This window comes from Chenopodium quinoa, unplaced genomic scaffold, assembly GCF_001683475.1.
Source record: "Chenopodium quinoa cultivar QQ74 unplaced genomic scaffold, ASM168347v1, whole genome shotgun sequence".
NCBI lineage: Eukaryota > Viridiplantae > Streptophyta > Magnoliopsida > Caryophyllales > Amaranthaceae > Chenopodium > Chenopodium quinoa.
The window spans coordinates 4,678,687-4,750,775 of record NW_018742738.1 but is presented as its reverse complement, the minus strand read 5'-3'; the positions used below and the strand labels follow the sequence as shown (position 1 = coordinate 4,750,775).

At 35.6% G+C, this 72,089-nt stretch overlaps 2 protein-coding genes across 2 annotated transcripts; one reads left to right on the top strand and one right to left on the bottom strand.

Moving 5' to 3' along the window:
- The first annotated feature begins 23,442 nt into the window (after positions 1-23,442).
- LOC110724156 (probable WRKY transcription factor 49) lies at positions 23,443-42,025 on the top strand. The gene is made up of 3 exons (XM_021903546.1): positions 23,443-24,096; positions 37,111-37,251; positions 41,284-42,025. Exons 1-3 carry the CDS (start codon positions 23,750-23,752, stop codon positions 41,735-41,737), a joined length of 942 nt encoding a protein of 313 aa, XP_021759238.1. The 5' UTR covers positions 23,443-23,749; the 3' UTR covers positions 41,738-42,025.
- Positions 42,026-47,802: 5,777 nt separating this feature from the next.
- LOC110724155 (ATP-dependent DNA helicase SRS2-like protein At4g25120) lies at positions 47,803-69,395 on the bottom strand. Its single transcript, XM_021903545.1, has 13 exons — positions 67,832-69,395; positions 67,501-67,710; positions 67,263-67,301; positions 64,495-64,566; positions 64,302-64,388; positions 64,168-64,224; positions 61,538-61,734; positions 61,223-61,316; positions 59,870-59,920; positions 57,569-57,631; positions 57,372-57,431; positions 50,412-50,474; positions 47,803-49,748 (listed from the first exon to the last, which is right to left on the bottom strand). The coding sequence occupies exons 1-11, from the start codon at positions 67,970-67,972 to the stop codon at positions 57,399-57,401; spliced, it is 1,044 nt and encodes a 347-aa protein (XP_021759237.1). The 5' UTR covers positions 67,973-69,395; the 3' UTR covers positions 47,803-49,748; positions 50,412-50,474; positions 57,372-57,398.
- Positions 69,396-72,089: the final 2,694 nt, after the last annotated feature.

The window sequence follows — 72,089 nt, the reverse complement described above, 5'->3', positions numbered from 1 at the left end:
AACCCGAGAAAACTCAAATGCGCATCGGGGGAAGGATGCAGGAGGTAGACGGCGATTTTGGCCTTGACCTCGTCAACCCCTTATCCGTTGGAGGAGGGGTTACAGCGCCTACGGGTGGCTCTCGCCACGCCGTCTCTGAAGGTAAGGCTAACCCATTTAAGTCCCCGCCTGAGTTAGGGTGGCCTTTGCGAGTGAAATCCCACTCCCAACTGACTTCTTCCAAAGACGGCCGGCAACAGATTGGTGTCGCCTGTATTTCTCACTCATCAAATGTTGATTGTGGTGCAGATGTCTCTCCCCGCTGGCTAGACTTCCAGAAACATGCCAAGGCCATGCTTGACGCCGTCCGAAAGAGGGATAAAGACAACATCCCTGGGATAGTGACGTTTAATCTGGAACTCATCTATCCTTTCTGGTTGAGGTAAGGTGTAAATAAAGTAACAGAAGTAAACTTCAAGTATTGTCTTGCCTGCAGATCTCACCTGATTCGTTCTATGCAGGCTCTTCTGCGGGTAGACGGTCTCAAACGTCCATACTCCCGCAAGCGGGAAGAGGTAAAGAGAGCCAACAAATCAGCCAGAGACGCTGAAAACGTTGCTCATACTCTTGCACAATAAATGAACTTGAGACTAAAGCCATAGTAATGATGCAGGCGTCCAAGATTAAACAACTCGAGAACGACCTGGAGGCGTTTAAGCAGAAAACCAAGGATGCTGAGACGGCGCTCAAAAAGGCTAAAGAGGAGCTTGACAAGGCTAAGAAGGAGCTGGACTCTCTCAAGGGGGTCTCCCAATAGAATAGCGACCTCAAGGCCAAGGTCAAGGAGCTGGAGGAGGCAGCGACCCAGGCGCAGCTGAACTTTAAAGCAACCTTGGAGCCGGAACAAGAGCGCCTGGTTGCCGAGAGTGAGGTTGACAACGACACCCGGATGAGGATTGCCTGGAACGTCTTATATCAAAATAAGGAGTATGGCGTCTAGGCACTGGCTCACAAATATGCAGAGGAAGTTGTATATTTGAGGGAGAAGGGCGAGCTAGAGCCGGAGTCGCTCGAAGCCTAGGCGCATGCTGAGCTTCCAGAACCTGGTCACCCCGTCCCGACTCAAGCGCACGAGGTTCCTTCTGACAAAGAAGATGAAGAAGATGAGGGGGGCGATGACCGGGTGGACCCGTCTGCAGCTCAATAATGAATTTCTGTGGCAGTATGCCATTTTTTTTATTTTTCTGTTTCAGCGGCTGTATGCCAGAATACTTTCTTTCCGGCCTGCGTGCCGTGTATATGTTGTTTTTACCGGCTGAGGAGCCGGGTTAATGAACAGTTTGCTTCACTTCCCGGACGGGGTCCGGTTAATAATTTCCTACCACAGCCGATTGGCTGGGTAGTTTTTTTAATGAATGCGCCGACTAAGTCGGTTTTGATCACTTTGTTTTTGAATTTTGCATTTTTACTTTTTGCAAGTATGCTTGAAATATTTTGCTTTTGCCTAACTTATGAAAAGCATGCGGCAACTGATAATCCGGCTGCTCTTGCCCCTGGGCGGCTGTGTGGTTGGTTTCACCTTTAAATCAATTGATTGACTTGGAAACGTCTGATTCTTTAAAGAGCATGATACGATTGCAAGTCAATTAATCACAATAGTGATTGCCCCAAACCAAGTGCACAGCCGCTCATATGACAAGCGCCCCTTGTAGATACCCAAATGTGTCTCCCCAAAACCAAACCCAGTGATGAATACCTTTCATGCCATTTGATTATCGAACAAAGCGAAAGTGTGAAAATTCTAGTGATGAGGATGTTTTTATTAAAATATCTCTTCTTTCTGATTTTGAAAATATTTCTTTTCTTACCTTATTTTTGAAAAAACATGCATTCAAGTTTAGTTTGGTCCATTATAAGGGTCCAATAATATTGTATTTGGATAGGGTTTGAAAAGACATTTCCAACGATATATTATAAGTCCGATTCCGATGAATAATGAGGAAGTTATGGCCAAAATACTAAACTGGGCCCGATTTGGTTTTTATATGCGGCCCAATGATCTAGAGGAGGGCCTATTATTAATTATCATTCCTAAAGCTATTAGGATTGATTATAGTCTTCTATAATACTCTATAAGGTTCTTTTAAACCCTAATGGATTTAGGATTGATAATTATGTTTTAAATAGTTTGAAATTGAATAAAACTACTCCTTTTCAGAATCCTTGTTTTGTACGAAGTGGAATATATTCAGAATTTATTTTTATGCCTCATAATCTTTATCCAAATTTTATATGGTTGGATAGATATTTAAATTATCTTCACAATGATATATTATAATAATAAATCCAAGCTATAACGAAAAAGATATAAATGAGATATGAAACTCTATCCAAAACTGACACCCTTCCATTATTTCGACCATATCTTTTTATCCACAAACGATTTTAATCTGATTCTAATTGGGATAAAAATTAGACTTCAAGAGATTTCCAACGACATATTATATGACTTATTTGGACTTCCGGATCAAAAGATATGATAAAAACAAAACGCGTGAAACTGATTATTAGCGCTTGACGCTAAGTTTGGCGTTTGGCGCTAATGTCCAGCGTCTGGCGCTAATCGAGTAACATTCTCGTCGAAACTTTAATTCGTTTTTTTATCCATCCAACTTATTTTCTCTATAAATAGCCTCTTAAAATTCTATTTTCAATCATCAATTCTCTAATTCTCTCTCTTGCCAACTCTCATCAAGAATCTCTTGATTACTCTCTTTCTCTCTCTCTTTCTAAGCCTAGCTTTTTACAAACATAATTCCTCATACATTAGCACTAGACATACCTAACATTGTTCAAAGTTGCCTTCACCCTAGACGTGAAAGGTTTAATTTCTGAGGGTTTGGTCCCAAATCTTTATCTCAATTATTTAATTTAATTGTTTTGTTTTATATTTTCCTTGAAGTTACTAACGTGTGTATTTTGTTATTAGAAAGAGATACGATGCATCCAAGTAAGTGTTTTTTATTGATTAAATTTATATAGAAATCATGTCTAGGTTATTATTTTGATTCCTAGTGTCATGTTAGGGTGTTTTGATCTTCTTAGTATTATATTTAGGGAAAAGGTTATAATATAAAATATGACAATTGTGTTTCCTGCGATGCTTCCTATTTTATTTCCTAATATTCATGATAGTATCATGTTAGGGTTAAAGCTTTGATCTTTGATGTTTAGTGACATGCTTGGGTTTGTTATTAATCTTTTTAGTATCATGCCTAGGATCTTGCTATTATTATGCTTTAACATTATTATGATTATTTTTATGATTTATGATTATAATTGTTATAATTATTGTTATGATGATTATTTTTAATTATGATTGTTATGATTATAATTATTATTATGATGATTTATTATGTTGCTTGATATTTATTTTTATTGCTTGATCACACCTTTTATGCATGTTTAAAGGGAATTTGTACTTGTAATCACGCTTAATAAGATAATTAATAATCTTGTTAGGGTTAATATGATTAAAATTAAAGTGATCGCCAATAATAGTTTTATTTGTGCATTAATGTTCAACCAACATAGATAAACAGGTTTAGGGTTAAACCTATTGATTGCATGTTTGTCAGAAAGCGCACATGAATACGATCAGAATAAAGTAGAGGCCTATTATTAGAGCAGGTTCAATCTCTTTTAGGTTGGATTTGTACCTTCATCCCTGAACTACCAGTCATGGTTCCAGACTTATTGGAGTTAATGATCTCTTGGATCGTTAAGGGGTGTAACCTTCACCCTGTGAACGGTTTACAAGTTCCTAAAACTTGTTGGCGACTCTTTTGCTCTATCTTCTTTCCCTTTGGACGCCACCATACTTTAGTGTATGATCACAGTGGGGTTCGAGCTAGAGATAATGCTTGAAATATTCCCTACAGGTTTTGGCGACTCCATTGGGGAGGATTTCTATTTTAATTTCTGAAATTTATTTCGGCAATGATTTAGAATGAGTGGATGAGACTCGAAAAGTTCTAAGTATTTCATGTGCGTAATTTTGATTAACATTATTGTCATATGCATTAAAAAGATCTCATTGGAAAGACCATCCGTAATGAGTTAAAACATAGGATTTTTACACGTAGGAAATTTGAGGAATATCTTTCACAACTAGGATCGAAATAATGCTACGCGAAACTGAAAAATTTTATCGAGCACGCAAAGCTGCTGAGGCATGTAGGAACTAGCGTCAGCGAACAAAGACTAGCGCCAACTTTTTGACGTTAGTGCCAGGCGACAGCTTCTGTCGCCAGGCGCTAAAGCCAAAAGGTGGCGCCGGCCTCTGTTTGCTAGCGCCAAGTTCTTCCAATACCGAACCAGAAATATGCGTTCTAATTTTGACTAGTTTTTAGCACTGTTTGCTCGATCCTACTTCCTGATTGTGTTTTTCTCACTTTTCTGAAACCCATATGTGTTCTACATATGGACATAACCCTCCGAGAATTCATGCTCTGTAACACCCCAATAATTCTCCCCTTTTTCAAACCACTTACTTTAAATAAAATAATGGAGAACTATTGACATGTTACCGCCACGTGTTAAAACGTTAAGGTTTTATCAAAGTATTGCAGCGGAAATCCAACATAAATCTTAAAATAATATAATTTAGAAAACCAATAAGTCAAAGCTTACAAATTGGAACCATAAAGGCCCTTATTTAAAACCAAACCAATAATCAAAGTCCCAAAACATAATTAAAGTAGTAAAACATAAATAAGTTCAACACAAAGAACGAATACTCTCAATCACACCAATCCCTTGACAATGCATATGTCAAATCCCTGAACTTCACATCATCAAGCTAACCTGTGCAATACTGCTCCCCAATAATACAAGTGTAATAATTGGATCATCACAGGGTCATTGAAAGGTAAAGGCCATGACCAAAAGAAAACACACAAAAGCACGCAATCATCAAAGCTGAGTATAAGCTACAACGCACAAAATCTAGCATGCTCAACTAGTTAAAGTAAATAAATATACAACTCGAATTCATTAATCAAGACTCCACACTTAAACAATTCAATTGACTCAACATACTTCTAACCATTTCCAAACACTCGACTCTTTATATTTAATATAATTAATTTAGCTTGGAGTAAGCAATAGACGAGGTTGTCCAATCCACCAAATCATTTTGGTCCCAAATGACCATTTAAAATAAAATTTTAGCGCGATGCAAGAATGGGCGCGACTCCATTCTCACAAAGTTAGTATAGGATCCCATCTAACTTTATTATAAAATAAAAATGTAAATACCAAAAGAAAAGAAGACATGTTGATCAAACAAGCCTCGAAATGCCACGGGCTACCACCGTGTACCCCAACCCATAATTGTCAATACTCTAGAAGTGCACGCTTTCTAGAGTTTTATTGCTCATCCATGTTTTACTTTACGTGATTACAATTTTAATTAATAGTCGACTCAATCAGATAGACCATACATAAAAATCATACATCAATTTACTTTTAATCTTATTTAGAACAATGGTGATCACATCACAAATTGACCTTTAATTTCATTAAACTTCCAAATTATCCAAATTGTTGAACATAGTCAACCCACCTAGCCATTTCGGCTTAATCCTCTTTTACTCAACATACCAACAAGTCATGCTTGATTAATAAATAAAATAAATAACAACCTTGTGGAATAATTAATAAATTCATTCCACTTAAACCATTCAATTCCAATCCTTTAATAATCCAAATATGGTTAACAAACCAATCCAATAAATATGTTTGTATCAACATTCCATACAAACAATTAATCCAATATAATTCAACATACTTGTATCCATAATTCCATACAAGCATAATTATTCACCAAAACATGCCTCATAAACATAAATACATGAATTAATTAAATATATAACCAAACAATTTCCATCCAAGTGTTCTCTAATCATGAAACTAAGTTCTTTTCTTTGGTACCTAAACATGATACTACTTACAACGAAGTAGACACGTACGTACCTCGTATAAATAGTCCTTTGTGCCACTTTTAATCAATTAAAAGTCTCCTAGGGAATAATCACTTCCTAAAAAATAACCAATAATCACAAATTAATACTTAACCAAATTTCCAGCAATATAAATTAGATTAAAAGTTCTTAAAACTTCCTTAAAAAACATGTTTTTATGCTTAATTAATCAATAGAAATACAATAGGAACAAAAGCCCCAATTTAATTAGTCATAAGAACCCTAAAATCCCAATTTAAACCAATTAAAACCCTAGGTTTTATAATCACAAAATCTGGAATTTTATAACATAATTAAAATCAGAAATTATTAGTTTAAAACATTAAAAACATGATTTTGATACTAAAAATATAATTTGTATACCACAAAATCAAAACCCAAAACTAATACATTAAAATTCATAAAAGGTAAATAAAACAAAGGGGGAAGGAGATGAGATAGCCACGGTGGCTGGTTGGTGGTCCGCCGGCAAGCAGGGGGCGGCAGCGCTGAAATCCGGCCAAGGCAAGGGGCGGCAGCAAGCACTTGGTGGGCGGCAGTGAGGTCTTTCTCACGTGAAGGAGAAAAGAAAGAAAGAAAAAGAAAGAAAAAGAAAATAAAGAAAAAGGAAAAAGAAAAGAAAAATAAAGGAAAATAAAGAAATAAAATAAAGAGAAAAGAATTTACTAACCTTTTTGTGTGGGGAAAAATTTGGGGATGTATGGGGTATTTATAGGAGAGAGAGCTGTGTAGGGCAAGTTGTAAGATTGGGCCTCATAAAATTAATGGGACAATCAAGTATGTAAAGTGAGATTGGCTTTGATTGTTTGGACATGAATTATAGAATGATGGTTCAAAAAAATCATATTGTAATAAAAATAATTTTCCACCTAAAATAATTTGAAACTTTTGAAATTAAATTCCGGAAAAATACAAATAAATATTATAAATAAAATATAATTTCATTTATAATATATTTAAAAATACGGGGGATTACATGCTCCATCTACCTAATTGAACGCACTGTGCAACAAAGGGTACATCCGAGAATGTTGAATTCACCAAACCATGGAAGCGAGTTTTTTTTTTAACTCACGGTGTCCCATCCACTCGCGCCAACCCTTCACGGTTAGGCTTCCGCGCGGTGCATTCGGACAGTAAACCATGGACCCTCTTTGACTAACCCATATCCCAAACTTTAGAGAACTAGAGTCATGGTTAGGTTGCAAACTCATTGCACCATGTTGTGACTACTTGTGCATCTCTTACTTGTGCATACTTATTATGTGACTAAGCTAACCGTTTGGTTTGACTTGTGCTCGTAAATAAGTCTTAATAAACTAATTAATGACTAAAGGATTTTGTTTAATTAATTAATTAATTTGAGCTAATAATAAACATAAAATCAAGTCATAGTTCCTTTAAGTCAACCCGGATTTTTATTCCCGTATACTGCACAAACATCAACTTGTTTTGGTCATATCCGGAGTTCTGGAGAGAACTACGAGTCGTACAACCTATGGATCTGTAGCCCCGAGTTTTATATTTAATTTGGCGTTGATTTCAACCCAATCAGAGTCACAGATAAAAAGTTATGACTAAAATACCACAGCCTGTCCAGTTTAATGCATATACGTGAGGTCTTAACTTAGTCTTTGTTTGAGTCTAGTCACATAGTCTAGCCACATGGTCATGACACAAGTCTTAACATGTCAACTAAACTCACTAGCCTTAGCACACACTTTTTACATAATCTTTTCACGCTATGACCATGTCTTAGGTTCATGCATGGGTCGGTTTTTTCCCTCATTTGAGTTGGGGGTACATTCTATTCCTAATTTTTTCATATCTCTCCACCTACATCATCTTTCCATTCTCCACATGATTTCTCCATATCACAACCTTCATTTCTTCCTACCTTCTTCCATCCATGCAGGTTGAATCGAGTTTGAGTCATGTGATTAAAAAAAATTAAAAAAAATGAGGGTATGATGAAACAAATGCACAAGGCAAGATTCTCACCAAGATTTCATGTTTTCTTTTTCTTTTTTTCAAACCCTTTCCCCAATAAGTCTAGCATAGGCACCCTTCATCCTCCTTGAATTTATTTCTTACAGTTTGATTTTTACCCTTCACTTTTTAAATAAAATGAGCATTTATTTCCTTACATATGATTATTGCATTTCAAAAAAAAAAAAATATCCATGTCGAACTGAGCACAAGGTATACCAATAATTTGAGGCACCCCTTGTAGCCACATCATATTACCTTTCACCCTTCAAATATACAATCATCTTTTGATAAACCACTTTAAGCCTCGTCTAATGATAGACCTTCCTTTTTTAAACCTATATCTACCTAACCTTGGGATGGGATAGTGTGCAACTTATACAGTTTTCAATATCATAAAAAGCTTGAGTGACTTCGAAAGATTAAAATAGCAAAAATAGAAAAATAAATAAATAAAAGTGTACAAAAGGGCAAGTGTTCCAATGTCTTTGATATGAACACATCTCAAATTGCGTCTCTTATCGAGTGCTTGGTACCGTGCCTGAGAAACATGAATGCCAAGTGAGTGATAGACCGCATGATCGAGATTGCCCACACTTATAAAAATAAAATAAATAAAGCGAAAAAAAAGAGTTAAACCTCAAGCATAAAAATACAAATATTCCAAAAGCAAAGTTGTTGTAATCCCCCGTATTTTTAAATATTTTATAAATGAAAATTTATTTTATTTATAATATTTATTTGTTATTTTTCATAATTTAATTTCAAAAGTTTCAAATTATTAATCTAGGTCGAAAATTATTTAAACAAATTATTTTATGCACATTTATTCTACAATTTATGTCCAATCAAACAAGTCTAACCCATTTGTTTACTTAATTGACCCATTATTTTTATGAGGCCCAATCTTCCTTTTTACCCTACAATAATTCTCTCCTATAAATACCCCATGAATCTCCAAAAATTTCCCACACAAAAAGGTTAGTCTTATTTTTATCCTCCTTTGTTTCATTATTTTGCTTAATGTTAATTTAATTGTTTTGGGTTTTGATTTTAGTATAAAGATTATATTTTTAGTATCAAATTATATTTTGATGGTATAAAGATTATAAATTTCAGATTATATTTAAGTTATAAATTTTCATATTTTATGAATTATAAACCTAGGGTTTCAATTTATTGAAAATCATGATTTTAGGGTTTTTATGAAAAATTGATTTAGGTCTTTTATAGTAATGATGTTTTGAAATTTTGGTGATTATAACTACTGATTAGTTTAACTTAATTCCATATTATTTTGAACACGTAGATTCGTGTTTTAATTTTTAGATTTTCGTTCGTTAATATTAATCCCGTTTTAATCCCGATCAGATTCTGAACTCATCCGGTTTTGATGAAAAAGTAGTGTTTTCCATGTGGAAACAGCGTTTTAAGAAAGAATCACTACCTTAGGTAGTGTGCACCACCATCTCGTGGCCAAATTCAGCCTCTAAATATAATTTTCGGGCAGTTTTTGATTTTAACGAAGTTTTTTTATACTTAAAATATTATCCTTGAGTTTGATTAATAAAATTAATTATGTTTAAAGTTAATTAAGCATAAATATATGTTTTTATTGAAGTTTTAAGTTTTGGAAATAGTTTCTAAGTACTACTTTTGATGTTTTATAAAGAGGGTTTAATCACCCATTAAAAAGGGAGATTATTAGGGGTTTTTATATAATTTTCAGATTTTTATTAGACTTTGAACTTGCTATAATTTCATGTATGAGAGTGTATTTTAAGGTTTTTATGAAGAAAATTTAAAGAACTATATATAAGCCTTTAATTTTAACTAAAGGGAAGGTTTTAAAGTGTTGTTTGATTTGGATTTTAAAGGTTTTAAAGTAAGTTAGTATTGCTGTAAATTTGATTGATTGGGTATTGATTGAGATGTTATTATTTGGTTTAGGAGAGAATTTTATTGAAGGTGATTTCTAGTTAGTAAGTGGCATACCAATTCGTTTGCTCAAGGTACGTACAAGTTACGAAACCTTGCTTATAGGTGCATGTTTAAGGACGGATCGAGAACTTAGTATCATCGATAGGGTTGACAAGGTTAAATTGTTTGGTTATACATTGTGAATTTCAAATGATGTGCACTATTTTATCTTGCAAGTATTATTTGTGCTCTAATCATGCAAGGTGCGCTTAGAGGCAAAGGTATGTGATTGGTGTAAGGATTAATTTATTACTCATTCATGATTATGCAAACAGGATGAGTAAAGGAAGAATTCAAGTCTTATAAGACGAGGTTAAGGTTTTGGGGTGCCTTATGCACTCAAGGTGTTTATACACCGAGGTAGTAAAGGATTAAATAATAAATGTTGTTTGTCACTAATAAATCAAGAATTGAAATTGGAAACTTGCCTTGCTTGATTGAATTGTTATTGGAATGTTTATATTGTTATGCATATGAGTCATCACCAAGTCTAAACCTGTAAATCACGTAAAGTGCAAGATGGATGAGCAATAAAACTCTGGATTGGTGCACATCCGGAGTAACGACAATCAGGGGTTGGGGTACATGGGGTATTAGCCGTGTACTTTTATTGAGGCCGTCTAATCTACGAGTATCCTATTTCAAATTTTTTTCTAAAACTAGGAGTTAGATGAGATCTCATACTAACTACGGTCACGGAGTCGCGCCCGTGGTCGTTGGATGTTTATTGATGTTTCCAAAAGGAGGCATAGGGTTTTTCTTTTATTGATGTTCCAAATGGGACATGGGTTAGACAACCTTGTCTATTGCTAAATCCAATGAAATAAATAAATGAGTCAGTTAATATCAATTAGTGAGGTTTTATATAAATTTGAAAATTGATTCATGAGTTGAGTCTGTATTTAATGATGCTTATGCTTGGTTATTAGTAGCATGTTAGGTATTTTCTTAATTTATTTTGCAGCTTGTATGTACTCAGCTTTGCTGACTGCGTGCTTTGTGTGTCTTTCTTTGGTCATGGCCTTCGCCTTTCAATGACCCTGTGACGATCCAATTTTTGCACTTGTAATATTGGGGAGCAGATTAACCACAGGTTCTTACACATTCTCATCTAGGTGGTGGGATCTTGAGTGGAGTGTTGGTTTCTTTTCTTATTTTTATTGTTATTTACTTCTGAAGTTATTTAAACTCAATTATATTTTCGTACTACTTCTATTGGTTTGAGTTTGAATAAGGGCCTTAAGGGGTCCAAGTTGTAAGATTTAATTTGGTTTTGGTTATTGGTTTTGAAACTTATCTAAAATTGATTTAGTTTTTCCGCTGTTATTTTCTGATATAGCCTTAACGTTTGAACACGTGGTGGTAGCACCCCAGTAATTCTCTTGGATTTTGTTCAGGGTATTTACAGGTTTTAAGAGAGAGTTATTGGGGTGTTACAGTTGCACACCTTGGGGGCTTATCTAGGGTCTTGAGCCTTTTATCCCCTTCTTCTTCAACTTTTAGCCTAACCACGTTACAACCCTTAAAAAGACCTTTTTGAGGTATACACACACTTGTGCGAGGTTTGGCTAGAGCTACGTTCGGCCTGATTCCTAACGGATACGTAGGCAACCTCACATCGAGGTGCAGCTGTAATAAATATGCATTCATATTAACATTCACACACCATGATCATATCAAGGGATCTCCAATGCTCATCCCTATCTACTTAGAGCTAGACTTGGGGGCTTGATCCTTACATCATTATCTTACCTAGCCTAAAGAGTCACCATCATTTGACTCTTCTTGAAATAATATTTTCCCACACACTTAGCCCTTGCGGCCTAACTTTAGTATCACTTTCACACACCTCACAGATACATGACCAAACATACTTCCCTTAGGAACCCTTTTGTCATGAAATCTTAACACAATGTTGAAGCATGCCTTGTCATATCAAAATCATTCATCAATCATAATCATCATTACATCGAAGTATGAAGTGCTTAGCCTCTGTGCCTAAGTTACCTAAATACTTTCTTTATCGAGTCAACTAGGATAGTCTAAGATGTTACAATCCTTGCACTGTGAGAAACAACATTTGACTAAGCTCATTCAACATGCATCTTCAAAAAAAACTTCACTTCGATTCTTTTTCATGTCTTTACCCTCCACAAAAAGGACGAAATTTTTTTGCTTTTTTGCATTTTCGAGTCCCACGATCACAATACAATGCACACATGAGTCATGTACATGTCGAGTCATGTCGTGTGATAATCACCTAGATTTGAGTCTAACACATGTGTCAAACACTTTGAGCCGAGTCAACCTCGAGTCAGTCAATCACAGTGAGTCAAGTTCATACCTTGAGTTGTGTCAAGTCAATGAGTCAAGCGACATTAAACCTTATGTCAACCTTAAAAAAAATAAAAGATATTAGCAAAGTCCTATAATCAAAGATAAATTTAGGTGCATCCCAGCAGCAGCAAGAGCAGAATCTGGAAGACCCTACTCCAGCGCCAGACGACAACATCCAACGTTTGGCAACAGATTTCAGCGCCTGGCGCTAGATCCCAGCGTCTGTCGACATAGCCACATCGCGGTGCCAGAGGCATTGCAGCGGCGACAGAGCTCAACCGCTCTGAACGGTTATTCAACCTCTTTCAGCAATTTCGGATTCCTTGGTACGCCAGTTAGCCCCTATAAGCAATTTGACATGATTAAGTAGTTGGCTTGATGACAATCCCAATAAATGATCGACCTAATGAATGATCGTCTCACTTAGCTTAAAGCTCCTAAGCATTGGCTCAGCAAAGGTACCAACATAATGGTTCATACAATTCAGAAGCACCGACATACTGGTTTATAAATAGTAGAGGCACTGACATGATGGTTCACAAGCAGCAAAAGCGCCGGCGTACTGGCATAGTGGAAGCAAAGTTCAAGCGAGCTTCAATGATCGACAAGCGTTGGTCTTCGGTAGTTTTCTTCGGAATATTATCTCAACAACTGAGGATGACTTCAAGAGAGGTTATTTTTAGACAGCATTCGCTAAGATTGTGGAGGTTGTCACCAAGATTTGAGAAGATAGCACGAGATGGGCGGTCTTCGACGACATTCGCTAAGATTGTGGAGGTTGTCACCAAGATTTGAGAAGATAGCACGAGATGGGCGGTCTTCGACGACATTCGCTAAGATTGTGGAGGTTGTCACCAAGATTTGAGAAGATAGCACGAGATGGGCGGTCTTCGACGACATTCGCTAAAATTGTGGGGGTTGTCACCGAGATTTGAGAAGATAGAACGAGATGGGCGATCTTTGACGACATTCGCTAAGATTGTGGAGGTTGTCGCCAAGATTTGAGAAGGACGGTTCGTGATGAGGCGGTCTTCGACGACTTTTGCTATGATTGGAAAGGTTGTCACTATTATTCAAGAAAAGGCTCGAGATGTAGCAACATTGATCGACGGCGTTCCCTAGATTGCGGAAGATCGTCAAAACAAACAGAAAGATGGCGTTCCCTAGATTGTGGAAGGTTGTCAACGACAAATAGCAACAAATCAGTTACTTTCAGAGACGTGTGCTCGACGGTGCAAGATACTTGTTTCTTAACTCTTTTATCTGTTTTAACTAACGCTAGTTTTGCAGGTATTGGTGTTACAAGAGTGGTATAGAATCACATAACGGTCTAAATCATTCTCCGTCCCTATCGATACTTTGACTTTTGATTTCGAAACTTGCGTTTCTCCAAACTCAGTCAAAGTGGGGGCTTCTGTAGACACCCAAATGTGTCTCCCCAAAACCAAACCCAGTGATGAATACCTTTCATGTCATTTGATTATCGAACAAAGCGAAAGTGTGAAAAGTCTAGTGATGAGGATGTTTTTATTAAAATATCTCTTCATTCTGTTTTTGAAAATATTTATTTTCTTACCTTATTTTTGAAAAAACATGCATTCCTGTTTAGTTTGGTCCATTATAAGGGTCCAATAATAGTGTAGTTGGATAGGGCTTGAAAATACCTTTCCAACGATATATTATAAGCCCGATTCCGATGAATAATGAAGAAGTTATGGCCAAAATACTAAACTGGGCCCGATTTGGTTTTTATATACGGCCCAATGATCTAGAGGAGGGCCTATTATAAATTATAATTCCTAAAGTTATTAGGATTGATTATAGTCTTCTATAATACTCTAGAAGGTTCTTTTAAATCATAATGGATTTAGGATTGATAATTATGTTTTAAAGAGTTTGAAATTTAATAAAACTACTCCTTTTCAGAATCCTTGTTTTGTACAAAGTGGAATATATTCAGATTTTATTTTCGTGCCTCATAATCTTTATCCAAATTTTATATGGTTGGATAGATCTTTAAATTATATTTCCAATGATATATTATAATTATAAATCCGAGCTATAACAAAAAAGATATAAATGAGATATGAAACTCTATCCAAAACTGACACCCTTCCACTATTTTGATCATATCTTTTTATCTGCAAAGGATTTTAATCTGATTCTAATTGGGTTGGAAAGTAGACTTCAAGATATTTCCAACGACATATTATATGACTTATTTGGAATTTCGGATCAAAAGATATGATAAAAACAAAACGCGTGAAACTGATTATTAACTCCTGACGCTAAGTTTGGCGCCTGGCGCTAACCTTCAGTGCCTGGCGCTAATGTCCAGCATTTGGCGCTAATCGATTTTCATTCTCGTCGAAACTATGATTTGTTTTTTTATTCATCCAACTGATTTTCTCTATAAATAGCCTCTTAAAATTCTGTTTTCAATCATCAATTCTCTAATTCTCTCTCTCGCCAACTCTCAAAAAAAATCTCATAATTACTATCTTTCTTTCTCTCTCTTTCTAAGCCTAGATTTTTACAAACATAATTCCTCATACATTAGCACTAGACATACCTAACATTGTTCAAAGTTGCCTTCGCCCTAAACGTGAAAGGTTTAATTTCTGAGGGTTTGGTCCCAAATCTTTATTTCAATTATTTAATTTAATTGTTTTGTTTTATATTTTCCTTAAAGTTACTAACGTGTGTATTTTGTTATTAGAAAGAGATACGATGCATCCAAGTAAGTATTTTTTATTGACTAAATTGATATAGAAATCATGTCTAGGTTATTATTTTGATTCCTAGTGTCATGTTAGGGTGTTTTGATCTTCCTAGTATTATATTTAGGGAAAAGGTTATAATATCAAATATGACAATTGTGTTTCCTGCGATGCTTCCTATTTTTTTCCTAATATTCATGATAGTATCATGTTAGGGTTAAAGCTTTGATCTTTGATGTTTAGTGACATGCTAGGGTTTATTATTAATCTTGTTAGTATCATGCCTAGGATCTTGCTATTATTATGCTTTAACATTATTATGATTATTTTTATGATTTATGATTATAATTGTTATAATTATTGTTATGATGATTATTTTTAATTATGATTGTTATGATTATAATTACTATTATGATGATTTATTATGTTGCTTGATATTTATTTTTATTGCTTGATCACACCTTTTATGCATGTTTAAAGGGAATTTGTACTTGTAATCATGCTTAATAAGATAATTAATAATCTTGTTAGGGTTAATATGATTATAATTAAAGTGATTGCCAATAATAGTTTTATTTGTGCATTAATGTTTAACCAACATAGATAAACAGGTTTAGGGTTAAACCTATTGATTGCATGTTTGTCAGAAAGCGCACATGAATACGATCAGAATAAAGTAGAGGCCTATTATTAGGGCAGGTTCAATCTCTTTTAGGTTGGATTTGTACCTTCATCCCTGAACTACCAGTCATGGTTCCAGACTTATTGGAGTTAATGATCTCTTGGATCGTTAAGGGGTGTAACCTTCACCCTGTGAACGGTTTACAAGTTCCTAAAACTTGTTGGCGACTCTTTTGCTCTATCTTCTTTCCCTTTGGACGCCACCATACTTTAGTGTATGATCACAGTGGGGTTCGAGCTAAGTATAATGCTTGAAATATTCCCTACACCCCTTAAGCGCTTAGGATCAGACGGAGAAAGGTCGTCTGGGTATCAGACAAAAGGCGAAGGACCGTCTGTCCTGTCATGAGGCAGGAGGCACATTGCCGCCTGAGGGGTTTGCAACCCAATTATGCTTTTCCGCCTTGGGAAAACGTGTAATTTCGAAGGGTGATTCATTTCACCCAGGCCAGGCGGCAATGAGTTGGACCATGCCACCTGTATGTACAAGTGCACTCTTTGGTAGTGCTTGTGATGATTGCACCCCGAAGGGGTGTTACTGGTCGCCTTATTACTCATTGGAGTAGACGAAATTCGAATAACCATCCGGCCATCGGCCTCATGTCCTTTTGACGGTTACGTAGCTGTTGCACAAACCTTGTTGCCCCTGTGGGGGGGTTGGTGCAACTTTGGAATGAAATGCTTAGGAACTTCGGTCGGTCAGCGGCTGATGTTTGAGGACATCCGGTATTTCAAAAACTTAATCGTTCTTTCAACTTTTCTGGTCAGACGACTATGAGTTGACCAATTTAGTCGTTCAATCTTTGGCGTCTGCATAAGTACGTAGAGAAAACAGGTAGGTTGCCCTCTGCGACGATCGCACCCGGAGGGGTGTCGCCGGACGCCTTTGTCCATGCTGGGACAGGCGATTTTATAAAACAGACAGTCATCCGGCCATTGGCCTCTTGTCTAGGTAGAGACTGGCTGTATAGCCACTAAGCGGTTTTGTGCCTAGTTTAGTTATCCGGCCAGCGGCCTCATGTAAAATGAACGTTGAATTGTCCACTAAGTTTCAAACTTAGAGAGTTCAACAATTGGGCCGTCTGTGAATTTCTCAGGCGGCCTTAAAGCTTTGAAAAAAGGGAAACATAATTGAAAACAAAAAGCGATTTCTCATTAATAGACTTTTTGTTTACAAAATTTTACAACTCGGAAGTAGTACTTTTTCAAATTGTCTACATTCCAAGTCCTAGGCAGGTGTCTGCCGTCTGGGGTTTCCAGGCGGTAGGTGCCGTTTCTAACTTCCTCATAGATCCGGTAGGGACCTTCCCAATTTGGAGTCAGCTTTCCAAGTTCATTGGCCCCACTGGTCGCCTCCATTTTTCGTAACACGAAGTCGCCAACTTTCAAAGGGCGCTTGTGCACTTTCTTGTTGTAGACTCTTGTAATTCTCAGACGGTATATCTCATGACGCAAGGCGGCATTGCCCCTGCGTTCTAGGAGAGAGTCCAAAGCCAGACGCATGACCTCCCAATTTGTCTCCTCATCATAAAGAATTACTCTGAGGGTAGGCTTCAGCACCGTAAACCATGAGAAATGGGGTTTCACCAGTTGCCCCTTTGGTTGTTGTCCGGATGGCCCATAGGACATGAATCAACTTTTCAGCCCATAAGCCACCGGCCCTTTCAATTTTCTTTTTTATGCCATCTGAGATGAGTTTGTTGAAGGCTTCAACCTGGATGTTTGCTTGGGGTCGGTCGACTGATGCAAAATAGTTGGAGATCCCTTGATCCCCCAACCAAGTCTTGAGCTGAGGCGTCTCAAACTGAGGGCCATTATCAAACACCATAGACATAGGTACCCCAAACCGGGTGATGATGTTCTTCCAAATGAAAGAGATGACATCCTTAGTCTTGATTTTCCTGACCGCCTTCGCCTCCACCCACTTGGTGAAGTAATTTACAGCCACTAGAATGTTACATTTTGCGCCTAGAGCAGGCGTAGAAGGGCCTAAAATGTCCATGCCCCATATTGCAAATGGGACTAGGTTGTGGATGGCCGTCAGATCAGTAGCCTGGCGGTGAATAAGTTTGCCAAATTTCTTACATTCGCACATTTCTTCACCAGATCTTTGGCGTCTACCTCAAGGGTAGGCCAAAAGTAGTGTCACCTGACTCTGACGGCTAGGGATCTGCCGCCTATGTGAGAGGCGCAGTACCCCGCATGCAATTCTTCGAGAACTTCCTTCCCCTTTTCTAGAGTAACACACTTCAGAAGGGGCTTCAGAAACCCCGCTTTGAAGAGTTCTCCATTTCTCATCTCGAAGTTTGCAGCTCTCTTTTTATGACGGCTGCCTCCTTTGGCGAATTAAGGAGCGTGTCGTCTGTAAAGTAAGCCCGGATGCCATCCATCCAGGTAGAGCTTCGGTCCAGAATTCCAATGGTCTCTTCATAAATGCTTCTTTTTTCCAGAACTTCCCAAAAGAATGACCGAGGCGTATCACAACAGGCGGAAGATGCTAATTTGGACAAGGCATCCGCCTGGTTGTTACCAGACATGGGCACTTGGCTCAGAGTGAACCCTTCAAGTGTCCCAGCCTCTTCTTTAACCGCCTGAAGATATTTGATCATTGCCGGATGGGTAGCCTCATATGTGCCTTCGTACTGGCTAACGACCAATTGAGAATCAGAGTAGGCGTCAACTTTGGTTGCCCCTGCTTCCTTACACATGCGGATTCCAGCTAGCAGGGCTTCGTACTCCGCCTCATTGTTTGAGGCCTGAAATTTGAACTGTAGTGCATACTCATATTTGTCCCCTTCCGGAGATTCATAGATTACGCCTGCACCACATCCGTTTTTTGTTAAGTTCTCGTCTACATACACTTTCCAAACCTGATCAAGATTATCCGGAGCCACCGGACGGTTCATTTAAACAATGAAGTAGGCAAACGCCTGACCCTTCATTTCCTTTCTTGGCTCAAAAGTGATTTCAAGACTTTGCATTTCAATAAGCCATTTTAGCATTCTGCCAGATGACTCCAAGGTAGACATTGGCCGTTTGAGTGACTGGTCAGTGTATATCACCACTGGATGTGCAAGAAAATAAGGCTTCAACTTCTTGAATGCCATATACAAAGCAAGGCCAAATTTTCAACCATGGGGTACCGGAGTTCAGCATTTTTGAGCACATGGCTAATGAAATAGACCGGGAGCTAAACGTCGTCTCTTTCAGCAAGGAGAACGGCACTGAGGGAATGATCTGAGACGGCTAAGTTCATGTACAGCATCTCTCTAGGCAGAGGACTAACGAGCCTCGGCAAGGAGTGCAAGTGCTCTTTCAGCTTTTGTAAGGCTGCCTCAACATCATCCCCCCATTCAAATCTGGTCTTCTTCCTGATTGCTTGGAAGAAGTAAAGGCATTTGTCGCCTGACCGGCTGAGGAATCTCCCCAATGCCGCCAGATAACTAGTTAATCTCTAAACTTCCTTGAAAGTATGGGGTGAATTCATGTCAATTACCGCCTGTATCTTCTCGGGGTTAGCCTTTATCCCCCTTTGATCAATCAGAAATCCGAGAAACTTCCAGACTTAACACCAAAGACGCATTTCTTAGGATTCAACATGACCTTGTGCCGCCTGAGGGTGGTGAATGTTTCTCGGAGATCATCAAGATGATCCGTCTGTAGCTTAGATTTGACTATCATGTCATCAATGTACGCCTCCACATTCCTCCCGATTTGATTAATGAAGACCGTATTAATCATCCGTTGGAAAGTGGCAGGCGCATTTTTCAAGCCAAACGACATCACAGTATAACAAAATAACCCCTGATCAGTGACGAAGGCCGTCTTCTCTTGATCTTTCTTCCACAGGGGAATCTAATGGAAGCCGGAATAGGCATCCATAAAACTCATCAAGGCGTGGCCGGCTATAGAGTCGACCAGGCTTTCAATCTTTGGAAGAGGATAATTGTCGTTGGGACACGCCTTGTTGAGGTCTGTGTAATCAGCACACATACGCCAGGTTCCATTCGGCTTCTTTACAAGCACAACATTGGCCACCTAGTCGGGAAAATTACATGGCCGAATGAACCCAATGTCCAGCAGATTTTTTACTTCGGCAGCTGCCACCTGACTTCTTTCCTCGCCGTGATTTCTTTTCTTTTGCCGGACGGGCTTCTTTTTAGGATCCACGGCGAGCTTGTGGACAGCAAGATCCGGGCTGACGCCTGACATCTCTTCCATTTCAAAGGAATAAAATGTCTTTGAATTCTTTCAGCAGAAGGTGCAAATCTGCACCCAAATTATCATAAGCAACCGTCCCAACCTTTACTGTACGCTCTGGACGGCTGTCGTCCAGAGGTATATCAATATGTTCTCCAGCCGGTTATGGACAAAGCTCATCTGACCGTTCCCCAGTTAGTGATTGCTATTTTTCTCTTTCTTTACCTCCACCAGCAGAGGGACCTTTCTTTTTTTCCCGGCTCCTGGTGGGGCTGGGGCGGCATCCTTGACATTGTCAAGTCTATTGGTTCTGGGCCTTGGTCGCCTGGGGTCACAGTATCTTTGACGGCTGAGAGGTAACACTCCCGTGTCGTCTTTTGATCCCCATTCAAGGAACCAACAGAGTCGTCATCCCTCTCATACTTGATGAGCATGAGAGAAGGGATTGATTACAACCTTGGCTTCGTTGAAGGTTTGTCGGCCTAGGATAATGTTATAGGCGGTCAATTCCTCAACGACCAAGAACTTGACGACCAGGTGTCGTCCTTTTCCTTTTTCACCCAGCCGCCAGCCGGATTAGTAAATCAACCTTCTGACTGGGTAAACCATTCCACCCCCAAAACCAACCTGGGGGTAACCGGATGCATGCTGCTGACGTTGTATTTTAGCTTTTGCAGGCACCGGAGACTGATGATGTCCGATGAGCTGCCGGTGTCAATAAGGATTTTTCCAACCAGTTGGTTGGCAACCTTACATTCAATGACGACCGAGTCGTCATGCGGACGGCGAACGCTGCCCCTGTCCTTCTCAGTGATAAGAACGTCTGGGAAGGAGGATCTAGCGGACGCTTGCTCATCATCATCATTGTCCATCTTTCGAAGATGGCTCTTGGTGCCCCGGATGGTGGGGCCACCGCATGAGAAACCGCCTGCTATGGTGTAGACCGGCTCCTTATCGGTGTCTGAACTACTAGTAAGCTAGGGAGTCTTGGACGACTGCCCCTTGTTCCTCTTATTAGTCCCTTTGGACTTAGAAATGTAGGACTTAAGCATCCCTTTGTCAGCCAGACAGTCCAACGCCCGTTGTAAGCTAAAGCATTCGTTGGTGTCATGGGCAACTTCCTCATGGTACTGACAAAATTTGTTCTTGTTCCGTGACTGGACAGAACTCTTCATTGGATTCGGCTTCTCAATAGCCAGCCGGTCCTTTATCTCCATGAGGATGGATTTAGAGTCCTTGTTAAACTCGTACCTGGGGACGTACGGTTTAAACTCTTTTTTCCTCTTCTGGGACGGCTGGTCAGAGTCACTAACCGCCCAAACTTCTTTTCTCTTTTTGCTCTCTTCTTTATTTTTCGCCGGCTGAGCAGACCGACTTTCTTTTTGTTTGTCAGACTTCTTGGAGTCTGACTGGCTGCCAGGCGTGCAGAGGTCGGTAGCTTGAATATAGCATTCCGCCTCCCTCAAGGCCGCCTGCAGCGTAAATGCCCCTTTTCTGACGAGGTCAAACTTAAAGTTTAACCCGTCTCTCAGACCCTTGAAGAAGTCTGTGAACGCTACCTCGTATGACAGCCCCTGGATCTGGATTCTGACCAGGTTGAACCGTTTGACATATGAGTGTAGCCCTTCTCTCTCACCCTGCTTAACGGTGCTCAAATCAAGGCTCGTTTTCTTAGAAGGGATGTTCATTGAGAAGTTTGTGGCAAACAAGAAGGCTAGCTTCTTGAAGCAATCAATAGAACCAGCTCGTAAGTTGTCAAACCATTATTAGGCAATACCCTTTAATGTAGCCGGGAAGCATCGACACCAAGTGGCATCGTCCCACCCCTGTAAACACATGAGGTTGGTGTACGCCATCAGGTGGTCTTCTGGGTTGGAGGTACCATCGTAAGTACCTACCAACAGATTCTTAACCTTGGCTGGCTGAGCCGCCTCGGTTATATTCCTAGTGAACGCAGAGGGTTGTTCACCAAGCTTGAGCAGTCGAAGTTTCCAGTCCAAAAGTTGGACACTGTTGAATGTCGCCTGTCCCCCAAAGGCAAACGGCTACATGTATGGAAAACCATATTGTCCGTATTGCGCCTGAGGTACAAACGGGGCAGATCCTATCATCATTTGAGGATCAGTGTTGAAGGACTTGCAGCCTGTGCCACTCTCATGTATGGAGAGTGAGTTTTGAACAGAAGTTTGTTTGAAGCTGTCTGGAAAGTCCGAGGTGGAGGCTGACTCAGACAGCTGCTGGTGTCTCCTTCGCTCAATGATCTGTCGAGCGTCAGAAACAGTCTTTTTAGTGGCTCCCGGCTGTTCTTGCTGGGTGTGCCTTTGAGGACCCTTAGGCATAAGGATCTTGGTCCAGTCAAGTCTTGCGGATTCCTTCTCCTTCTCCTTGGGATGAGGAGTAGGTTGCCTGTCCTTGACTGGCTTCTTCCTCTCACATGGAGGTGTCTTCTTAACCGGCTGACCCTTGCTGGTGATGGCCTTGTTTTTGTTGATCATCTCCTTGATCTCACCCTTAAAGGAGTTCATGAAAGTCATGAGCTCATCCCGGGTAACCGGAGCTGATCCTCTGGCCTTCCGGGTTTCCCCTTCTGGCCTCCCAGTGGGTCGGGCTCGACCCGCCTGGTTTTCTTCATGTTCCAGCTGATCTCTGGAATGGGTGTATTTGGAGATGAATGAGCCGTCTTTGGCCACATATGTCTCCACCTCATCATGGCCAGTGAAGACCTCCGGCTGACGTACCGGTGGAGGAACGCTTGAACTACCTGGTTGATTAATCGATTGAGAAATGCTTGTATTACCCGGTCGGGTAATAGATTGAGGATTGTTTGGATCAGGAGGGGGTACAGACTCTTGAACCATCTTTGAGGTACTCTCCCCACAGATGGCGCCAAATATTTTGGGTGTTTTTGTCCCTCGGAAGAGTTACGTCACAAAGTTTGGTCCACGCGTGAGCTGTACCTGCAAAACAACGGAGACCCCAAGTGGTTGGAGCTCCGCCTCTGACGATCAAATTAGTAACTTGAATAGGAGTAAAAAGGTGCGGAAATTTAGGTGGGTATCTGCTCGGATTCCAAGCTCGAGATGTCTCTTTCAAAGAGTAAATTGTGTAATAAGTGGTAAAACGTATCTCCAAAAGGAGGAAATCTCCCTATTATTTATAGGGTTCTCGGGAATTGTGCCCCTGATTAGATCATCAAGCCCTAATCATTGGTGGGCTGCGCCGCATTGCGGCTTTCTTGAGATTTGGGCCATGAAGGCCGTCTTTTTTCCCATTTCTTTGGGATGACACGTGTCAAACAGGGATTGGTCCTGTTTGAACTAACCCTAAAATGACACGTGTCACATTCTGACTGGACCACGTGTCAGGGTAAAATTAGCCCAAACACTAAGCATGTAACAACCAACAAAGTTGATTTTTTTTTCACATTCTAATAAAAAAGTTGAATACACCATTTAAAAAATTCTGACTACGGCACTAATTAATAATAATGCTAACTACCACCAAATGGCCGGATACATTAATTATTGATGAATAGTAATGGAAATAAAACCTTGTTTTAAAGCCATCAACACTATATAATATGCTAGCTGAATAACACATACACATATCTGCTCCACGAACTTCACATTTCGGATCTTATATATCCTCTTTCAGTACCCTTATTAATTCTCCTACTAACTCCTCTCTATTTCTCTTATTACTCTTCAATTATACAGCTACACTATACACTTTATTATATATCATGTCCACGTGAAAACTTATTACCAAAATTCATTCATCAACTACTCAACTTCTTATATTTGATAATACAAATTTAGAATGAATAATAAGGTTTGCTTAACATGGCCTAATCACCCTTGGGAAGATATTGATTTACTCAAAGATGTTTTAAAGCACGCCGACCAACCAAACACCACCACCAACTGGCTGCCTGCTCCGCCGCCAGCGTTGGATAATACCGCCTCAACAGATGAACCAATATTCGTTAACTCATCGTCGTCGTCATCAACGTCGTCATCTGATCAAAGTAATAATAATAGTGAGCAAGTTCCGGTGTACCAAAATCAAGTATCTAAAGCTTATTCCGGGCCTACACTTGTTGATATTGAGAAAGCTCTTTCTATTACCACGGCTACTTCGCTTCGAAACAATCTATCACATTCCAGGTTCGATTTTCTGTTTTGCTAATTTACTCAAATGTGATCATACCATTTTTGTGTGATTATTTATTTTATTTTTTATATTTTTTTTACATGATTTTAAGCAAAAAAAAAACAACAAGAAAATATTAAAGGACAATAAACTAATGTTTGTTGTAATAACAAGTAAATGGGCCCTTTGCACCCCATCGCACTGTACCTTGTGAATACTACATCAATATTTGTGTGTTTATTGTATTATTACTTGAAGACAAACTAAACAAAATGTGTTAATATAAATTTAGCAACTATGTCTATTTTCAATGAATTTTGTTTGAATAGGAGACTAATCATGAAAGTTGGGTATGTAAGGATAAAGAAAACAAAAATACTTCGGATCTTATACCAAAATAGCTAATTTGACAAAAGTATTTACCAAAACGGCTAATTATAAAATTTAATTCCCAAACTAGCTAAATTTATTGATTTAAAAGAATATTATTTAATTTTTATATTCCTTTAAACCCGTTTGTTAACTTTATGTTTTTTTTTTGTTTTTTTAAAAAAGAATTACGGAGTAGTTTTTTTAGTTTTGATTTTATTTAAATTCTAAGGCCATGCATAGTTTAAAATATCCCATTAATTTGAACAATAACAATCAACATAATATATATGCAACAATTCTCTATTTTAAAAAAAAGTTACACAATCACTCGAAAAAATGACGATCCAAACTTCCAATCAACAAAAGAAAAAAAAATACAACTATTTTTTTTTAACACATAAAGATAGAAATAAATATATGTAAGTTTGATTTATTATACACATTAAACAAAAAAATATTCATACTAGCCAACATTAACAAAGAGTATACAATTAATAGACATGAAAAAGATATACTTAAAATATTTTATCGTTGTATAAATTTATTGTAGTCTTGATAGAACAATACTACTTGAAATTTCAAATTTTTGTGATTGATGTAGATGAAAAATTAGTGCTTTTAATTTAATTTATTTATTATTTTTTTATCGAAATTAGGGTTCTGCGAGTCTGCTAGTTACGTTGTTTGTAGTTTTGTATATTGCTTAAATTTTCCAACTTAAAAAATCTTTAAGTAAATAAAAATAAAACCAAAAAAACAAAGTTAAAAAAAATAATAATTGAACCAAACCGGTTCAAAGGAAATAAGAAATGGATAAATTCCGTCCAAGTTAATAAATTACTTAGTTTGGGAATTAAAATTTATAATTAGCCATTTTGACAAATACTTTTGTCAAAGTAGCCGTTTTGGTAAAAGATCCAAATACTTCACTGTTGACTTCAAAATTTATGTTTTTCAACATCTTACTATCTTAGTATATACAAGTATAAACTACTATTCCTTAAAAAAAAAAAAAAAAAAAAAAAAAAAAAAAAAAAAAAAAAAAAACGATTAAGTCAAATTGATTAAAAGAAAATAACATTTATTATATTGTCATGTAATGACGACGATCAGACCACCTCACTTAACAATATTCACAACCCCGAATTATCAGCTAATAACACCCTTGTTCAACGTCTTAGGTCCATGGAAATTCAACCCGAACAACTAGCCTAGAAAACGTAACTTAGCTAGCCAAGCCACCACTAGGCAGCCATTTTCTCTAGCCACATTTCACTTAGAGTGCGCTAACCAAGAGCTTGACCATGACAATATGTCACCAACAAAAGAATGTCCGTACTATATAGTAATTAATCAAATTATGGACTAGAGACCTCAAGTATGATAGTGGAGGCTAGTGCAAGTGTCATGGTCGTGGTTGTGGTCTTAGGCGGGGATTCCACATTGCTAGACCCAGGGGATATCCAGGATTCCAGAGTAGGGGTAGCACTAAACGCATACTAAAAAATTTAAAGGGACGAAATAACCAATATACACCTACGAACTTGAAACTCAAACAAAATTTTATGGAAGTTATTTTTATCTAATTTTTTTGAATATAATTAAAAAAAAAAAAAAAAAAAAAAAAAAAAAAAAAAAAAAAAAGTGTATGAGAGAATCGAACCTTTGATCCCAAAGGCACTCAAAGGCAGCTTTATTTAGCTACATTATACCGCTGAAGCAAATTCAATTTTCGTGAAAAGCATGCATTGTTTAATAAATATCAACTATTTATAAGGAAGATTTTTTTATACACTTTTTTTTTCTTTTCCGGGGGTAGCACGTGCCCCCTGGGTTCCAATGTAGATCCGCCAGTGGCTGGACCATAGTTGGAATTATTAAGTACGTAGGATTTTGAGATCCACTATTTATGTATGGGAAGAAATTAGGGGATTGAATCTCTGAATGCCATGGTCGTGTCTGTTAACGTAGTGTAAGGGCATAGGTTTATTTGAAGAGTTCTCTAAGTATCTCTTTCTATGGCGAGAGGCATTGAGGAGCTAGTTAGTCCTACTCTAGCAGCAACTAGATCAGATTTCCTAGGTTTATCTTGGATGACTCTCCATGAGTCCATGTAAAGACATTTTAAAAAGACCCTTGGTGCAATCAAGTGTTACGATTTTCTTTACCACAATGTACTTGTGCTATAAAAATGTACCATTACAATTATAGTTAACTGGTTAGATCCCGTGCCATGCACGGTAATTTCAATATTTATTATAAAAAAAATATTAAATTGCAAAATAGGATGAAAGTTCTGTAATTACGATTTTTTTTCAAAATCATTAAAGAAAACGGAGGAAGAAATGCATGCACGACTAATAAAAATAACTATGGATTACATTACAAAGTTATAGATAAGATTACATTATTATCATATTATATGACTTTATTTCCGTCATAAAATAAATAAATAAATAAATAAATAAATCTTTGTTGAATGTGTAAAAATGAATATACTTGCCAAATAGAAAAGAAATATTATTGTAAGTAAGTATTAAATTAAATACTTTTTTTTTTAGGGGGGAGATTAAAATTCATTAATAATAAGCCATACGGCACTTGCATAAGAAAACGTAATCGAACAATACAAAGACTAATGAAACAATTTCAAGTTCGGAATAAAATAAACTACAATTGCACGCGCAAAATGACTTTCTGAAATACCCTTGACTCATATAACGTTGTCCTATGCAGCCTCTTGGAAGGGGGTCTGGCAATAAGCTGTAGTTTCTGACGTGAACCTTCATTGACTCAGAATCCTGTACTCCTCGACCAGAAATCAAACTTGGTGTCGTACACTTCACTATTGACAATACAATCTCCGATTCAAACACGGGCTCCAACTTGGAAGCATAACCCTTCAGCCCAAACCAAAAGAAGATCAAACCAAAGCCCCATAGCCAAAAAACCCGGTTCAAATCCTGCACCATAAGATCGGCACACCGATCTGCATACCCCATAGCACACAAACGCACCACACAAGAAGAAAAAATAACAAACCCGAAAGAACAACACACACAACGACTGAAATAAAAAAAAAAAAAAAAACAGAAAGAAAATTAAAAACGGGAACTACAAACGAAACCCTAGCAAACGACCCCGCAGCCAATCCGAGTACCACCATCCAAGCACCGGGGTTCACCAACCCAACCCACATACCACCGTACAGGAAAGCCCGGCCCGCAGGGACCCGCTCGAGAAGCCCAAACCCCACACACCCCTGAACCGCGGCAACGACGGCTGGAAACCCGAGACTGAGAACGGTCCTACGCGTGGGACTCAGAGGGAGATAACTCTCCCTCCCCGTTCTCCCACGAGACGTCGCAACGACGGCCAAGGCGGTGGAGCAGAGACACGGCAGGGAAGCGGAAAATAAGAACGGCGGCAAGCCCGCAACAAGGCCGGTGAGGAATAGCGGCGGCCGAAAAGGGGGAGCGGCGCAAAATGCTAGGTCAACCGGACAAAAAACCAAAGCGAAAAAAGAAAGAAACACCCTAAGGAGGTAGATCGGAGGCTCGCCGACGTTGTGGCAAAAAAAAATTTAAATACTTCTCTAAGAAGTTTTGGAAAAAAAAAAAAAAAAACCTTTTGGAGGGAAAATTTTTAACCAGATTATGACAGGTGTCATTTCTGATTTCGCCTTTAGTATAGGTATATTGATGATTATCTAGCTAATTAACTAAAAAAAAAAATTTTGACAATAACAATAGTTAACTATAATGGCAGTGGTAAAATTCTCAGATAAATTTTATTTTAATTAGACACATTAATATAGACAGATTTTCTAATGTATGTTTTATATATCAATATTTTCACTTATCAATAAACAAATGTGGTACGGAGTAAAAAAAAATTATATTAGAAAAAATATATATTGAAGCAACTTAATATGGCCCACTTGATTATGTTTTTCTCATTTATCAATCACGATATATAAAGTCAATGTAAGTAATTGATGTGAATGCTATTCAAAAAAAAAAAAAAAAAAAAGTAATTGATGTGAAAATAAAAAAATATCAACTAAAAAGAAATACGGAAGTACATTGTTGTGGTTCCAATATTGTATAACCATGATGTTATTTGAATTAAAAAAATATAGTCCCACTTTGTTGTATGGTATGGAGATTTTTTTAAACAAAATACTCTGTAAAAAATTAAAGAAAAGAGGGTAACAGGATATTCAACTATTAAGACTGAGTACACAATTAATATATTTTCTATATTAAATCATTTATTAGGAATAATGCAAGGAAAAGTCAGATTAGTCGATTTAACTAATGTTTTATTTCAATCACTGCACTCGTATTATTTCTAAATCCAAACAAATAATTAGAAGAAATTTAAAAAACGAGGGAGGGTAATATATAATTCATATGTCTTTAATCTCTTTATAAATTTATTTATTTGTAACATTCGGTTAATGCATCCCAACGACCTTCTACTAGTATTAGTTAGCTCCCAACTACTATCAAATATATAGTGTCATTAACCCTCTGGCTGTGGTTTACCCTACATTTTTAAAAGAAAACTTTTGTAGAATTTGTTACAGTGATCTAATTAATAAAAAAAATTTGCCAATTTTATTATATATATGCAGAATTTATTATATAGATTGGACCACAGTTTATTGAACAACACGATGGAACATACAATTTAAAAATAGGTCCACAACTTTTGGTATTGATTCGGTATCAATTGACATTTATTTTCTTTCTTTCTCCAAATTTGTGGCAAATTCACTTTTCGTTTTGATTAAAAATTTATCAATTTACTTTTCGTTTTGATTAAAAATTTCTCAACTCACAAAGTGTAGAACTGTAGATACACAAACTAGAAATATATGAAAGTGGAAGTATAATTTAAGAACATCTATGACACACATCACCTTTGTTTTATTAAGTGTACTTGTATTTTTAGAAATAAAATTAAACATATTAGCTCTCATAATTGCATGTTTTCTCAGATGATTTTCCTCATCATCTAAGAAAACATTAGTAAGTGGGTTATTTGTAGGTCGTAAATTATTGAAATAAAAGTATATCAATTCTCATAATCGGATGTTTTCTTGGTGGTGAATTTTTTTTTTTTTTAATCATTTTAGTGTGGCCTAATATTTTAATTTTTTTTTTCAGGGTGTTAATATTAATAAGGCCTTGTTCACTTCACCTTTTTTTTAGTGAATTGAAATTATTTTTGCTTATTTGAAATTATTATTACTTAACTAAAATTAATTTTACTAAACTAAAATTATTTTTACTGATTTTTTGTTACATTTCTTCTTTAGATTATTGATTTTTATTGAATTGAAATTATATTTACTGAACTAAATGAACAAAATATTTTGTGCTGAAATGAAATTATTTTTACTGAACACTATTTTTGTAAGGTGAAGTGAACAGGGTCTAAGTGAGTTATTTGTGGGTGGTAAATTTTAAAATTTTCATTTTATTATGCAAAATTTTTATATGTGAAAATATTGTAAGAAAACAATGGGATAAAACAAGTAGGGTTTGTTCAATAAGGAAAAATTGCACACATAAGTATGACAGTATGAGGTATTATTATTATCCTTCTTTAATTACTAATGTTTCAAAAAAAAAAAAAAAAAAAAAATTGATACTCCTTCCGTCTCCTTTTGATAGTCCCTTATGGGCAAAATTTAGTCCCAAAATGTTCACTCCATTTACTTCTTCCAACAACCATTAATATTAATTTTTTAACCAAATATTCCTCCAATTTACAACAATATTTGTGCAAATTTAAATTTTCCATGTAAATTTCTTTTTTCATGCACTTTTATTACTTTCTTCAGCCAATTTTTTTTTCTCTCCTCCTTTCTTCAGCCGTTTTTTTTTTTTGTTTTTTTTTTTGGCTTATGTGTGGTTTCTATCTTCATCATCTTCGGCTCTCATTTTTTCCCTATCTCAACCTACAAAGGCATATTCAATAAAATCAAAACAAAATCAAACCTAACAACACATAATATAGATTTTCATAACCCAACAACACATTATAATCCATTCAAATAAAACATAATTTTTAATTAAAAAAAAAAGTACATGGCTGCAAATTAAACTTAGGACGCTAGATTCACAATTGCACTTAAAATAACCAAACTTTCATCAATGTTTAATGAATTAAAATATGTAAACTAAAAACACAAAACTTAATCTTACTCCTTAAAGCCTACCCACTTCGCTCCAAGTAGAGCCTAATAATTAGCTTCAAAAAAATTGTTTGTCTTCCAAATTTGGTAAAAATAGCATACTAATCTACAATAATCTACCATTGACTTCAAATCTTTACCAATAGATGATGAAGGATGGTAAAAATAAGCAATGAAGAGAAAACATAAGAACAAAATCAACAGTGAAGATGATTGATAGAGAAAGGAGGAGAGAGAAAAAATTGGGGTTCTGTTATTTTGATTTGGGGCTTTTTTTGTAAAACAATACGTAGTAATTAACATATGAAACTTAATTACTTTTTAAATAATTTATTTTATAATATTAAAATTGATTTTAATACAATAAATGATAAATTTCTGGCAAGTAGACTCCACTCAAGTATCATTAATGTTATTTACGTTTTTTTTAATCAAAGTTGGTGTTAATCTAAGTAGTGATACAAGTTGGTGTCAATAATTGTAACACCCCTCAAAGTTGGTGTCAATGGTTGTAATTTTGCCTATTTTTTTTAAGTGTCCTAAAAGGTTGTGCCAATTTCTAAAAATAACATAATTATTACTCCCTCCATTCCATAATTACAGGTAAATATACAATTTTGGGTGTCTCAAAATATTCCTCCTATTACTTAAAATAGCACCTAATCATTACTTACTTTTTACCTTTTCCATACAATTGCACACATACCTAAAAAAATCATTACTTACTTTTACTTTTTTTCATACAAAATACACATATACCCAAAAAATCATTACTTACTTTTTAACTTTTCCATACAATATTCTCTACTTTTTATTATCCACATACATTATTCTTCACTTTTTATTTTTTTTCATATGGAGTACAATATTCCTCTACTTTTTTCATCCTCTTTAAAAATCGTATTTTTTAGAGGTATTTGCCTGTAATTATGGGACGAAGCGAGTACTTACTTTTTATCTTTCTCATACAAAATACACATATACCCAAAAAATATTTATCTACTTTTATCTTTTTCATACGGAGTATAATATTATCTACTTTTTATTATTATCAAACAATATTATGTACCTTTTATCTTTACAATACAATATTCTAGTAACTCCCATCCACCATTCTCCTTAATTACCTCTTTTTTTTCTTTTTTTTTTTTCTTTTTTTTTTCTTTTTTTTTTTTTGAAAATAGGCACGAGGAAGGGAGGGGGTAATTATTATGCGTTTTAACTCATTTAGGCCCCTCAAAAATAAAGAAAAAAAAAGTCTCATACTGTACAAAATTATAGATGAAGTAGGGGTGAGCAGAAATTCCGGGTACCAGGTATTAGAATTGGAACCGATAAGGAATCGGCGGGTCCGAAATCAAAATTGGATCCGGTGGTTCCAATTCCGGGTAATACATTAAGGAACCGGTTGTAACCGGTTCCAATTCTAATTCTCAACATTTTGGACCCGGAACGGGTTGGGTACTCTGTTACCCAATAATTATTAAACTAAACGTATTTAAGGAACAAACTTATGTTAGAATGTATTTAGTTATTAACATTAAAAAAATATTATAATAATACTAAACATAGATAAAATAGCTTTATGTATATGTAAATATAATTATTAAACGTTAAAAATGAAAATGGATCAAAATATTGTATTTAAATTTAACAATTGTGTACATTAGTGGGTACCCGGTGGTTTCAATACCAATTCCTAAATTTTAGAACCCAGTTGAAGTGGTTCCAATTCCAATTCTAGATTTTAGGACCCAGTATCAACCAATTCCAAGTCTGGTTCCTAAAATTTTGGCTGGGTACCCGATTTGCTCACCCCTAAGATGAAGTAGCACTAAAGTTCTACTCCGTACTAGGTAGCTACATTTAATTCATTACTAAATTCAATATTTACTGCTGTTATTGATTACAATTGTAAAAGGAACTCTTTGTACGGAGTATTAAAGAGAGTAAAAAGTCAACACATGTTCTCAAATTTGTTAGGTTTACCAAGCCATAAATCTTATTGTTGCTATTTATTTAGGTTATTAAATTAGGCCCCCTTTACTTCATTTTATTATTATTTTTTTAATAGCCAAAATATATCATTAATTAAAAGTCATACGACATCTACAATAGAGATTCGACGTTAACAAATACATAAGATATTGAATCAAATAGAATTTTCCTTCATAAAAACTACGATCGTCGAGTAGATCTTGCACTGCGGAGCATCTCCCGCTTATATCGCTGAAAATTACAGCCTTGTTGGCGAGACAATCTAACGATCCGTTGTAGCCGTGAGGATGTTTTCCTTTTGATTCATCTGTTCGTATTCGAAAACTTGATAACTTTTTCACTAACGAAATAATTTCACGACAATCCATTAGATCTGCTACCATAGGTTCAAAACTATGAAATTTCTCCTTCGAAAAGAGGAGATAAACCTTGTCTTTCGAAGGAGGTCGAAAAACCCTTGTCTTTCGAAGGAGATCGGAAACCCTTTCTTTCGAGGGAGAAAAGTTCCTGTAAAAGGAGGAAGCATTATTATAAACCTAAAAAAAAATAAAGAAACAAGGATTGGGGTTTTCCACTGATTAAAATCGATGGAAGCCCCTTTAAAATTCAACAATGGAGGCTAGGGTTTTGGAGAGAGAAAGGAGGAGAGAGAAAAAAGAGTATGTTTACTACCACTTCATTTTATTTTTGTTAAACTAAATTATTTTTATTGAACTAAAATTATATTTGCTGAACTGAAATTATTTTTACTGGACTGAAATTAATTGTACTGATTTTCTATTATATTTCTTCTTTAATTTTACTGAAATGAAATTATTTTTACTGAAATGAAATTATTTTTGCTAAAATGAACTTATTTTTACTTAATTAAAATTAATTTTACTGAACTGAAATTATTTTTACTAAATATTATTTTTTAAGGTGAAGTGAACAAGACCTTAATATAACCTTTATTACCTAATTAAAATTAATTTTACTGAACTGAAATTATTTTTACTAAATATTATTTTTTAAGGTGAAGTGAACAGGGCCTTAATTTAACCTTTATTCAAAACATATGTGACGTGAGTACCAATTTAAAAATGAAAAAATAAAATAAAATTTGTGAGTCAAACTCACAGTAAATCTAATACGGAGTATATCTGACAATAATAATCATCTAATATCCAATAATATTCTAATATATGATATTAATCATCAATTAATCTATACTAAAAGCTAACGTAAGATGACACTTGTCACGATGTCATTAATTATTTTCCCTCCTTTTTGCACTTTTTTTTTTTTTTTTGCTAAATTTTAATGACTTCCATTTTATAAGCTACAATAATACTTATTTCTATTTTGACAACATATCTAATCCAATCATACTCAATTAATATTCTTTTAACATATATTCTATATATACTATTAATCTTTTAGTTACAAGTCTACAAACATAGATTAAAAATAAGGTATTGAAATATATCGTTGTCCAAGATTATAATAATATTAAGGAGTATCACTTTTTTCCTCAAAGCTCCAACATTAATCATTTGACATTAATCGTTATGCAATGTGATTATTAAAATTAAAATAAAAACCGCTACTACACACTATAAATATATTTTAAAAAATTTGATTACGGAATACTAATTATCCTAAAGTAATATAAAATCAATTAAATTTTCATTTAATGCCGGTCAAAGTGTGTCATCAAAAATATAAGGACAAATGTATATGAGTTCATATACAAGTACTAACCTTTTATTTTTTTTCCTTTTTTGTTTGAAGACATATATACGGGCACTAACCTAAGTTTATAAATTTTCGTTTTCTTATATAAAACCTAATAGCTTCTAAATTTCTATTAATAAATTATTTTTTTATAAAATTCAAAATAATAACCTTTACGCATTTGGTATAAATTAAAATTCAAGTTATTTTGTCACAAATATTTTTTTGGGATAAATTATTGTTAAATTAACCATCATTCTTCATTCCCCTAAAAAAAAAAAATACCATTCTTTATTATTTTTGTTGTAAAGTTTAATTATAATCGTGCATGGCACGGGACTTAGGCCCTATTCTATTCACCTTAAAAAAATAATATTAAGTAAAAAATTTCAGTTCAGTAAAAATAAGTTCAGTTCAGTAAAATTAATTTCAGTTCAGTAAAAATAATTTCAGTTTAATTAAAATAATTTCAGTTCAGTAAAAATAAGTTTAGTTCAGTAAAATTCAGTTATCTTAAAGAAGAATTATAATAGAAAATCAGTAAAAATAATTTAAGTTCAGCAAAAATAATTTCAGTTCAGTAAAATTAATTTAAGTTCAGTAAAAATAATTTAAATTCAGCAAAAATTATTTCAGTTCAGTAAATATAATTTCAGTTCAGCAAAATTAAGGTGAAGAGAATAGGGCCTTAACCTAGTAATCTAATATTTGACATTGGTTAATAATCAAGTATCTATGTCAGATATTAGAATAATAATGTCATATATTATAATATTATTATCAGATAATAAAATATTATTGCCGAATATATTAGACTTATGGTGAGTTCCGTCTCATATAAAAGCTTTTCTTTAAAGATAATTCTATAATACCGAGTATAAAGGCATCGAGTGTTTCCAAACTTTCTAGAAATAAAATATTACCTTAACATGAAAGTGATCGCTAAATCCAAATTGCAATCGACATATGTTGACAAATATTAGCAGTTAGGGAGAAATAATTATTCCGTTCTTTATTAATTGTAATTTACTTGGTATATCCTTATTATAAATTCATACTCCCTCCCTTAATACAAAGCCTCATTTTTTTTTGCCTAAACCAAAATACAATGTCTCTTTCTATTTAAAGGTTTTATTTTTTTTGACATTATTACCATTTTTTTTTATGAGTTGTCATCTTTTTTCCTCAACTTTTTTGTGCTTTAACATCAATTTTCAACACTTTCTATCTCCATCTCTTCAATTATTACCAACTACTTTTTCTTTCTCTCTATCTCTCTCTAACCTCACATGCATATATGTACTTTTAATCATCAATATTAAAGAATTTCCAACTTTCTTAATCCCCGCGTAAAAACCAAAAGATGTTTCGTATTAAGGGACGGAGGGAGTATTGATTATTGATACATAAATTATTTAGTTGTCGTTTGGTTGGATCCTTTGAAATGGGTTGAAATGGAATTAGAATCTATTCCATCTAAGTTTTTTTTTTTGTTTGGTTGAGATTTTAGTAACAGAAACTCATACATAAGGAGTTCTAACTCCCCTCCATACGCATGGAATCTCATACTCACCCATTCCTCTAAGATTCACAATTCATTCTATTAATGAAAGATAAAATTCATTTTAACAGTAAAACCAAACAACTTTGAACTTGTATGGGGTTTTAGAATCCATACCTGTCTAGTATGAAATTTCATACCAATCCATTCCAAGTTAATGAACTAAATTAAGATGGAGAAAATATTTGTTATGTTGCTAAAACATGCATATCTTGTCGTCATAATTAATATACATGTTTCTTATGCAAATAAATATTTTTGAGTGATTTTCAATGAAACTTAAGAAAGTTGTAATTATACATCGTACCAAGTAAGCAACAAGATATATATATATATATATATATATATATATATATATATATATATATATATATATATATATATATATATATATATATATATATATCCTCGATCAATGCAAGGACGAAGAGTATCAAAATATGCATACTATGCCAACTTCCAATTAGTTGGTTATTTTGGAGAAGAGCTAATGAAAAAGTTGTCTAGTGAAGAATTAAATATGCTACAATAAGTTAGTTCTATTTTTCTAACCATTCATATAAATTAACATGGTAGGACCAAGTTGTCAAAAAAAAAAAAAAAAAAAAAAAAAAAAAAAAAACGTGGTAGAACCAAAAAGCTTATTACAATGTGAAAAAGTTAACCATTAAAATAAACCATGTATTGAAGACCGAAACAATAGAAAAATCTTTCCCCTTTTTCTTCGTAACTATGACGAGGACCTAACATCAAATATTATCGTGACTACCCTACATTAACATTGCGTGATCTAGCAACTACTTTGTTCATTAATATGAAATAGTCAAATAGGAGTATATAATAACCATGTGCAAGGTGAATTCTGATTTATTTATTATTTTTTTTCTAAGAAAAATGATGATGACAAAATTTTATTTCAGTTATTGAGTACCCCTTAAAAGCTATATTCAACTAAGCTAATAATTTGTGAAATCTAATTCACAGTCCACAAAAAAAAATTTGAATTTAATATTTCCTTATTTGAAGAGGGAAATATTAACCAATGCAATTAATTAGCAACTTTATTATGTATGATGTATTAATTTTTACAAATTATTAGGTATAGTTGGATTAAGTCTTTTTTTTATTTTGTGTTAGCAATAATTAACATGATATTGTCTAATTTTTGTACAGTATTGTGTTAGAGAAAGAGTTGAGCAAAACTGAGAATAAATATACCTTAAAAATCAAAAGCACTAGCTCTGGAATGGCTGATGATGGTTACAAATGGAGGAAATATGGGCAAAAATTTATAAAGAATAGCCCTAATCCGAGGTAAGTTACTCTCAATCAATGTACAATTTCGTGATTTTTTTTACTACTACGTACGTGTTTATCTAAGTCTTAATCCATATTTTAATTTTAAGTTACGTTACTTACATATGGAGATCAGCTAGATCAATTAGTTTATAAATAGCTTAGTGGTTAAGCCTTCAAATCCCTCCTTCCACGCCTGTAAAAGAGATGAGATTGAACGGTATCATTCTCAATCTTAGCAAGAGATTAGATCCCCGAACTTATATTAAACGATTAATTTTCTATTGCAACAAGCTAGAAATATTAGTAAAAACAGCTTAAAATCCCTTTTAAAATTAATAAATAAAATCAATGTACAACTAGAGTAATTGCTCATCTAACATTACGGCCACCGTTATTTGTTTTTCCAGAAATAATTTAGGTTGCTCGTTAGCAACACCTACTCATATCATGTGCTCCTTAGCTTCATTCGTTCCTCGTTGGCCCATCACTTGGTCCTTCGACTATTCTCCCTAAATCACTTATCCACTATTTTATTGGTCCCTGAAAGTTTTCCTCCCCTTAAACGTTAGAATTCATCATAATAAATACTTCATATAAGTGGTATAACTACTACCTCCATCTTATCTAAGCCTTTATTTTGATCAGCATTTTGTTAGGAAGGTGGGTTAAATGAATAATAATGTGCATTTGATATTTGTTTGGAAATTAAAAAATCACGCCGTAGAAAAGAGACATTGAGTTAATTTTATAATAAATGAGAACTGGCTTGAGATATATTCCTCCTTTTCCTAATTACTAGGGCAGCCAAAGTGCGCGTTGCGCACAGGATGGTTAGCCCTTTCGGCTTAGTTTTCTTGGCTTGTGTTTACATTTGACATGGACTTAATGGATTGATAAAGAAATATCTCTCCGTTCCTTAGCCTTATTTTTCCTTGGCTTGTATTTGCACTTCACATGGAGTTAATCGTCCGCTACTGAGGGCTCTTGTCTTTGATGTTGTAGGATATTATGGAAAATCTAATACAACTCGTTGTACCCCTTATTTAAGTAGTGATAAAAAAAACGTGCTAACCCTTTATATAAGAATTTATGATACTAATATATCTTTTGCGCTCATTGGCCTAATTAAAAAAAACAACGGACAATATATAGAAGTATAGGGTGCATCACAATACATAGTAGTGACATTAATATATAATAGTATTTAGATACACGTGATTTCACAATGCTCAATAATTAAGAGATAATTTATCGGAAAATGACGGACAAGATAATGCTTCTAACAATTTGGTTTTGCGGTAAACTAAGCTCTATACATCCCCATAATTCCCTTGAATCTCTTCTTGCTTTCTTCTCCTTTTTACCGTAGTCAATTTGGTTTTCTTTATTCCGAGTACATCTATTTTGCCACAATCATATATTTATTTTATTAGTCTCAATGTCCTTTAAACACAATTATATGTAAGTCATTAATTTAATTTTAAACTTTATTATGGAAAAATTGTCAAAAATAATACAAACTTTGAGCGGTCCACTAAAAACAAATCAATCCTTTAATTATTTCTAAATAATACAAACTTTGAGGAATATCCGCTTTAAACAAGTTATTTTACCTACAACTTATTTAGCTAGTTAATTTTTTTTTATTTATCTTATAAATGTGTTTAATAGTTTTTAAAAAATAATATAATGTCACGTGTTGCATATAACATGTTGATGAGGTAACTAATCGATTTTAACTTGTTTAAAGCGAATACCCCTCAAAGTTTGTATTATACAAAAATAATTAAAAGTTTGACTTGTTTTTGACGAATTGGTCAAATTTTGTATTATTTTTGACAATTTTTCCCTTTATTATTCCATTCTCCATTTAATTTCTAATTTATTGAAGAGTCTTAAGAAATTATAAAATTACACATGTGAGTAAGAAGGTATACAAACATTTTGAGGGGTATAATGGTCCGTGTACTATTCATAAGAGCAATTTCATACTTTTAAAAAAGTAGAGATTTCCTCTTAGGAGCAAACTTTAATGGATAAAATGGAATACACTAAATACATATAATGATTAATGAACTATTCCACATTACAAAACAGTATCAAATAATATAAACTACGTTTAACCGAGCCACATTTCATTTTTACTCGAATTGATTTTAAGATGGATATTTGATCTACATAAATATGTAGTAATATAAATCTCCTTCTCATTGAGGGAAGAAACATTTTACCAATTTTCACTGAAATTTAACACTCTTTGCCAACAGCCAAATGGGACCCTCATATGTTAAATGAAAGATGAACATAATGTATGGTGCATGGATAGACTTAGGACACGAATTGTTATGTACATCAAGTTATATAAGTTGACAAGAAACCATCAAAGAAATAATGGAGAAGTGGGGGAGGAGGAAGTCCAAGCTAAGAAGCTATATTAATTGTCATTAATAAGGCCATTTTATTATTATTGTCCTTTATGCGCTAGTAAAACTCTACTTGAAGTGGACTGAATATATAATAAGTTGTTCATACTTGAAGTTCCTCACCTTTTTGTGCTTTCATTGTGGTTGATTAGATGGATGGATCAGGTTTACTACCAACCATACTAATAAACAATAATGGATAGGATCTAAATTGGACAAAAGTGACGATTCTTAATGGTACTAGATAGTGTATGTATTATAGTTGGTATTAGTTAATAACAACCTCTAAACTCTAACTAGTACCACTAATTAAAGAAGTGTAATGGTTTAATTAGTTGAATTCCATATAAGCAATTTTTAATTCCAAGATTACCAACGACGTTAACGCACTAATTTGTTTGCCTTCCTTTTCCTCCAAGGCTTATTTTATTGATTTAGGTAATCTCTAAATCCATGTGATAGTTTCTTGTGTTTTAAAGTATATACCAGTTTTAGGTTTGGCCGTTTTAATACCCCAGTTTATTATTACATACACTTTATTTTTCTTTCTCAATAATCAGCTAAATATATATATTTAAATTTATAACCATCAGCAAAAAAAATTCATCCAATTTAGGGGGCGTTTGGTATAGTATTTTAGATGTAGAAAACGGATTCAATTAAGTATTTTTATTTCTAGTTGTTCGGTATGGGTTAAAAGTAACAAATACTGTTTCCTAAGGGTAACAAAATCCCTCAATTTGTTACCCTTAATAAACTAGTGGAAACAAAATATGTTTCCTTAATCACAATCTAATCAATTGTTTCCATTCTACTAGGATACCAAACATAGTAAAGGTAACGTTTATCATTACCCTTTTCCTTATTTGAATCATTTCCGTTCCATTTAGAATATTTATACCAAACACTCCCTTAGAGAGATGAATACTCCTTAACCGCTTCTTTGACATTCCATTCAAGATCATGTACAGATTGAAAGGATGTGATTAATGGAAAACTCTTGGTGTATAGACCTTATGTAGTATTAGACATGCAAATAGGATGCCATTTTTGTATATAATGGAATTTGTGGGAGGAAAATATGATGGCAAAAAGCCAAAAAGCACCACTACAACTCCCTTAGAGAGATAAAAACTCCTTTACCGCTTCTTTGACATTCCATTCAAGATCATGTACAGATTGAAAGGATGTGATTAATGGAAAACTCTTGGTGTATAGACCTTATGTAGATTAGACATGCAAATAGGATGCCATTTTTGTATATAATGGAATTTGTGGGTGGAAAATATGATGGCAAAAAGCCAAAAAGCACCACTACAAGCATAATACTACAAATATATAACTTTGTGATACTCGTATACATACGTCGTATATCAGCACTGACTCCCAAAAAGTTGGTTCACCCTGATTCACAGTGATGTTCCAACTAAAATCAAAATTTGATGAACTCAACCTTTTTAGTTCAATAATTGAATCAAGTTGTTGACAAAATTTCATAATAATTTTTCTGAAATATCGAGTGATGGTACTAAGGCCCAAAATTTATTAACATAGTTGTGTCCTTAGTCCTCCACGTACCAAAAGCAGTGTTAGTGTTTAATGTATGGTTTTGTTTAAAATGCAGAAGCTACTACAAGTGCACAAATCCAAGATGTGGGGCAAAGAAGCAAGTAGAGAAGTCTACAGATGAACCTGACACTCTTATTATCACATACGAAGGTCTTCACCTTCATTTTGCATACCCATACTTTAGCAACACTCAAATTGAACAAGCATATCCTCCTTTAAAGAAGGCTAAGAAAACATTATTAGATGTTCATCAACAAGACATAAAGAATGAAGAAGTTGTGCATGAAGCAAATGGAGAAACAAAGAATCCACATCAAAGTTCTAAAAGTCCTTCAAAACAAACGATTGGGCGATCTCAAGGTTTGCTTGAAGATGTGGTGCCTCTACAAGTACGAAACCCGTCGATTGGAAGCATGTTTGGTATTCCTTCTTCTTGTTCAAGTTTTTATCCTTCGGCGGTTGCCTCATCCGCTTCTCTTACCTCACCTCCTTATTTTCCATTGCTTTAGGGAATTTGTCAATTGAAGTTTTGCGCTTAATTTAAGTACTCCATTTGTATCTAAATAATAGTCCGATATAACCTTTTTTTTATTTAGTTACAAACAATTCATAATTGAGTTTTAAAGGATTAGGTTTTTCATACACACCTTTAATACAAGTAGTCAAGGAGTTTACAATGTTAGTGCGCGCTATGAAATGTGGCTTAAAATTCCTATTTTCTTTAAAAAAAATTACATAGTACCTCCAGTCCAAATTACTCGCAACTTTGGGGTATTATTTGTGAGATATAAAATATTCCAAAGTTGCAAGTAATTTGGAGCGGAGGTAGTATTTTGTTAAAAATTAGGAAATTTTGTCAAAAAAAAAAAAAAACATTTATAATAACTATTTTGTTGAAAAAAACCTTATAAAAATTTTTGGCAAGAAGAAACCACATTGTAAAATATTTTTGTTGAAAACAACATGAGATCTCTAATCACTCAATTAACCACTAATTTCACCTTAATTCTTCTAATTAACCATAACTTTAACTAACTATTTAATAATTGAGTTAATTTAGAAATTTTTAAAAAAATATAATACACCCACACCACCATAAGTCAACCACCCTCTCCTTCTCCCCCTCCCATGGAAGCAACCCCCTCCCGACCTCCACCCTCCCCAGTCGTCGCCTGAAACACCTCACCCTTGCCAAACCGACCCCCTCCCTTTCCCCTTTACCCTCGTCGACCACCCTCCTCTGGAAAACCAGCCACCAATACCACCTTCTACCATAACCACGACCCATAAAACCACCCCATTCGGAAGAGAGAAAATCCGCCGGAAAAAAAGTCCCCAATTTCGATAACGAAAGGAAGATAGGAAGAAGTGAAGGAGAGAGAAAATGAGACGAACATAATCATGACAATAACTTTAACACTTGAAACAATGTTGAATTGGGGAAGAAGAGGAGAGAGAAAATGGTGAATTGGGGAAGAAGAGGAGAGAGAGAGAAAGAGTAATTAGAAGAATGGTGAATTGGGTTCCGAAGGAAGGTGGTCGGCGAGGGTGAAGGGGAAAGGGAAGGAGGCGGTTCGGTGGGGGTGAGGGGTTCCAAGCGGCGGCTGCCCGGCTGGGAATGGAGGAGGCCGGGAGGGGTTAGCTGCTATGGGAGGGGGAGATGGAGAGGGTGGTTGACTGGTGGTGGTGAGGGTGATTTTTGGATTTTTTTTAATTTATAAATCAATTTAATTATTACAGTAGTTAGTGAAAATTATGACTAATTATAATAATTAAGGGTAAATTAGTCGTTAATTAAGTGATTAGAGACCTTAGGTTGTCTTCAACAAAAATATTTTACAATCTGGTTTCTCTTTGCCAAAAAATTTTTATAAGGTTTTTTCCAACAAAATAATTGTTATAAATGATTTTTTCTGACTAAATTTCTTAAAAATTATTAAATTATGATAAGATATTGTACATATATAAAAAATTTGTTTATTTATTTTTTAAAAAACTTTATGCGGGGTTAAGCTTTACTCTCTCTACCTATACAAGTACTTAATTAGGGAGTGAGTGGTGGTACAACATTCATGATGACCGGCTAACTAGTACACAAAGGGGGTTTAATCATTTCCTTTGTGGATACATGATTTTAGATGATTGAGGCTTGCCCCTTTGCACTTTTTGACATGTGCAACCAACCATAACTTTTTACTATCTTCATCCCTTATTTACATGTCTTTAAAACCCATGATTGAGAAGTACAAATGTGCATGTGGGGTTAGAGAAAGATATATAGAGAAACTATAGTTGGTAATATTTAAAGAGATATAGAGATAAAGTGTTGGAAAATGATGTCAAAAGTACAAAAAATATAAAAGAAAATTGATGACAACTCATCAAAAAGAAGAAATATAGTCAAAAAGTACATTATTTTTTTAAGAAAAATAGACATGTAATTAAGGGACGGATGGAGTAACTTAAATGAAAAATTAAAGTTAATGGACATAAAAATAGGGTGCATTTGATTAAATTCAAGAGCCATGAAATCATCCTCAATATAACATAGAAGCTACGAATTCCAATTCAACCATTCAACTAAATCACTATTTGATTTTTCAATCACGGAAACCTCACTCCTATTCTCGCGAGCTGCTACACATACACTTAGTGTATGTAGCCCCTACATACACTGTCAATTAGGTGTTGACACCTAACCATTCACCAAATAAAAGAGAGGGAAAATTGGGGGGGGGGGGAATAATTCATGGAAAAACCGCCAAAACAGTATATTAGGCGGGAGTTTTTGTTTGCCGCCAATGCTACAAAGGTTGGGGGCCACCTTTTCCACCCACCCCATCATCAATGTAATGTAAAAATAAAAAAATAAAAAAAAAAGAAAAAGAAAAAGTAAAAGAAAAAAAAAAACAGAGGAAGCCATTAACGACGGAAGCATTTCCGGTGATGTAATTTATGTATAATTTTTTTTTTGTTTAATAAAATCAATGGTGTTCAACTATGTATTTCATATGATCAATACATCAAGATTCTATTGTTCAATACTTCATTCTACATACTCCATATATGTGCAGGTTTTATGTAATTTTATAAAATCATTGACTTATAATGTTGTAGTTTCAATCTTCATCGTTAATGTTTTTTTTTTATAATCCAATAATAATTGTAGTTTTGTTTAACTTGAATGTTACATATATTTTATTTTAATAAATCAAGTGGTCTGGTTTTGACAAACTTTCTGGAATTGTACAATTCTGGGTATATAATCCAATATTTTGGTTCGACAAAGATGAAGAATCCAGTTCTTCGTGATGTTAAAATGTTTTTATATTGTAATATAATAACAATTACAGTTTTTTAGTATTTTGAAAACTATATATTAGTAACTTGATAGTGACACGTATATTCTCACTAGTATAATATGTAAAGTTACTAAACAAATGATGGGAGTACTATTCAAATACATTAAAAAACAAATTAAAAAGCTTGCACTTAGAATTAAATCTCACAGTAATTATTTTGTTATATGAATCTTCTAATTTGATTTTGACAACTGAAATTTATACATAACATTTGATGATGGAGAGAGATTCAGATAACCCCAATTAGAACATTGATTGAGTTATTTTTCGTGTTAAAAAGATTTCGATTAAAATAGTAACGGTTAATAATATTTTAGATTCATAACTACAGATGTTGAAAAACCTGACAAATACATGTTTCGACTTTAAGTTGGTGTCACTAACCTTTCTAATAATTATGTTTGTTATTAAAATAGTAATGTATAAATAATTCTCGTATCTGAAATTGTATTTTCATTGACCAAATCGATATGACATTATTGATTTTGGGGATGATTAGGCAGGAGTTAGTATTTAAAAGACAAATAAACTACAAAAAAAATAATAAAAAAACAAAAAAAACAACGCATTGCTTTTCAGAATTTGAGAAAAAAAAAAACCAATTTATTTACATAATTTAAGAGTCAGTTAATGAGGTTTCTCCAAAACCTTAGTCCTCAACTCTCTTGAGTTTAGGTTTTTGTTTTTGTTTTTTTTTTTAAATTTATTTATTTATTTATATAAATAACCTCCCATTGAGTAACTTCTATTTTTTTTTAGAAAAACTCACATCTTTTCAACGGAATATTATTTTTTGTTTATAAATATACATGTTACATATATACCGTGCGTTAGCATGGATACACTCTAGTTTTACAAAATTTGATAGATAAATGGAGTTATTGTTAAATTTCACTTCAAATTTGATATGAATAATATGAATAAATAATTTCAAATGTGTTAAATTTCTGTTCTTATAAAACTCATATGGAACTCTTATTATATGAATGAACCAGCATGCCTATTTACTAAACATATGTGTAATTTATTATTTACAATATTATTAATAGGACATTGTTAGCTGGAAACTATTATATAGAATTCCAATATTAATAAAAAACATAAATTTATTAATATAATTGTGTCCGAAATTTAGTCAAGTACTGGAGGGTTACAATTAAAACAAATGTAATTCAATAAAATATTCTATCAGCTACTAATATTTATAGAATTTTGTCACCAATGATATAAAGATGGTAAATGTTTGTAAAAATTGTAAGGAGATCTCTAACTAGTCTTCATTTTATTATCATTTTCCGTTTTCAGTAGCATCAATAACATGATCTAAGATATTTATAACGGGTTTTTCATCATATGTCTCCGAGTTTTTTGTTGATTCACCACATACACCTGAACTTTTGTAAATTCATTATATACCCCCGAATTTTTACAAAAATACACCATATACCCTTGATGACTAATGATTTTTAATTTTGTAAATCATTAGAGCTAATAATGAACCGAAACCATCCTAAATACATTCTTACCTCTGAAACTACCTACATTCTTTTTTTCCGCCCACAAAACCACCCTAAATTTCCTTTTCTCATCCTCAAAATCAATCATACAAATAACAATAGTGAATTATTTGCAACCTATAATAAAGCTTTCCAATACTATTTAAAATCATACTGTTACTAATTCACAAACAAACCTTGAATTGTTTCGTTACTATTATAATTGACAATTATTGCACAATGTATGTTTAAATTTCAATATGGAACCATCATAGTAACTGAAACACACGTACAATAGATTTTCATTATTGGATACTATCACAAATTTTAGTATTTAGTATCTATTTGTTGTAAAATCAATTATAAGTGTTATAGGGGTATACATGTTCATAGACTAATCTTAAGAGTTAAAGAAAAAGAGGTAGTTATCAATAATGTGGGGACGTAAGTATATCAAGGTCTACAAATGTATTAATAACAATATATATATATATATAAATATACACACACAATGTAATGACAATACTCAACAAAGAAGGCTAAAAGTTTGTTTTGAAGGGTTAAAATCAACTAGTGGATTTGAGGTGGGAGGGTTACAAAAAAAAAACAATTGTAATTCACAAAAAATATTATCAACTACTAATAAATACAGAATAATGTTAAAAATGACATAACATGAAGTTATTACTAGTACAACAAACTTATATTTGTTTCGTTAAAAAATGATTCTTGCTTTTGTTTCTTACATTTAGATTGTAATTATGTGTGAAATTTACTTACATTTTATTAATAGTTTCTAAATAAACATAGTAACAATTATATATTTATATGAAACAGGTATGTAAATATAAGTATCATAACTTCTAAACTAGTAACAACGAAGCCCTTATATTGAAGTTAAAAATTAGTGTTTAATCAGTTATTGGGATACATAGAACAACTCCACGTTGTATGATTGTGATTACTACTACTGTCATTTTGTGTTACTAAAAAATACCCAATCAATTATTGTTAATAGAAAACCAAAAACCCGAAGAACATTGGAATTAACGATTTGCCAATTTCTTCAACAACATGTTATCTTTTAATTATGGAAAACGACAAGTTCAATTTGCGAATCGGGTTATGAACAATGGTAAATATTGCAAATTCACCTTCATGTACATAAATAATTGTTCATCAAACAAAAATTAGTTCAAAATTGAAAAAAACGGCAAATTAGGTCTCCAAATTGATGTTAAACATGCAATTCTCCAGTTAAATTGCGATAATCCATTTTGCAGGGGGTAATTCACCATTTAAATTACATTTCTTTGATAGATGAATTGAACTCCAATTTCGTGCTTACGAACCCTAGAAATTGGGGATTTCAATGGTTTGAAAAAGAAAATAAAATAAAGAAATTCTTTAAAAAAATGGAGCAAATTGTGTAAACAATTTGCATGAATATCGAAGATTAGAAACATAAAAATTCTATTAACAAACAAATCTGGAGAAAAATTATATATGAAGAGATGAACCTTATGAAGAACCCTAGAAATTGGGGAATCAAAACAAAAATCGTAACATAATTTGAAGCTATTTGATTCCATAAACTCAGAATATTAAATTTTTTGTCATGTAAAGTTTTTTAATAAACAAAATTTGGAAAAACATTTTAAAAAAAAATTGATAGGAACATGAAGAGTAAGAACAATGGAGGAGAGAGGGGAGAGGAGAGAGAAGAGAGAAAATTAGACCCTAAAAAAAAGGAACTGGTTGAAATGAGAGAGGAGAGAGAGTGGGGTGGTTAGGGAGAGTGGGTCCCTGGTTAATTTGAATTTTGAATCTAAAATTTCAAATGAAATTTCATATTAGGGTATTTTTGGGAGTCAAATGTGCAACCAATGAAATTGTGACACATCACTGGTGTATGTGGGGGCTACATACACTAAGTGGATGTGTAGCCTTTGCGCCTATTCTCAGCATTCACATCTTCTTTGAAATTATCAATTAGATTTGAAATCATATACTCCTCCTCAACAATTAGTGGAACGATTTTCAAGGTCACTTCTTGGTTGACCATCTCTAAGTCACATGAGGATTTGACTTTCATGTGGATCTTCTTGTCACATCTCATCTCAGTTGAACTAAAAGTGATCAAAATTCAGGTCATGCTAGGCCATTATACCCAAACTCGCAAAAAAGAGTCAGGCTTGTTAGGCCAAAGCGGGCTATTATGGACGGGTTGACTTTTTAGGCTTGCTCAAACCCGCACTTTTGTTGGAATGGAAAAGTTTGGGTTAGCATGTCAGATTGCCTCTCAGTTAAACTCACCATCCTTGTAGGCATTGACAAGACCTTTGGATCATTGATATCATTGCCTTGAATTTTCGAAATGTCTTTCATGACTGTCTTTTCCTTTATTCGTAAAAGTCATCTACGAAGCAACATATTATAAAAACTTGAGTTTTAAAAAAGACAAAGAGGAAAGCTTTACTAACGAATTTCTTTTATTTCTATTAGAGATACAGTAGCCAAAAAACTTTCTACAATTTAGTCTTAGTAGCAAATGCATAAAATTATGTCTAAACTAACAAAATAGCATCGGGTTTATCAGGTCAAAATGGCCTTTTTGACCTTTTTCGGGCTAGGCTCGGGTTTCGAATTAAAAACGCATGTGTACTCTTTGTAGTCTTGTCCAAACCAACAATTTTTTCAAGCCGGGTCATATTGAGCTAGCGGGTCAAGCTATGGATGATCACCTTTACTTGGTAGTGATTTTTTGCCCACTTTGTAGCGGCTTATACTTCCTCATTGGTAATAATCATTCCAAGCAGAAACACATGTAATTTTTTTATTTTCATTTTTTATTTTTAAGAAAACACATGTACTTTGTTACTAACATAAATAAACATCCCCAAATATATTCAAGCTTCATAAGATCATAGATTCACTGACATGGGTACTATAAAAAAATTATAGTCCCAATACAATTGAACTTTGTTTGGAGCCAATGCACATATTTTAATACCAACTAGGTTTTACTAGTCATTAAATGTCTCACAATAGTAGAGACTAAGAAGTTCTACAAAGGAGAATTTGAAAGCTCTGAACAGAATTATAGCCTCATAGTCATAAGTAACCTTGATGCAGGATACTATGACTTCAAATTACAGGAAGTTCAACATCTCAGTAGCAAGAAACTCGTTTTATGAGCTCGACGTGATAGTTAATCAGATGCCAGGAGATAGATAAATCGTACTTAATGTTAATATCACTTAATTATGGATTTTGCTAAAGTACTTAGAGTTTGGATACTACTCTAGTATATTTTGGCCCTATCAGCGAACATCAAAATTTATTTTCTGAAAAGTTCCCAGTCAAAAAGATACATTCAAGAAACAGGCATGAATGAATTGGCTATCCATACAAATTCACAACAAAAAATATATTATCAAAGATGACAAAAAATTCTTGCTAAATTTCCTAGCACTAAAAGAAAACAATTTAATTAAAAAAAAAAAATCAACGTAAATGCTGCAAAGATTAGGACTTTTACCTGTAAATAAATGAGTGAATTTTCATAGTCCCTAAAGAGTTCTGTATTGCTCTATTAACCGAGAAGCATGCAGCTTTGATTCAGGGACGATTGTGCAGCCCAAGCTACGCAGATAACCAATCTGGTACATTTTTATAGTAAATGATTAATATTTTAGAATCAAAGGAAACAGATAATTTAACAAATCTAAAATTAGAAAGAATATTGAGACATAGTAAACAATGTACAAGTACACGTACAAGAATAGTGTTTAGGATCAACAAAGATGCACTTGCAGATTACATATTACTTCTAGTACGAGAAGGTAAGTGAGCCATGTCGTTTGTCTCCCTTAAAATAGCGTTTATGGTGTCATGTATTCACAGCAGCTTAAATACTTGCATGACAAATAAAATCAATCAATTACTGAAAGGCATGTCTCCAGCCTTAGGCAAAGCTTAGTACGTGTTCCTTGCCAAAGTAGAAGCACTACCCTTGGCACATTAATTACATATCCATTGATATAACAATATATGTCGACTTTAAAGCTGGAATTGCATCAAGTATGCTACTGACTACTGAGAAAACAATCAGAAGGTGGAGGACCAAAAGAGCAGAATACATCTTTACTATGATACCCATCACGTGACAGATAAAAGCTATATTTCTATCCAACTATAGTAGAGATGTTATTTGGCTCACACTTCAGCCCCTAGTAAAAATGTGGGAGGCAAGTTCTAAATATATTAAGAGGTGTATATGTCATTATACAGCTAACTAATGCGTCAATACAATAATTTTTTACCTGCTTAGAAGTTGGGGATGATGAACCCATTGCAGTCTCCATCCGCTGTTTTTGGAAATGTTCCTGTTTAATAATGGACAAATCAATGAAAAGGATGGAATTATAAAATAAAAGATGCAGAACTAAGCACAATGAATACAACAAAACCCAAGAGAACCAGATATCTCACTGGGATTCAGATATCCAAACAAGATGACACAAAAGATCAAGAGCTTGTGAAGCAAGGGGAGCATGTAATCCTCTATTACTCTCAGTGCTAAGTCTAAAACAAAAGTAGACGATAGCTTAAAAACTAAAGAAGCAACTTGCTGTAGACTAGGTAAGCAAGCTATGTAATAAAACAGTAACACACAATATTGAGGGGAAAGCTTGGGTTTTCTTGATTGATTGAAGAACAGAGTTTACAGAGTCTACAGCTACAAGGACAACAGCTAAAGATTGAATCTTGCAAACACTACGGCTACTATTACACTAGGATTAACATCAAAATCAGCATACCCTTCTACAATACCCTACTTCCCATTTAAATACCAAGTCACCCCTTTCCCAAGTTACCCTAGCAATCACAAAAGCCTGTCATTCTCTGCCAAGTGGCTGTACACAGAAATTAAGGAAAATTCCCCTCTTTTGTCTTCTTCTGCTAACCTCTACTGCTCCTGTCCGCTTATGAATTCGTGTCTTCTTTCATAAACTTTGAGTGGTTTAGGTGGGTTAACCCGATCCATTGCAATACCCCCCCACAGAGCTTCACCTTGTCCTCAAGGTGGAAGTGAGGAAAACGCTGATCAATGGCTTCAAATTTCTTCCAAGTGGCCTCAAAATTTGGCATACCCTTCCACTTCACCAAAACCTCCACTGTTGGCTCAACTGACACCCCCTTCTGTCTCACCTCTAGAACCTCTTCAGGTTCCACAATCAGCTCCAGTTCAGCAGTCAGCTGGCTAGGGAGAGTGGGTAGTACTGGCAGGTACCCCACAGCCTTTTTCAGTTGGGACACATGGAAAACTGGATGGACTTTGCTCTTCAGGGATGTCAAGGCGATATGCTACCTTCCCCACCCTTTGGAGTATCTCAAACGGTCCATAATAGCGGGATGCCAACTTCTCAAAGGGGCGTTTGGCCAAAGATTTCTGCCTGTACGGCTGCAACTTCAGAAATACCTTATCCCCAACCTCAAACTGCACATCCCTTCTCTTGTTGTCTGCTGTCTCTTTCATGAGCTGTTGGGCACGGTTGAAGTTCATCTTCAACTCATCTAAAATCAGATCACGCTCCCTTAAGCTCTCTTCCAAATTTTCCACTGCTGTAACCTGCTTTCCAAGCCTCCAGAGTCTTGGAGGGTCACGCCCATACACAACCTTGAATAGGGTCATCTTGGTTGCGGTGTGCGGGGAGGTGTTATAAGAGAACTCAGCCCACAGCAGCCATTGAGCCCAAGACTTAGGCTGATTAGTGACAAAACAACGGAGATAAGTTTCCAAGCATTTGTTCACGACCTCTGTTTGTCCATCCGTTTGAGGATGGTATGAAGTACTCCTTTAGAGATGTGTCCCCCGAAGACGGAAGAGTTCCTTCCAGAAATTACTCATGAAGACCTTGTCCCGATCAGAGACAATGGATAGCGGAAACCCATGCAACTTAACTACCTCTTTCACGAATATGTCAGCCACCTTCAAGGCTGTAAAAGGATGCTTGAGGCCAATAAAATGACTACTTGGACAGCCGGTCTACCACAACCAAAATAGAATCCACCTCTTTCGAAAGAGGCAATCCTTCAATGAAGTCCATGGTTATCTCCTCCCAAATAGCCTCCGGAACTGCCAAGGGCTGTAACAACCCAGCCATGCCCTGCTGCGAGGTCTTCCCTCTTTGACATATCTCACACTGCCGCACATATTCCCCTACTTTCTTTCGCATTCCCGGCCAAAACCATTCGGCTGCCAACTTCAAATATGTCTTTACCTCCCCTTCATGCCCCCCAGCTGGGGTATCATAGTACTCATGTAGCAAAACAGGAACAAACCTCGGCCCCTTGGGCAGAACAACCCGACCCTTGAACAAAACTCGATTCCCCTCTAAGGAGAAGCCTTTCTGCCCACTGACATTGGCTGCTAGTGATTCCCGCAGCTCACTTAACCAAGGATCCTCAGAAATTTCCTTCTCCAACTCATCCCACTCCACTACTTGAGTTGAAATTAGGGACCCAAATTGTACTTCAATACTATCCTTCCGAGACAGGGCATCCGCCACCTTATTAGATGGCCCGGGTTTGTATTGAATCTCGAAGTCCATCCCCATCAACTTTCTCATCCACTTTTGATACTCCCCTCCAACCTCACGTTGTTGGGTGAGAAACCACAAACTTTGTTGATCGGTTCTAATTGCAAAATGTCTCCCAAGCACATAGTGTCGCCATTTCAATACCGACAAGCTAATAGCCATCAACTCTTTTTCATAAATCGATTTAGCTTGGTTTGTCACTCCTAGAAGCTTACTAAAATAAGCAATGGGCTGCCCTTGTTGCATCAACACTGCCCCTAGACCATACCCGGATGCATCCGTCTGTACAACGAGCTCCAAATAAAAATCCGGCATTCGCAAAACCGGGGCTGTTGTCATGGCTGTTTTAAGAGCTGCAAAGGCATGGGCTACTTCGGTGCTCCACCCGAAACTGTCTTTTATTAATTGGGCAGTGAGTGGCCCCACAATTTGGGCATACGGGTGCATAAACTTCCGGTAGTACCCCGTGAGACTGAGGAACCCCCTAAGTTCCCGAAGGTTCTTAGGCTCCTTCAACTCTACTATTGCCTTAACCTTCTCCATATCCATGGCTATCCCTTCCTTCGAAATTACGTGTCCCAATTAAGCCACCTCTTCTCTTCCGAACTCACATTTCTTCCAATTAGCATACAATTTATGCTTCTCCAATAATTCCAAGACCACCCTCACATGCTCCTTGTGTTCACCTTCCTCCTTACTATACATAAGAATGTCATCGAAGAACACTAACACAAATCTCCTCAAATAAGGTTTTAAAAACTTCATTCATAAGGGATTGGAACGTTGTCGAGGCATTGGTTAGCCCAAAAGGCATCACGAGGAACTCGTAGTGGCCCTCGTGGGTGCTAAAGACCGTCTTATGGACATCCTCCGGTTTCACCCTTATTTGGTGATAGCCGGATTTCAAATCCAACTTCGAGAACCACTTAGCGCCATGAAGCTTATCAAGTAGCTCGTCGATGACCGGAATAGGAAATTTATCTAGCACCGTCTCCTTGTTTAGCGCCCTATAATCAACACAAAAACGCCAACTTCCATCCTTCTTCTTCACAAGGATCACCGGGCTAGAGTAGGGACTCGTCTTTGGCCGGATATTCCAGCTTGTAGCATCTCAAGGATTAATTTCTCAATCTCATCCTTTTGTATCTGAGGGTACCTATAAGGTCGGACACTAACTGGGTCACTTCCTGTCTTAAGCACGATGGAGTGCTCGCGGGCTCTAGGTGGGGGAAGGCTCACTGGCATCTCAAAGACCCCCTGGAATTGCTTTAACAAGTCTGCCAAAAATATGGGAGGTTGAGGCCCTGCTGCTTCTTCCTCCTTTACCCCATCTACCTGACTCCACCCACACCCCTTGTTTCTCCTTTTAGCTACGGATCATGGCTTTCAAGGTAATTTGGGTCTTTTCGAGTGCAGGATCTCCGGTAAGAGTGACCGGCAGCCCTCTTACTCAAAATTTCATGATATGGGTTTTCCAATTTGTCGTGACCGCTCCGAGTTTTTCTAACCACTGCACCCCGAGTATAATGTCAGCATTCCCCAATTCCAGAGGTAAGAACTCGTCCACTACGGACACTCCACCATCGAGCTTCAATTTCACTCCCTTACTCGCCATTACCCAAAGCCACGCTGAATTCACTGCCTCTAGCAATCGGCACCGCCACTTCCGACACTAACTTGGCTGAAATGAAGTTATACGTCGCTCCGGGGTCGATCATTATCACCACAGATTTTCCGGCTATCTCCCCTCTCAATTTCATTGTTTTGGGGTTGGAAATCCTAATCACTGAGCACAAGGAAACTTCCACCGATTCTTCGCCCCCTTCTTCCACCTCCTCTTCCTGTGGTTCTTCCTCGCCGGCCACCAAGAAGACGCTAAACTCCTTTCGCTTACACCTGTGCCCCACACTCCAATTCTCGTCACACTGAAAGCATAGGTTCTTTGCTCTCTTTTCTTGCATTTCGGCTTCTGTGAGTCGTCTCGTGATGTTCGAGTTTCGACCTTGTGAAAACCCAGTTGAGCCACCCATATTGACTGACGCATGGGATTCAGTGGGTTTAACCCACGATTTAGTGGAATTGGAGTGAATGGGAACTCCATATGTCTGCACTAGCCCGGCCCCATTACTTTTACTGGACCTTGGCCACAACATTCACATGTTGGGCTAGACTCACTTGTGGCCCACTCTTGAAGGACCCTTGCCCAAACCTTGACAAACCCGATTTTTTTCCTCGATCCGCCCAACTAGCTCCATTGCCCCTTCTAGATTGAAGGGGTTGAGCATCCGGAGCTCCGTTTTCACTTCATCCTTAAGGCCATTTATAAATTGCCCCAGCATCAAAGACTCGAGAACTCCCTTCAATGGTGCTGCCAATTCGATGTACTTCCGTCTATACTCCTCCAATGTTTCGGTTTGCTCCACCGGTTCGTACAATGAACCGGTGTGAGATGGCCAAAACTCATACAACAACCGCTGCTTCAAATCCAACCACCCCTCAATCGGACGCCACTTCTTCTCCCACTGAAGCCACTTGAGGGCTGCGCCATCCATGGCCACAATGGAAGCCTCAAGTTTTTCTCTTTCGGTCTATTGATAGAACTCAAAAAAATCTCCGCCCTAAAACAACCAGTTATCCGGATCTTTGCCTTCAAAGATCGGCATCTCAAGCTTTCGGTGCTTCCAGTGGTTGCCACCGCCGCCGCCGCCAGGAATATTGCGGTGGTCGACCTGTTCCTCCTCTCCCATACCGTCGCCTTGCCACCCACGGTTGTTCCTTACGGTGTTACGAATCTCGTTCTCCCCTTGGGCTTGACTGCCTTCGCTATCAAGTTGGACAATCGATTGGAAGATGGGCTGAGGTTGTTGTGGTGGCCTGGGCCCTTGTCCTCCGACCACCGCCTTCTTCATTTCTTCACGAAATTATTTACTGTTTTCTTTTTCAATCATGGCCAACCTCTCATGCTCTATCTGGAACCGGTCGATCCTCTCTTCCAGTCGGTACCGCTTCCTCTCAGCTTCCACGACTCCAGCCACCACCGCGGCCTGAACAACCTTCTCAATGGCAGCTCCTTGCACCCCGATATTCTCAGCAATACTTTTCAAATGAGCCTCCTGTAAATCGAACTTCCCTTCCTGGTCTGTAGTCGGGATTCGACCTCTCCTAGCTTCTCGTCTGTCGCGTCATCTCGCTGTGATAACATCGGGGTCACCATGATCGGTGCTCTGATACCACTTGCTGAAGACTAGGTAAGCAGACTATGCAATAAAACAGTAACACACAATATTGAGGGGAAAGCTTGGGTTTTCTTGATTGATTGTAGAACAGAGTTTACAGGCTACAAGGACTACAACTAGAGATTGAATCTTGCAAATTCTACGGCTACTACTACACTAGAATTAACATTAAAATCAGCATACCCTTCTACAATACCCTACTTCCCATTTAAATACAAAGTCACCCCTTTCCCAAGTTACCCTAGCAATCATAAAAACCTGTCATTCTCTGCCAAGTGGTTGTACATAAAAATTAAGGAAAATTCCCCTATTTTGCCGTCTTCTGCTAACCTCTACTGCTCTTGTCCGCTTGTGAATTTGTGTCTTCTTTCATAAACCTTGAGTGGTTTAGGTGGGTTAACCCGATCCATTGCACAACTGCAAGAAAAAATTTCACAGGCTTTGCCTGCCTATGAGGTTATGAATTCCCCCCCCCTCTCTCTCTCTCTCTTTTCAGCAAGTCGGCAGACAACAGACAAAGGAGAAATAAAGCAAGTGATAAGAAAATGAATCATCGAAATTTCACAACTACAGCAAGAAAAGCGATCTGGTCCTATTTATCCATCCTGTTCTATTTGTCTTATATATCTTATCCAGTGAAAAGTTGGTGTGTGAAGGAGACCCTGAGAAACCCTACATCAACTGATACTCCTTAGAGATCAAAAGAATTTATTTATATTGTCATCTAAACACCAAGCGACCCCATGCATACTAGCTACGGTTTTCCTCTTAACCACCAACACATCTAAACCAACATACTTAAGAATAGTAAGATCTACACACGAAACCATTAAGAACAAAGAACATTGGTTTAGGTCCTTTTTTGCAATAAGTTTTTTGCCAAACATGCCCAAAAAACCAATTTTTTGAACTCAAAGCTAGACATTAATAAAATTAGGATTCAACAAGCTACAAGAAACATGATATTCACAAAGATTTAAAAGAGAATAGAGCTTATGGATCACCCATAATTGATAAAAGTCAATTCACCTAATTTCATTGCAAAACATTCCTTAATTGAAAATTCCATTGACAAAGATCAATCCCTTTGACTTAGAATTCCCAAAATGAAGCATTACGTACAGTAGAAAGGCAATGCGAGAACAAAATGAATCTTAATCTAACATAGTTTCTTCTAAAAGTCCTAAATTAGTATTATTCTAAACATTATGAATTGATGGATACAAAAAACAATATCTTGGTTAAAAACTTCCTTTGTGAACTGTTCAATCCGCTAGTCATTATCATTCTCTATCTAGGTTAGTAGTTATCTACAGTTTAGATCAATTTATCACAATAACGGAACCTTGTTCACATCATAATGCATCAAAAGATTGCTACAGTTAATTAAATCAAAATGCAGAAAAGGTTCTCTCATATAAAAGGTACAACAAGAAAGCTCTACCTGTCTTTCCCTTGTCAAATGCACACGTTACTCAGATGGTATCTGCTCCCACTTTATAACCTAGTATCAAGCATTGTAGAGAGAAAAAAAGGCGTAAAAAAAAAGAAACGCAACAAAGAATGGATCTTTATAAATAAAAACAACTTAGCTCCTCTTCCAGAAGCCCCACCCAGCTACAAAGAAACAAAGGAGCTTACATAGTCAGCAAATTGAAATGCTTCCTCATATTTCAGGAACGACTTCAATGCAACCAAAATATCCTGTAAAACGTGATAAACTTAAAGTCAGATCCCCAAGGCCAACAATAGTGGATCAATTCATAGTCAAACACCCATGTAATTCAAGTAAGGCATGCAGTTGTCATATGGTAATAAAGAGCTAGGAAATACAGAATTTCTTCAGGATAAGAAACCAGGCAAGTAATGCACACAAGGATATATAATTTTTTTTTCTATTGATCAAGAATTTTGAGAAGATAAATAGCACAAGAAGAAACAAGAAATTGTGGATAGAGAATTACAGGATACTTAAATATATAAGAAAAAATCAGTAAATTGAGGCCGTAATATGACCATGCACACCCACGTACACTAACACTCAACATACATAAGCTGCATCAAAATTCAATTGTCATCACTTAATGAGTCAAAAAAAATTTCAACTATGGTAATGACTGTGCGTAGATTAATAGAATACTAATGCAATAATTATTCAATGAAGAATAATGATGAGTCATAGCCTATACAAAGATTTTTAAAAAATAAATCAAAAAATGGCTATCTAAACACAACAAATATTTTGTTTGGTACAAGCTAGTGGGTGTCTTTCCTAAATATTATTATAGGAGCCCTTATGGCCAATCACACAAGAAATTAAAGCTAAGACATCCTAATTGAATACTAAACTTAAGATAATACAAGTAGATATTGGCCACTGAAATTTATTCCTCATAGTTAGTTTAGGAAAATTTGACTTTTGCTACCAATAAAATGCACCACTTTGATTTTTGGTAACCATCTGCTCCCTCCATTTTTAAAGAATTGCTCCACTTTCTATTTTCGGCCGTTTTTAAATATCTGTTCCTTATTTGACAAGTTTTTATAGTATTTAATTCATTTCTCTCAACTAGTGGGATCCAATATAATTATATTTTATTACCTTTGGATTCCCTCTCCTCAAATTTACCTTTAACTAACCCCACTACCTCCATATTTTATTATTTTCTCCAATTTCTTCTAAAACTCCGCGCATTGAGAAATGGAGCAAGTATTTAAAAACGGAGGGAGTAAAATTTTATTTTAATTTACTACCAACCAAAACCTAAAAATATAGGTTTTGCTACCACTTAATAATTCTGTTACTATTTTCATTTGTGGGGCCCACTCATTTATCTCCTTCCATTTTCTTCTTCTTCTCTTTCCACAAACCATCTCACAGCATCCCAAATTCCCACCCATTCTCCGGCAACACCACCTACTCCCCGACAACCCCCACCACGCAATTCAATGGGCAACATCCTCACCAAGCACCAAGTAATCTCAACCATTAGATTAATTAAAGGAATTGCAACCTTGAATTGAAACAATTCGATGATAGTGGAGCGATCGCTTGATTACAAGAAGCATCTGCTTCAAGTCCCAATGGATGTTTGAGTTGTAAATGAAGGCTTGGTGGCTCCTTGATATTGGAGGTTCGGCGATTATTGTTGGTGTTTAATGGCTGCCGGCGGCAATGAGATTGAGCGATAAGATGTGGTGCGATGGTGATCGTGGTCAATGTGGGTGGTGCTGTTTTTGAGGATGTGCGGGAGGAGCAGGAGCTGTGGGGTTGGAATTGGGGCAGCACCACTGATTGCAGTGGCTAGGCTGCTGCTTGGTTTGAATAGGTGGTGCGATGTAGAGTTGGTTGGGGGAGCTACAACGTGATGCTGCTATAGGTTTGTGGGGTGGCTGTGCGTAAGGAGCAAGGGAGTTATTAGTGGATTTGTGTGGGTGAAGGTGTGGAGAAGGTTAATAAATATGTGGGATGGAGGTTAAGGTGATAGCAGCAAGGAGGAATAAGTGAGACCCCACAAACGCAAATAGTAACTGAACTGTTAAGTGGTAGAAAAACCTAATTTTTTTAAGTTTTGGGAAGTAGTAAAATAAAACAAAATTTTAGATGGGTAGCAAAAATCAAAGTGGTGCATTTTAGTAGTAGCAAAAGGCAAATTTTCCATTAGTTTATACACATTACAACCTGGCATATATTTCTATCTTCAATAAAGTGAAATCCCATTTTCCATCTTGGATGCCATTAAACTTCACTACCCAGTGATAGGTGCTTCCTAATTCTCCAATTCTAAATAGTCACAAGGCCCATAACTAGATACAAACAAAAAAAAAAAAAAAAAAAAAAGCCACTCCACAATGCTAGAATAGAAATTTAATTTAAGGGAAAGAAAAGTAAGGCAATCTCAGGATGGTTACATGAATGAGAAGATTATATGATCAGCATACCTTGTTATTTCCTTTCTTGATATTCAAACGTTCATTGATAACAAAGTTCACCTACAAGCAATGAAAAACCTTAAGTCAATAAACATTGAGGCTAGCATATCAACTTTCAATGAAGAAAAATTAAATGTAATACGTTGTCCCAAAATAAAAGCCTCGTTTGTATGTAACACAAGTTTTTTAGGAAAGTGACTAAATAATATAAGATAGTGGGGTTTAGTGAAGATGAAAGGAAGATAATGGTGTTAGATTGATTAACAGTGTATAGAAAAAAAAAGATAGTGGGATTTGGTTGGTCAAAAACGAAAACAAAAGAAAAATAAATAAATAAATAAAAAGATGAAATGGGACATTAAGAGACAATGGTTTTTTTGGGAGAAATGGGACTTTTATTTGGAGACTAAGGGCATACATAACTTCAAGAACTAGGTTATTTAAAAAAATCACTGTGTATATAAAAACAACACAATCTAGTCCAAATAAATAAGAAAAATAAAAATAAATAAAAAAAATTACGAGAAACTTAAAGTATAGGAGTACAAAGTACAAAATTAAAGGCTTATATATTGTGCTGGATGAAACTTCCCTAGTATTAGCCTATCTTTTCCAACCTACAAATATCTTCAAGGTGCAAATGTAATTATTTTATCATCAAAATTATTCATCAACAAAAAAAATGTGGATGTTCATTTTACAAAGTTTATCAATGCTATTCTATAAATTGGCATCTCATATAAAATCAATAAATATATTGAATATAACAGGTTGATGAATTTGCAAGGTTCTATCCCAAAAGTCGACATGGCATGTCATGTGCACACATCAGAACTTATTCCGAATCCACATATATAATGCATCTTACTAGGCAAGCTAAATTATTTATTCCATAGTGATTTCCAACACCAAACCACTATAGCAAAGACAGTATGAAATTACATATCGCATTTTTAATCAAAATTGATGCTGACAAGGATGCATACATTTTCCATTTTCCCTGCTTTTTATAGTATTTTTACCTCAACAAATTGCACATCCTATGACAACAACAAACCCTAAACTAAATCCAGCATTTATGCAAAGTTGGGAAGGAAACATTTTCAATAAATGGGTAATGATAAATGGGAAAATAGAGGTAAAACACCTAAACAAACTAGAAACGCAACAGAAATAACAGATCCTTTCATTGCACAATGATGTTTGAAAACAGCCCACAAGTTAGTTCCAATTTATAATTTGGACCTTGAATCATCCTAGTGTACTATCAAAGTATCAAGGATTGTTATCCTTGATGAGCTATAATTAGTCGATGTCATATCTAGAGACCAAAAAGTAATATTCTTTGTTTTAAAACATTACCTTGTCAAGTAGCCTCTTAGGATCTTGAAAAGCCTTTTTCTTGGCCCATTGATGAAATATTCGTGAAACCAGTGCTCGGTCTTCAACATTGAACCTGTAAACAAGTAATATTAGAATAGATTACAAAGATAAATTCAATAATAATAATAATAAAACCTAAGACATCAAATGCACCATTATAAAATGAACAATTACCACAACAACAACAATAACAAAGCCTTAGTCCCAAAATGATTTGGGGTCAGCTAACATGAATCGTCATAAGAAACCGTCTGATATAGAAAAAGGGACATAAAAGTGCCATTGGGAAATTACTTTTTCAAGAAACTGTTTCCACTTAATGCTTCTATGTTTATCAAATCTTCTGAGGCTTCTATATTTCTTAAATTTTCCGATGCTTTATCTATCTTGCAGCTAGGAGAATCATTTCCTATTACAGCTTCGCATGGCTCCATAGCTTCAGACTCGATTTTGACAGATAGTTCTTTATTTACAGATAAATTGAAGTCTGCCTGCAAAAACAGAAACATTGCATGCAGCTTCTGAGTTTTGTATCTCCAATAAAGCAAAATTTACTGGAAACACGGAAGTAGTATAGTAAGGTTCAAGAAGCTTAAACATAAACCGAGATATATACTGTGTTCCTGTTGGTGATTACAATTTGCCTTTGTTACCGGCTATTGACTGTTTCTTATTCTATTTTCTAAGAGCTGTCACATTGTCGAGCTGATTAATAAATTAGAATAAATTAGACTTTACGTTTTTGGTTTATTCTAGTTCACATGGCATGCAGCCATGGATGTGTGCCAAGTTACTCTGACACTTCCTTTCACCTTAATTACCCATGTCAGATTATTATTTAATATTTGATACTCATAAATGGGTATGGACCTTTAACACTTGACACTACACTTTGGACAAATTAAAAGGAAGCTTTCCTACAGGTAGCAGAGTTTAATAATTGAACACAGACCCTTCGGCTCCTAAGTGATAAAAAAAAATAAAAAGAAGATGAGTTCTTCTTTCTTTTTTGATTACCTTCGTAGTCTACGTATAAGACCGAATCTGTTTGACTTCTAAAAAAGATTACTTATCCTTAACTTTTCGAGGAATCCTTCATCAGTGGTTGCGAATGACTTATTTTTTCAATCGTTCCGGTCTTGGTTCCATAGGAGCAAGTCAGAAAGATTGCAAAAAAAGAACCATCTGATTTGATTAGTTCTCAATAGCCATGAAATGATCATCTTAGGATGATCAAACAGAAGTGGTAAGCCCTTCCCTTTGTGATGCCCATACCGATGACTAAATAAATAAATAAATAAAATTCCTAGGCGGCATCCAAATCCTATAGGTGGACAGCAAATAACTATGCTCACAGAGGAAAAGACACACAGTTTATAGATTTTATACAAGAAAGCACCATGATACTAGTTATACAATTTTTAAGGTAAATCTGCTGCACAAACAAAAGCCTTGGTATCTCAATTTATTCTTAAGGGTTGGCACTACTAAGAACTTCTACAGCTTAGCAGAAAAGCTGTTCCTGATTCTAATTTCCATCATATCACATATTACGAAATCATATCAAGAAGCGAAAAACAATTATATAACATAGACTCCCTCTCCTGCTATCTCATAAAAATGACTAATTTGACTGTTTAAAAACTTTTAAAATACTAGGGGTGGCTAACGTGCGCGATGCGTGAGCCATAGCTAGCAATATCGGAAAGGTCTTTCGGTTTAGTTTTACATCACAAATTTAGGGCTTGTTTGGCATCATTTTTTGTTTTCAATTTCCTGTTTTTTTGAAAACCAAAAACCAAAAACAGGAAACAAGAAAAAGGTGTTTTCACTTTTTTGTTGTCAGTTTTCAAAATTATTATGATTTTAATAAGTTTATATAATTTTTGATTCATTATGGGAAATATATCATATACTTTTAACAAACAAAAAACCAAAAAACAGAAAACCACATCAATGCCAAACGAACCTTTAGTTGTTAGAAGTATTAATGAGGGAAAATATGTAAACAAATATTTTTTGGGATGTAGGGGTATAAATGTTCGCACACTATACGTAAGAGTTTAAAAAGTAGCTACTTAATGTTAATGGGGGCAATTAAATAAATACTTTAAAGGGTATTATTGTCTGAGCACTATTCATAAGAGTTACCTCATACTTTTTAAAAGGCAGGGATATAAGTGTGTCAGCATGAGTTTGCACCTTTTATACCCATGCCAAAACTACCCAGCATTTTTTTAAGTTACTGTTTCAACTGAACCGTGCATCAAATCATTAACAAAACAGACAACATAATATGGGAATTTGGTGAAATGAAGGTATCCACATAATAATACTTTTGTAAGGGCTGCGCTAATTGAGTAATTGAAACATCAGATGGACAGGGTAGTAACTACAACAAAAGAAAAACGAAAAATAAAATAAAAAAGGGGAGAAAAGTATAAAAGACTGTGGAATTAGAGACCATTGCTAATGTATTACTCCCTCCGTCCCCGAAAGAACGACCCATTTGGGTTGATTTCGTGGGTAGAAAGTTAGTAAAAAGAAGTAAAAGTATATTGGAAAGATAAATTTACATGGGATTTGTAAAAAAGTAGAGAGACAAAGTAATAAAAGTAGATAGAGAAACAAAATTTTATATGTGGAAGCTAATTTTGCACAAATATTATTGCAAATTGGTGGGGATTTAATGCAAATGGGTCATTCTTTTTGGGACTAAAATTAGGGCAAATGGGTCGTTCTTTCGGGGACGGAGGTAGTACTACGTATTTACAACTCTCACATTAGAAGGCTAAGCATAGGTAATATTGTCATCCTTCAAACACACAAGCCACCAGAGGTACTAGATATAGTAAAAAGCTAACAGCAGGAACTAATATAGCATTCCATATCTGTCTCTAGCACAGAAATAAACACTGATATACCTGAACCTCCAGTAGATGCGTTGGAATCTCTTGAAAAAAACGAGAAGGATGAAGCACCTGAAGTTAAATTCAATGTTGTCAAAATCTGGGAGTATGAAACTCCAAAGAAAGAATGCACTTTTCTAAATAATGACCTGCCAGTTTGAGTCCATTGTCACATATAACATAAAAAGCTTTTTTCGAGCACGAGTCATAGCCACATACAATAGACGCCGTTCTTCCTGCAATTTGCAGATCAAGCAGAACCTTACAAGTTAGGATTTTATAGTTCTCAACTGATTCATGGCAATAAGCATTGCAAAAACTTCAAAGTACAAGGGTGCCCACCTCAAGAGAATTTCCATGTTCCGTAGCAACACCATTATGCTCATGTAACAGTGGAATCTCCGAATCATTTGCCTGGTGCAGATTAGACTTATTTACTGACTTTTCCAAGAAATAGCATGCATATCTATATTTGGAAAAATACAAGATATAATACATTTTGCAGAACAAAGAACTAACAGAAACTTTAAATTAAACAGTTGAGCCAAACTATTGATCGGAAGCCTTAATATCCAGCAAAACTAGCTGTTAATATAGTTAAGCTTGAAGCAGCCAAATTTCCAGCTCAAGTAGAAAATAAAACAATTTTCTATATAGTCCAGTGTAATAAGCCAATAACATTATCTAAGAAATGTCAACTTATGCTTGTTAATGATATTGAGGCTTACAGAACACAAAAATTAAAGATTTTACAATTTAATAGCTCGTCACTTCAAAAACATATGAAAAAACTTCCTTGGACTTCAATTGAACACTATTCTGTTGTTGAGATCATGGTCAAATTCAGGAGAGCACCAGGTTATGTGGGCTTGATGATTGTAGGTACATGTCTCTTGAAATATCAGTGAATCAGTTTATTTCGCACTCCCTTTGGGTTTTTTTTTTTTTTTTCCCCAATTCAGTGCATTGGTTTTTCTTGGGACTGAGGCTTTGTAGGTGGTGTTGTTGTGCATCAGTTTGACCGGGAAATAGTTTTAGTATGGTGATTTAAATGTAATAAACCATTGTATTAGTGGAGTTTGTTGGGAATAAAAAAAAATTAATATTCCGTTCATGTTTTATCAAGTGTTACACTTTCACTTTTATCATTATTACATAATGGTTTTGACTTGATTAATTTACTAATTTATTAAAATAAAAAAAAATTAAAAAAAAAAGTGTTACACTTGCTAGCACCAAATGTTAAGCTTGAAGCAACCAAATTTCCAGCTCAAGAGGTTTCCATAGTTCAATTGAGAACTATGACACTCAGATAGTCATGGTATCAAACTACAATGTGCCCAGCCATATGAGACTTGTGTTGCCTTACTTAGCTTGCTCCCCATGCGGAGCTAAGCATCCAAAGTCAAACACTTGTGCTGTTGGGTACCATCAGGAAGGGTTTATTACCTTATATCAGCACAATTCCTTCGACATCCCCACCAAGCGCTTTAAGGATTGGGCCGCCCAGTTCCAACTGCCAACTTAGTAGGGCTTCCCCTACTAAGTTGACGAGGCCTAGGGGATCTTGCTAGTGAGGTGATGTACTCCGATGATCCTTGGTTGTTTCTTAACCACTTAAAGTCGCTTGTCAAGGAGAACTGTGGGAAACTTGGTTCAACCCTAAGGACCCTTAGACCTCGTGGTGGAACCAAGTTAAGGCTGACGAGATGTTCAAGATGGATGATTGACAAGTCGAAGCAATGGATAAGTGGTACAATAGGGTATAGGATGAGCAACTTTATCTCACACGTCCCTTCCCTAAGGGTGGGAGTGGAGCATTTTGTCCAATCTAATGCCTAAAGCACCCATACTAACGTTTCTAATGCAGGTGGTTGCCTCAAGGAGTCTTAGGTGAACAGGGATGGTGAGGGATAGTGAGGTGCCACTCAAGAGGACAAGGGAGTTGGCAAAGGAAATCAATGTAATCACGGTAACAACCAAGGTTGTGGAAGTGATTGACCTCTCCGACTCCGAGGATGAAGGAGCTGATGTTGCTGGGGACATGTTCATGTTTGATTGACCTGACTAGTTGGAAAGGTTATCATTCAGTAATTATGAGGGAAACATGGTGGTTCCATGACTTCCATCGCCTTAATACTACCCGACTACCCCAAAGTATGCTCGTCTGAAACCTCAGTTTGGCTTCTTTGCCCCTTGAAGTTTGAGGATATCTTTTGTGGATTTATGTTTAGTCTAGGTTAATGATATCAGGTCGGGACATATGCCGTTTTTCAACTACCCGAAGATCCAAGTACCCGCATTTTAGGGTACCCGAATTTTTCAACTACCCGAAGATCCGAGTACCCGCATTTTTGGGTAATTCGGGTACCCGGATCTGAACACCCCTAGTTGGAACTGGGATTTACGCACAATTCTTGAAGCGCTTGGTGGGGATGTCTAAGTTATTGTACTGATAAAGGGTAATAAACCCTTCCCGATGGAACCTTATAGCATAAGCGTTTAACTTTGCATGCTTAGCTTCGCATGGGAAGCAAGCTAAGTGAAGCAACACAAGTCCCAAACGGCTAGGCACATGGTTGTTTGTACCATGACTATCTCAATGTCATAGTTCTCGTCCTTCTCGATCGAACCATGGGAACCTCTTTGAATATAGAGGACTGCAATAAGCATCCGAGCAACTAGTGTGTTGCACCCATGCTAGACTAGTTTGGAGCAAAGGAGGAAATAATCCTCATTGCTGGACATTGCGGATTACCCTTGTGAAGGATCAGCTAATACATGGATAACCCTTGATGACCTTTATAGGTTAGTGATGCGAAGGAGAGAGAGAGATATGAAGAAAAAAAGGGGGGAAGTGATGCACTTGAATAAAAACGGCTGATTTAGGAAAGTAAAGCACTTATAAAAAATGGAAAGAGAATTTAATTAATAGATGGGCTCCAAAACCATAAGTGAATCTATAATATGCATAACCTTTTGCAAATGACAAAATTCTATACTAAGAAACTGACTAGACTCATAATCTAACATAGACATTCTTTTTAATGAAGGCACATACAACCACTCACTCCGTAGGTGATTATGCCAAAATATACATATTAACTTACCTTGACTATGAACACAATGTCCCATTCCAAGCCTTTTGACTGCAAAATACACAAGGATAAAATAATGTGTAAGATATTCCTGTTTTCACAATATACCACTATGGAACCAAATCACAAAACATATAGCAGGTGATAGCAGACTATGCAAACTAAATTCTTCTTTTTTATCTGCATCTTTTGTCACCAATGGCGGTGTGAGAACAGAGTGCTTTTCACAACATTAAATCATGGAAATAACCTGATGAATGGTAGTCAATGTGACTGAATCTAGATTATCTCGTCTCCTTGAGCGAAAATTTTCCTTCTCCCTTTCAGATATATAGTCCACAAAAGCCTGAAGTACATGAATACAACCTTTGTTTTCCACAATATCATCCAGTACAGTTTTTCTTGGAACAGATTGTGATGATAAAAAATCATTCACATCATCTAGTAAGTATTGAAGCACCTGCAAAATGGCAGACAAACACAATCAGCAATTAATATTGGAAACCTATTTTCAAAGAATAAAGAGGTTTGCTGTTTAAAATGCAATGTGTTTCACTGATCCTTATAAAGCACACGCTTACAGATCTGAGATCATTGTCTTCATTCAGTAGTTTCCCTCCATCAACACTAATTACTGCCCGCTGTTCAAGAAGGTATTTCTGTGACAATAAAATATCAGAGCAATAAGCAAATAGGGTGAGGATTGGAAATATTTTTTTCATACATAATTACATGTCAATACACATAATATTTCCTCCGTTATTTATAACAACAATTGCCTTTATGGAAGATTCACATTAATAGTAACAATCCTCTAATGGGAAGCATTTCAGACCTAAAGTTAGACCTTGCCCTAGTTTATTTGACTCTCTCTCTTCTTTTTTTCATCTAATCACAAGAGTAAAGTTGGGCCACAAGGTTGGGCCACCTATATGGTGGGCCTACCCTTTTTCGATTTCTTAATCTTTGTGCCCAACCCAATTGATGCAATTAATACAGAACGGAGTTATTACATATCAATAAAGCAATGCAAGTCACAAGATCTTAAATTCTTCTCTCATTAGACTAACAAAAGCTCGTATTACAAAGAATATATTTGTGGTTATGCCTAAAATTGGTGAAATTCTCATTTGTATCTATTCAACATGCTAGGATATGTAAGGAGAGCTCTTCAAGCTATTGCTATGCATAATTGTTTTCACAATTTTGCAAGTAATTCCTAAGATAAAAACTTTACAGGTGCATAATAAGTTCAATGAAATTGAAAAGATAAAAACAAAATGTGGATGTATTGACATGGAAGAAGGGCAACTTCAATGAAGTAAAACACTCCATGTTTATACAACTTGAAGAAAATCAAAAGAATCAAAATAAAACTTGAAGAAAATCAAAAGAATCAAAAAATTAAAAATTAAAACCACCCTCACCCCAGCTCCACCGCCGACAGCCACCCCTCCCTAGCCATTTCCCATTCCCCCAACCCACCCCTGTCGCCCCTCCGACCCTTAACCAGTTGCCGCCCCTCAAACCACCCCGTAACTCAACCCCAAAAACTAAACCCTTAGTTCACCCCGAAGCTAAAACCGGGGGTGGGGGGTTTTAAGTGTTTTTTAGGAGGGTTGGTGTGGGTTTTCTAGATTTTCGCTAAATTGTGCTCAAAATAAGGGGTGGTGGGATTTGTTTTAGATTCACTGGGCGACAAAATTATGGGTGGGGAATTCGTCGACAAGGGTAGGGTGGGGTCGAACCACCAGCCAAGGGGGTGGGGGTGGGGTTGAGGGTAGTTTTGGGGGAAGAGTGGTGGTTTTTGGTGGGACAAGAGAGGGAGTAGGGAAGGGTTGTGGTGGTGGGTAGCTTTTTTTTTTTAATTTCTTTTTTGTATTTAATATTTTTACCAATTAACATTCGAAATGTGGCATAATATTTTATTAAAAAATATTAACCTAAAAGTAAATTCACCTTAAAGTTGGGATTATTCCAAAATTATCAAAAGTAGAAATTATGTAAAGAAAATCGACTAAAGCTAGGATTAGTAAAAACCATTTTCCTATTATTTATTATTAATGGCTCACATTAACTTCTAGTGCAAAAGGAAACAGCCGTGAATGTATAAAACTTAAAGATTAAGATTAAAATGATTTAAAATTTGAAATTAAGGGTTTTTAATTAGTGTATTCTTCAAGATTTAATCAATAAGGTAACACTACCTCCTTTTTTAGTTCCACTCATTTACTCAAAGCTTTACTCTAAATACTTCTAAAAATGTGAGTAGGTGAAAGAAATAATTACAAAAATAAGATAACTGGAGTTAAAAAGGGGTGGTGTATGTGTAATAAAAAAGAGTAGGTAGAGTAAAGGAGTGTAGAAAAGTCTAAATATGGTGGGGGTAAGAAGGTAAAGATAGTAAAGTGAGTTTGGCAAAATTTATGTGAAGTATAAGTGAGGCTATGTTCAATTCACCTAATATGAAGTTTCTTAAAATCTAACATCGCAAAATAAAAACAACTTAACCATAAATAAACGCAAATAAAGTGATCAAATCAATTTGAACATTTCTAATATAAGCAAATACTTCCTCTGTTTCAAATTAGTAGACACATTACGATTTGGCACACATATTTAGGCAAAATATGTGAAAAAGTTATGACAAAAGTACCCTTCACCAACCGTTCACCTTCATTAATCAACTTGGCAAGGTAACAAAACCATCAACAGCATCGCCCTACTGTCATCTAATCCTTAGCTACCCTAATCCCACCTTCACCTAAGTCACCACCCAGCCACTCCCTCTTTACCGTCATCTTGAGTGGCTAGGATTTCTAAATCTCCTTTCGAAAAAGCTCCATAGATGCTAGAGAAAGATTTTAGGAAGATGAGAGCAGCAACACGAGTTAATGTGAAGGCTCAAATAATGAAACTTGTCGCAAGTTGATGAACTCCAACCTATAAATTTTCACAAATCCTTCACATCTTTCAAGATTTTAGCCACTAAAGTAGGCTGCTTATTTTTTAAGACTTAAGAGATAAGAAACGATGAATGGGAGTCACGTAATCGTTGGGGAACAGCTAAAGTGTTGGTTATTGTCAAATTTTAGGTGACTGCGGTGGTAGCAGTTGCGTAGGGTGAAGATGGAGAGGGAAAGATCAACATCATGATAAAATGAGGAGAACTGGTAGCTACAGGTCTATAATGGAGGCAGAGAAGAAGAGTTAGTAAAATCAATGAGGGTAAAATTGACATTTTAACATATAAAACTTCCCTTAAATGGAAACTTGTTAACTAAAAAGAAATTTCCCAAAAGGAATACGCCAACTTTTTTAGAATGGAGGAAGTATATTAGAAATTTAGTCCCCATCTATAAGAACCCTCTACAAAGAGTTGATTAATGGCATTAACTGCCTTTTGTGACCCTGACATTGTCGATCTTTTCTCACCTAACTTATCTTCTCATCTACAAAAAACAAGGATGTGCTACTACAACTCTACAAGAGCTCTACACACACGCAATATTCTGTTTTTCCTCCCTTCTTTCTTTTAGGGAGAAATAAATTTCTAAAATATAGGAGCAAAATGAAGACCAAAGGAGCACCATTGGAGTGTCATAAAAACCATACTCCAATGAATTTCTCAAAAACACATCATGACTTTTTTAAATCAACAGTGGTGTTTTTAAAAGCACCACATATACGTTTTTAAGGTTCATAACACGTAAAGTCATAAACACAACCAGCAATGATAGTTAAATTCAAAAATATATAGAATAATATGAAATTGTCTACCAAAACTAAAACACAAACCTACAAGACCACCATGAGAATACCCCTTGAGTTTTACTAAAGAAAAATACTTCCTCTTGGTGCAATTCTATAGCAGGTATATAAAGGTGAGGTGAAAGATAAAGGAAAAAGACATACATATACCCTTACCCACCATTATCCTACTTACCCCTCTCCTTAGCCACACCCTACCATCACCCCCACCTTAGTCTACTTAGCCACCACTGCCTAGCCTTTGTTACCACCTTCCTCCTTACCACAAATAGCAAACCTTCTCTTATTTCCCTTCAAACTACTCACAGTCACCCAAGTAAACACCACCAAATCACAATCAAAACCTAAAATCACCACCGTTGATAACGAAAATTATAACAATGGGGGGGAACATAACTTAAACCACCCATAATGAAAATCTAAGACACACCAGATCAATTAAGATCCCACGTTCTAGAAGTTTCTCCATATTCCAATGTGAATTGACCCATGACACTCAAAGGATAGGGAGGGTGTTTGCTTCGAAAAATTAAACCAACGGTCAAAGTTGTAATAGTGAACATGTCGAGTCAAGTTGGTGCACATTTTCATAAGATAAATGGAATGAGGTTCAAATTAACTTTGTGTGATAAAGGAATCAAGTTTGATTTGGTTTCTTTCTCTAAAATTTGACCTATAAACTGAGTTCATATTAAAATTCAAGTCATACCATGCTGACATCAGCATGATAGGGACATGCTTCTTATGTTGAGTTCAAGCAATTATAGTGTCACTAAAACTACCATGGAAAGGTGTTAGCTTTTATTTTATCCTTCTCATCAACAACCCAACTCTTACATCCATGAGGCCAAAATACTTATATTCAAGATGGCATCAATGTTTCCATATCATTTAGGTCGTAAATTCCAACATTAATCAAAGGAGAAAAGATAGCATCCAAGATAATTGTAATTTAATATATAAATTTGTTGAACCTTTTTTCTGTAGAAGGCCACACCATGGACATTAAAAGGAATTTTCCTATCACGGAAGGTTGCTTGGAAAACTCTGCCTGACACCTATGATAAT

Coding starts and splice junctions, on each gene's coding strand:
- LOC110724156 (XM_021903546.1), top strand. CDS start 23,750: ATGAATAATAAGGTTTGCTTAACATGGCCTAATCACCCTTGGGAAGAT. Junction 24,097..37,110: donor AACAATCTATCACATTCCAG/GTTCGATTTTCT, acceptor ATTTTTGTACAG/TATTGTGTTAGAGAAAGAGT. Junction 37,252..41,283: donor AAGAATAGCCCTAATCCGAG/GTAAGTTACTCT, acceptor TTTAAAATGCAG/AAGCTACTACAAGTGCACAA.
- LOC110724155 (XM_021903545.1), bottom strand. CDS start 67,972: ATGAAAAAAATATTTCCAATCCTCACCCTATTTGCTTATTGCTCTGAT. Junction 64,567..67,262: donor ACATTGTGTTCATAGTCAAG/GTAAGTTAATAT, acceptor AATCTGCACCAG/GCAAATGATTCGGAGATTCC. Junction 57,632..59,869: donor TCAAGAAAGGAAATAACAAG/GTATGCTGATCA, acceptor CACGTTTTACAG/GATATTTTGGTTGCATTGAA.